The sequence below is a fragment of the Hypomesus nipponensis genome, chromosome 2 (assembly GCF_054491055.1).
Source record: "Hypomesus nipponensis isolate SF chromosome 2, ASM5449105v1, whole genome shotgun sequence".
Classification (NCBI taxonomy): Eukaryota; Metazoa; Chordata; class Actinopteri; order Osmeriformes; family Osmeridae; genus Hypomesus; species Hypomesus nipponensis.
The window spans coordinates 14,160,918-14,232,039 of NC_140362.1; the positions used below are offsets into that span (position 1 = coordinate 14,160,918).

The window sequence follows — 71,122 nt, forward strand, 5'->3', positions numbered from 1 at the left end:
TCACTGCCAAGCTACATAGCCGTCGGCCACCCGTCAATCACACCAGTCAGAGAGAAGCAGCCATGAGCCTTCTGACAGTCCACAGACACAGAGACTTATTGTAAACTCACGACTGCAGGGCACACACACACACACAAGCATGCACACACAAGCACACCATCAGGGTTTTAAAGACTTGACGTGCAACACAAATATATAGGTTGTAACCAAAACACAAAACAAAACCGGCACACTATATGAACCTTTCTAACTTTTAACACCAGCTGCAAAGTTCATTAAGATTCGTGAATTCATGAGAGAGAAACAAAAAGACAGAGAGAGATGGAGACAAGGTGATGGGAGAAAGAGAGAGAGAACAAGAGGGAGAAAGGGAGAGAGAGATTGAGAGACAGACAGAGGGAGAGAAGCAGCGAGAAAGAGAGGGAGAGCAAAGGACAGACACAGAGAGAGGGAGAGAGAGACCGACGGAAGCAGAAAGCGAGACAGAGGGGAAGAGAGGAGCGGTCTTGATGTGTTGTCAGGTCCAGTGTATAAATAACCGAAGTGACAGCAGTGACTTGGTTGTCATTGTTGTCGAGGCTGGCGCACATGTTCACAGCCAGGGTCCCTGTGTGTGTGTGTCAGTGTATGTGTTTGTTTACTGTTGTGTGTCTACATTTGTGTGTGTGTGTGTGTGAGGGTGGGGGGTGGGGGTTGTTGAGACAGAGGTGACGTGTGTGATGACAGGCTATCGTTGCGACAGTGCGAGAGGGAAGGTGGCAGAGGGATCGCTGGCATGTGTTGCTCTGGCCCGTGTGTGACACTGTGACTCAGCCTGAACAATCAGGAGGAGGGAGGAGGAGAGGAGGGAGGAGGAGGCGGAGGAGGAAGAGGAGGAGGGAGGAGGAGGGAGGAGGAGGGAGGAGGAGGGAGGAGGAGGAGGAGGAGGGAGGGAGGGAGGAGGAGGAGGGAGGAGGAGGTAGGAGGAGGAGGGAGGAGGAGGGGGGAAGGCAAGAGGAGGGAGGAGGAGGGAGGAGGAAGGAACAGAAGCTGGCCCCAGTGGATCCTAAAAATGCGTCTAGATTTAGACCAAACCTTTATGGAACTCTTCTGAACATCGTCATTGGAGTAACACTACTGGAAACAGCACAGCTATAGACTAGATATCACAGGGTATGGAACCATATGAAGTGGGACAGATATAAGACATGATCAGATAGTATGCCCAGACATTAGTCTGTAGTTACAGCCATATTAGGGGGATGGTTTGAAAGCCTCTTAAATAGCATCATGCACACATGTACACACACACACACCTGATGGGTGGCTGTGGTAAGATTATCCTGTAAAAGTGACAGCCAAGTGACAGCCAGTCCATTAAATCAAAGACCTCCCTCCCTCCTTCCCACCACCCATCACTATGGCAATGCGACCCCCATCATTGTGTCCATTAAGTGGATTGTCTGGCCGTGCATGACCTCCTTTCCAGACTCATCACAAGGCCTATTTATTTACAACGTTGCCACGGCGACATCAACACGGCTGCAGGGTGGGAGGTGACACCCCCCTCATTCACTCACTTAGGGGTCCTTTAATACAAACAGACGCAACTTTATTGATGCGTCATTATGACACCATGGCAGCCTGTTACCATCGGCACATACTCGGGGCTGCCCCTACCGAAGCAGGTTACCGTGGTGACGGCAGGGTTTGGTGCGGGCGGGGCTGGGCTGGGCAAGGCCCAGTCATCAGACCGCCCACATGCATTATTTATGTAAATAAAACAGAAGAGGGCGGGAGCAAGTGGGGAGCAGGCGTGGCTGATGACAAACACAGCAATAATGGAGCTCAAACACACACGCACACACACACACACATGCACACTCAGTTCACCACCCAACATGCAAATAGGAGCCTTGTCCAATGTGTAAAATATTCTCAACTGTCTGACTGTGTTTTCTGATTGTGTGTGTGTGTGTGACAGTGTGTGAGTGTGACAGTGTTTGTTTGCGCCTGTGTTTGTTTGTGTATGTTATTTTTCAGCGGACATGACAAAAGTGTCGCCCCCTTCAGAACACTACACAGCGATGCCCCCCCCCCCCTCCCTCCCCTCCCTCCTACTCCCTCCCTCCCCTACCCGGGTAATCACCCCCCCCCCCCCCCATCCCCTTCCCCCCACACTCACACACACACATGCTCCCCTGCCTCCCCGCGTCCAAACCAAACACGTGGAATCAACATCCCTGCGTGCAGATCGTGTCAGGGGGTAAGTTATGCGCGGCGTGTCAGGTTCACGCGTATGCCGGGCTGGCTGTCCGTGACATGTGTCACGGTGCCCCCTCGTCTCCGCCGCCACCACCACACGCTAATGACGTGACGCCAAGGGGCCAACGAACCCTCCACCCCCCCCAGCTCCCCTCCACCCCCCCCAGCTCCCCTCCACCCCCCCCAGCTCCCCTCCTTCCCTCCTTCCCTCCTTCCCTCCTTCCCTCCTTCCCTCCTTCCCTCCCTCCCTCCCTCCCTCCCTCCCTCCCTCCTCCCCTGTCGCCTGGGTCTCTACATCACCCCTGCCCACACCCTCGCCTCCAACATTCACCTTCGACCGCACCCCCCACGCATGTCTGCACTCCTCTTCACCCCCATCTCCATATCTGTCCCCTCTTTTCCCCTCTCCCCCTTCACCTTCTGTTAGTCGGCGAGTCACGAAGAGCACCAAAGACAGTGCAGGGGGGTGTAGGAGTGTGGAGAGGGGGATGGATGGAGGAGTGGATGGATGGATGGAGAGGTAGGCCAAGCTGTTTTATCTGGTCTGGCGTCGTTTAAGCCTGCTAAACACACACACAAACACACACACACACACTCGTCCTCCCCATCCCTCGCACCTCTCTACCTCGACTCCATCCTCAAGAGGAGTGCATTTTTTATTCATGTTTCACTCCCTCTTTCTCTTTTTTCGTATTTAGTCCTTTGTATGCAAATTCCGTCTGACTTGTCTGAATTATGTGTGTCTGTCCGAGTGGCTGTGTGATGCAGAGTGACTGTGGACTGCACAGACGGTGATAGCTTCCAGTGGGCCTACTCCAAGGCTTGCATAAGTAATTGAGATGTCAGTATGCGTTGCCGTACTGGCGAAAACAAACTGAAGAGAAGCATGCCTTGTTGAAGGTCATTTGAATAATTCCTTAATGGAGGATGGGCCCTTGTTTTCGGAATGCACGGACAAGCAAATGTCAATGATCAGAATCGAGCAGCATCATATCTCTCACGGAGGACAGACGGAACCACTCCTGGAGGGCCTCCCTCTCTCTTTCTTTAGCTCTGCCTTCCCTCTCTCTCTCTCTCTCTCTCTCTCTCTCTCTCTCTCTCTCTCTCTCTCTCTCTGTCTTTTACCTCTTTACTCGCCGTTTCCTCCTCTGCTTCTCCCCCTTTCTCTATCTTGTTCTCTTGTCCGTTCTCCCTGTCTCGCATTCTTTCCCTCCCTCTCTCGTTCTCTTCCTTCCGCCATCGCCCATCGCTCTCTTTAAAGAAAGGGGGAGAAAGGAATACGCGTCGGTGTTTCTCGGTTCGCTTTTCGTGGAACACAAGTTGGTCTCCGAGTCCTTTCGGAGGCTGATGTTCTCGATGAGGAACCAGAAATGACGGAGACGTGGTGAATGTCTTCTGCTCTGACGCACAGGACCCCATGGAGGGTCAATGATCCACCTCCTCCACCACCACCACCTTGAGACCCCTCCACCAAACACACACACACACACACACAGGAAACACAGCATTAATCATTTATAGGATTTATAGCAGTGTACCCATACATGGTTTCCCTTGGTATTGAGGTGAGTACAAATACTGTGTCATGAATAATGAAACCTCAAAGACAAAATAATTTATTGAATTGATTAGACAGTTCTCATATTGTTTTCAGCCAAAAAACAACACCAAAAATGTTCTTTAATATAAAAAAAGACAGAAACATGATTTCTCATTTTTAAGCATGAATATTACTAAAGACGCGTTATTCCAGTACTTCACCTAGTGGAGTGCGACAGACAAATTGAACGGCAGAACAAGTATTTTATTCTATTTTATTCATTAAATGTTGAGTGAGAAATGTAAGTAGGCAGACACACACCTGCAGCACTTATCCTGTCAGCGTCCACGACCACACGCATCCAGCTAAAGAGAGAGATGGGGGCTGGGAGCGATAGAGAGACAGAAAGGCAGAGAGAGATGGAGAGAGAGATGATCTCCTTCATCCGTCCGTAGCTTCTGTCAGCCGTCATCATTCTGCAAAGACAACGATGTCACGTCTCGCTTCTCGCCACATGTAACCTTGCTGTGATGAAGCACCTCACGCCACCATCTAAAACAAAACGCACCTGCCCTGACACGTCCCGCGCTGGCCATCTAAAACAAACGCACCTTCCCTGACACTAATGTCCCCGACTACAAGGACGCCTCAGTCAGCCTCGCCTCACATCAATTGCAAGCCGGGTACAGTTCCTGGAGTACTTTTACCTCCATGTAGGGAAAGAAAAAAAACAAAAAGAACTGAGAAATCATCGACTCCGAATGTAAACCTAATCTAAATATCGAGGATGGAGACGTGGTGAGGACATTGTTCAACAGCTCTTTCTGAACCGTTGTGTTTCAGGAGAGTACAGAACTACAGCAACACAATGGTTGACCGAGGTCGCATGTAGTCCGTTGTCTTCGAGCAGAGCTCTTGAACAGTGTGTTAACGGAGAGAGAGGGAACGACAGGGGGGCGGAGGGGGGAGAGAGAGAAAGAGGGAATAAGAAAGAGAGGGTGAGAGATGCAGAAAGAAAGATAGATAGATCTTCGAGACGTGAACACTGAGTAGATGTTCCGGTTTGTTCCACCACACCACCAGCAGGGAGATGTTTGGAGAACCAGGCTGTCTCTCTGAGGGCACTCCTATCAGAAGCAGATAAACTATTTCCCACAATTTGTATGTTTGTTGTTTTGTTGCTATTCCTCGTCGGTAATTGTTTTGTCTAGACTGAGGTATTTTGGGGAGGATTTACTGAGAATATTAAAGTGTGTGTCTGTCTGGGTGTCTATGTGCAAGAGAGCAAGAAAGAGAGAGAGGGAGAAAGACAAAGAGAGAGTGTCTGTGGGGGTAGGGAGTGTGTGTGTGAGTGTGTGTGTGTGTGTGAGTGTATAGCGTTCAAGGCTGTCCAGACACACAGAGATTCTGGACAGAAGGCTTCCTTTGTTTGGGTCTAGGTGGTGAACTCTGTGTGCCAGTCGTTAACTCTTCTCTACTTCCCTGGTGATGCACTCCCTGGTAACACAGAAGTATCAACATCTTTATCCTGCAGCAAGAAAAACCTTGCAGGTGTGTGTGTGTATGTGTGTGTGTGTACCATACCCAACACCAAACAAGAGCAAAGTTCAATGTAGTTGTCTGAAACTCACTTGGAACACCCTTAAGAACCAGCAGAAGCCACCGTCATTCTGAGAGCCCAGCGTGTCAGGAGTGTGTTTGATGACCCCCCTAACCTCACAGCCCAGTTCATAGTTGCCGAGGGAGACCACATCCCCTGGACTGGGCGTTCTGCACAGCAATTCCAGACACAGTTGATACAACACAATAACCCGTTTTTGCTATTGCAGATGAGAGCTGGAGGGAGAGAGCTAGACACAGACAGACAGACGCCCCCCCCCCCCCCAGCCCTCCCCACCTCCGCCTCCTGATCCCATCCCAGGTAGTTTTGTATTAAAACTCCCCCCCCCCCCCCCCACACACCTCCAGCTCTGCTCGTGTACATAATGGTCCCCGAACCCTGGGAGGAGGAAGCGGGCGTTTGCTTCCAACGAACCTGCAGGAAATCCCCCCACCGATCCACAGCGCTCACGTTTCTCTCCCCCACCTCCTCCCCCACCACCACCGCCACACAAAGGCTATGCAAATCTGTCCGGGGCCGCTGCCGTTTATCAGCCCCGCTCCGTTACAGTCGGCACCCCGGGAACCGCCATTGTGCGCCGCGTGGCGATTATGCCGTGTAATTTACATAGAATACGCCGAGGAGCCGGCGTGCCGCTCTGTGACAAAGCGGAGGCAGAGACTCCGTGGGCTCAGGCTCTAACAGACAGAGGATGAGCAACACTGCGGGGCTGAGCCGAGGGGGTGTTAGCTCAGCAAGGTGTTGTGTTCTCCTGTGTGATGCCAAACACTATCTGCTCCTGTAGTGTTGGGTGTTTATCTGCTGGTTTGCGTTTGTTTTATACTTTTAGCACCAGCGGCATTACAGCAGATCTACGGATATACCGTGTGTGTGTCTGTGTGTGTCTGCTTGTGTGTGTGTGTGCTTGTGTGTTTGGTGTGTTTGCTTGTGCGCATGTGTGTGCTTGTGCTGGTGTGTGTGCTGCATTAAGAGGCATCTCCGAGCTCCCTAATCTGGCCTCGACTAGCGTCTTTTGTCCCAGGATGCATGTAGCTGTCTCCACGAGACTGTCTGTAATTATACACAAACACTCATGCCAATGTACCTGGCTATGTGTGTGCGTGTGTGTGTGTCTCAGAACCTATTCTGTAAAAGTCATCTTGCGGGAGGCAGAGGAATGGTGTCATGACTGCGAAGTGAGAGTCGGAGAGTCTGGTGCTACATGTATAAGGACCCCAGAGAGCTGAGAGATGGTAAGAGATGAGACCGGGTGGGGGGAAGGAATGGGGGGGGGGGGGGTGGCAGGGGGGGGGGGTGGCAGGGGGGGGATGGGGGGGGGGGTTGCCTCAGGGGGGCTGATAGGACACAGAGCTCTAACCTGTGTCTGTTTCACCTCTGGGGGAGGGGTCAGGCAAAGGTCATCTGATATTCCTATTTACATTTCTTGGTCGGACAGGGTGTGGCAAGGAGGTAAATTAAAAGTACCATAGTTCCACTGACATTATGTGTCAGTGGAATACATAACGGTGAATGTGGGTCGAAAACACTCACAATTTATTTGTATTATCTGAGGTGTGCATGTGTCACATTGAGCATGAATGCACATACTGTGTATGTGTGTGTGTGTGTGTGTGTGTGTGTATGTGTGTAGCCTAGCTCTGGGTGATCTGTCAGTTCCCTGCATGAAAGAGTACAGACAGCCGTCTGACTGTGTTCCGGGAAGATGTCCTTCATTAGAACAACAGAGTTCCATTCACATAGGAGCCCTCTAACGGCCAGTCACAAGCCAGCCATGTGGCTTACACCACAATAGACACCCCTTACAGCTTATCAGAGTCCTCATCATCATCATCATCATCATCATCTGGATGTGACGATCAGTCTTCAGGCTCTGTCTTACACAAAGGTGGATGAAGGTTTTACACTGCAAGCCTGTTCTGTTCTGATATAGCAAGTGTATATTCAGAGTCAAATCAAAGCCTACCATTTCTTCGAGCTTTGTGAAAGGGGGAAATAACAGGTAGTGTGTGGTTTACGATCACATTTTTTACTTGTCATAAGGAATTTATGGGAAAGGGTAGGGTTGATTACCCATTAAATCTATTTGCATCCTACTGTGTATGTGTGTGTGTGCGCACGCACACCTCAATGTGAAAGGAAATCACAACCACAGCCACATGACTTTTAACAAGAACTGCTTTGGGGTTTATTTTACAATTTGAGAAAGAACAAAACAAAATGAAACAAACTATCTGGTGCTAAAAAGATTTTTTACAATTATCATTGATAAAACATTGAAATGTATAGTCATTGTGCATCGCTTATTAATTTTTCACACCATATCATGCATCGAATTGGATGCAAGTATAATTCAAATAATTTCTGTAAACCAAGCCAAAGAAGCTAAATTTGTATTTTCTTTAAAAAAAAGACATTTTGTAGCTACAGTATATATCTATGTACACAATTAGTTTTATTTTTATTATTTTGTATATAAAATGACAATATAAAAGTTAAAGAATGCACACACCTTTAAGTACAAAGAATGTAGAGCTGTTTCAAATGGTAAGATATGTCTTATGGAGTGTTGTCATTTCACCAGTAACCATTAACGTGTAATGGACTCTTGTTTTAATGGATTAATTCGTAGCGGCACAATTTAGAAAGAGAAAGTTGTAACAAACCAAACAATTCCAAAATTGCTATAAGGTGATACTTCACATCAAGAAAAAAAATGTTTCAGAGCGAACTTGCATACTGTACGGCCATTTCCACTGATTGACTTGTTACCACAAGCAGCATTTTAATTATCCCCAATGTTTACATGATGGTTAACATGATTTTTCTTTTTCCGAACAAATTAATATACAGACAAGTTTCTGAACAGGCCATATATAAAAATGTTGTAGTGATGAGAAGAGGAAAATATATATAATCCTTGATCTTAAAAATTAATTTGATTTTGACAAATGAAGAGAGTTTTCTTCACAAATAAAATTCTGATATTTTCAGTAAGGTGCTACTTCAGTTTCTCATAAGATTCTTCCATTCTTTTGATGTATACAATAATTTTTCACCTTCTTCATATCAAGTATTGTACAGCTGTCTTTTCTCCAATTTTATTTTTCAGTCACCACCTTTGTCACTATTGAAGCAGTAGTCATATTTTTTGCCATGAAAAGATTAAATTCTTGTGTTTAACCTTGAATCACAAAACTACATGCACAGTTCAGACAAATACCATATAAATACAATACAAAATAAGTGTTAAAAAAGCTTGGCAAAACAAAACAACATGAAAAGACATGGTCCAGTCAGGCAGTATCACAACAAAAACAAAATAATAAGACTGATTTCTGGCGGCTCAGTTCGGCCCAGTGCAGTAACTGTGAACGTTATTTTAGTGCAATGAAAATCTGGTCAGTTCCATAGCGCTCAGTCAATCTGTCAGTTTATCTTTCTTTGTCTCACATCCCCAAGAACTATCTTACACTTTCTCCATCTTCTCCAGAGCTGTGACAAACACCAGGTGGTCCTCTGGAGATTTGCCGTGGGTCTTGCTGAGGTGCAGCTTGACCGCATGTTTGCTGACGAATGTCCGATTACAGAGCCTGCACTGGTACACTGAACCTGTTTCGTCCTCCGGAGCGGTCAGTCCCGCCAGGCAGCTGCCTAACGTCAGTTTGTCTGAGATCACCTTGGAGACGGCCTGCTGTTCCCGCAGGTGCTCGGCAGACAGCTTGGACAGGTCTTTGAGGCTGAAGCCCAGGTGAGACTCCAGGTGGGCGATGTAGGAGGACGGAGTCCTGAACTGGGAGGCGCACTCGCTGCACAAGAAGACCGGCTGGCAGGAATCCAGGTTTTTCAGGAACTTGGTTCCACCACTCCGCCTCAGCTGGTACTTGACGTTGGCCAGCCAGTGTGAAATAGTTGTCATGGAGAGGCCAGTAAACTTACAGATGTGCACCCTCTCCTGGGGGCCCAGGTCCGTCATAGCGTAGCGGCCCTCGGGGGTCTCCCTCAGGCTGGACGCAAACTGGGCCTGGAGGATGAGGAGGTGCTGGGGGTTCCAGTTGGACTGGCGACCTTTCCTCTTCTGGACCGGCGACAGGTCCTCCAGGGCATCCTCGAACGCGCTGCCGTCCGCGTCGGACTTCTCTGAGACAGAGGAAGGGGTCGAGGACTTGGGCGTCAGTCGGCCGGTCAGATTCTTCACCATGTCCGAGATGTCCATCAGAGCGTTCTCCCTCAGAGGAGAGGACAAGGAGTCGGGGAGGGACATGATAGGTTTGTTGCCGTTGACGACACTGCTGCTGCCACTGCTGTTACTGTTGTTGTTGTTGTTGGAGTTGGAGGAGGTTTTGGACTTCCTCAGGTCTATGGGCTGGTCGTTGCTCTCGTAGAAGAAGCGGTTGATTGGTTCGGCGTGCTTGGCCTGAGGTTGGTGGAAGGCAGGCTTGTCCATCATGCTGTTGCTGATCTTGTAGAGCATGGCCAGGGGGTCTCCAGCTGGGCTGACAGGCTTGGAGGCCTTTCCCAGGTGGGTGTTCATGATTGACTGCAGCGCGCTGAGGGGGTTGACGAAAGGCCGCTCTGGTGAGTGATCGGTGATAATGCCCAAGCTGTTGCCGTTGGTGACAGGCGACTGGCGAGACTCCGTCCCGTTCTTAGCGTGGTTGTTTCCATCCAGAGGGGTCTCTTTGGGCTCCTTCTTGCATACGAGCTCCACGTCTGCAAAACTGCCTGGACTGCAATTCCTGGCTAGGGGCTTGCTCACGCTCAGGGCATTGGGAGACGGCAGACGTTCCCTCTGCTCCCTCAAGACAGGAGAGGGGGATTTGAGGGAGGAAGGAGGTCTGCAACGCTCCAGACTCACCGTCTTCTCCTCCTTCTCCTTCTTCACAGAGGCGGCCTTGCCAGTCATCTTCTCCACCAACTCCTCCATGGCCGACACGTTACTCCTGAGGGGAGGAGAGGAGGTGGGGCTGTGGGGGGAGTGGATGAAGGAGCTAGTGTCGGTACCCAGGCCGCCACGAAGGCTGCTGCTGTGCACAGGCTGCATATGCAGGCTCTGGACTGTAGGGGGCAACACTGTGGAGGCCTTTACTGAGCCATGGAGCTGGTAGGCAGCGTGGATGCTGGGATATCCCCCCCAAGTCGGGGTGCCAGTCTGGGCCTTGCTGATGGCGCTGGACACCGTGTTCTCCAGGGACTTGAGAATGTCCAGGCCTCCCTTAGGAGCCTCCTCCAGATCTTCCTCAGTCAGGTACTTGTATGATGTGGTCTCAGACTTGGACCCATCTGAGTCCTCCTTCTCCTCTTTGATCTTCTTCTCCACTGGTTCGCCCAGCTCCATCCTGACCTCTTCCTCAGGTTCCCTCTTCTCCTCTGAGCCGGAGGAGAGGGCTGGGGATACAGGCTGGGACTTAAGGCTGGGGATGGGGACTGGGAGACGGGTAGTGGTGGGGGGTAGAGGAATGGACTGGAACTTTTCCTCAACCACTGGGTCAAACACCAGCTGCTTCCCCTTCTTAGAGGCAGAGTTGGTGACCTTCAGGAAGTGGCCTGTCACCATCATGTGAGCCGTCAACTGCTGCAAGGTATCGTGGGAGCTCCCGCATTCCATGCACTTCAGGATCTGAGCCTTGCGGGCCTCAAACTGCCAGGTGTAGCTGGCACCGTTCTGGTAGCCATAGCGGTTGTTGGGGGTGACATAGGGGTTGGCAGGGGCCTTGGGGTCCTTTCCCCCAGAGTCCCCCAACATGGACATGTTCCCTCCCATTCCGGGGGCTGAATCTGGGGAGCATGGAGACACAAGGGAGTCCTGGAGGGCTCGCTTTTTGGAAGAGGGCAGCAGTTTGGTGGCCAAGGCTGGCACAGGTTCTTTGAGAGGCACTTTCTGGTAATGCTTGGTCTTGATCATATGGACGCTCAGGTCCTGGAGAGACTCGAAGGAGTGTCCGCAGTACATACACTTCAGAACCTTCTGCGCGTCCTCCTTCCCCTCCATCTCCATCAGCGAGCGCTTGCGGGGCTTGGACCAGCGCTTGCCCCGGTCCTCCTCTTTGTCCTTGTTGTCGTCCCGGTAGTGGCCTGTCTCATTCATGTGGACCGTCAGGCCCACCAGAGTATCGTAGGCGCCGCTGCAGTCCTTACAGCGGAACTTGCTGGCTCCGGTGAAGACCGAGCCGTACAGCTTGTTGTTCTGGCGGTACAGCTGCACGGTGCTGAACAGACTGGGCTCTGGGAGGAGGTGGTAGGGGTTCTGCTGGAAGGTCTTGGCCAGGGCTGCTTGGTGCCAGTCGTAGGCCACTCCACCACCGTTATTGGCACCACTACCCCCCATTGCCCCTCCACTGCTGCTGCTAGTGCCAGTGTTGGCGCTAACTGAGCTAGCCGTGGTGACGTTAGCACTGGTACCACCGCTGCTTGTGTGGTTGGTGCTGCTGCTGCTGCTCCTGCCGTTGTGATGGTGGTGAAGGTGGCTGCTAGCATGGCTCCCCTCGCTGGTCTGAAGGGTAGAGGGGGTGGACGCGGAGATGGAGGAGGTGGTAGTGGGGTTGGGGTTGGTGGCGTTGCCAGAGGCGGAGGTCGGCTTGGCCTTCATGATGTCCATGGCGATACTGGACCAGGAGGCATCTGAGATCAGGTTTGCATAGACGGCTTTCATCTGAGCCAGGCTGTCCCTCAGAGAGAGGCCGTTCTCCAGCCGCGGGACCAGGGGCACCTCCTCGCGCTCCTGGCCGTCCCTGGACGAGCTGCTGCGGAAGTCCGTGAGCCGGTCGCTGGCGTCGCTGAGTGGGGAGCCATAACCTGCGTCTGGGTTGGTGCCGTTGCTGAGGGGAGAGTCCTGGAAGCTGGCAGGAAGCCTTCCTCCATCCTCCTCCTCCTCATTGTAGGGGAACTCTGTGTCTTGGCCGTCCAATGAGAGGCCGTCGTCCTGCAGGTGCTCCTCCTCGACAGAGCCCGCCTTAAACTCCTCTTCCCCAGCATAAGCTGCAGAGAAGGATAGAGGGGGGGAGGGGAGAAAAAGAGGTCAGTAAAATGAAATAAAAGATTTATAGCACTCTTAACAGGACCACTGACAAACCAGCCTGTGATAAATACTCCTTTACAGAAAATATGGGCTTGCTTTGGTGCGCGCATGTGTGTGTGTCTGTAAATGTTTTTGCGAGTCTGTGTGGAAAAATATGTCCCAGAGATGTAGAGTAAATCAGCGCGTTTTTGACATTTGTCAGTTTTTCCTCCATATTCCTTCCCTGTCCCTCTACACAGGCCTGCTGTTCCAACGGAAAAACGCACAACCTTGTTACCCAGCTGCTTAACCCCCCGCTCCTGCACTCTCCCACCCACACACACACACACAGAACTTGACTTCAGTCATTCACATGGTGGAGTTACGCAACAGATCAGCAGTGAGAGGAACATAACAGAGACATTTGGAGGCAGCATCTTCCTCCTGCTCTTAAGGTCACTCTGCTACCCACCACCGATATCAGAGAACAACAGACCCAAGGATCAGAGGGCAAGACAGAGGAGTGGAGGGACGAGAAGAGGAACCGAAATAATACAGATGATCAAAAGAAATGTGCAAAGACTAGGGAAGAGAATAGAACAGTGAGGCAGACAGAGAGAAAGAGAGGGAGGGAGAGAGAGAGAGAGAGAGAGAGAGAGAGAGAGAGAGAGGGAGAGTGGAAAACAGATAGAAGAGGGAGAGGGAGGAGAAGGAGGCAGGGAGGGAGACAGGAGAGACGGCCCCCTCAGTTCTCTCCTTTATCTCTCTCCCGCATGGGGAGATGTGTGTCCTAGATGCCAGTATCAGTCTCTCCTGACTAAACAGATGTGCTGTCGGCTTCAAACAGCACGCTAACCTGTCACATCCTAATCTGAGTGGACATAATACCTGATAGATGTACACTGGCACGAAGGGGGGAGGGGAAGGGGGGGCAAGCAGCTGCACGAGGAGCAGAGTCTGTGAGTATGTGTGTGTGTGTGTGTGTCAGTACATACGTGCAAGCACAGTATGTGTGAGGAAAGCAGCACAGTGTGCGGGTGCACGTGTGTCTATGCATTGCATGACGTTTTGTGTTCACACGGGCTTTGATCACAGAGGCCATATCTCTGGTCTAAAAGGCCTATCTCGACACAGTTACCATCCCTGGCCCTCTGTTTCCCAACAAACACACGCACGCGCGCACACACGCCCGGTTTCACGGCTCTTGACAGGATTTCAGAGAGGAACCTGGCTGCGCTTCAATCCAACTGACACACACATGAAGACAGTCACTAAAACTCTGAAAATCCCCACCGCAGCAGATTAGTATTATATAGGCTACAGCTACCTTCCCTCTTGGAGCTGAACCGTTTACTCTGCTGCTTGGGAGGAGACCGGAGAGAGGACGGAAGAGAGGAGAGGAAGGGAGAGGAAGAGAGGACAGAAGAGAGGAGTGGAGTGGAGGGAGCAGAGATCCAGACGGCGTGCCTGTCCATTCGTTCTCCAACAGCTCCTGATCAGTCACAGTGTGCCCTCATGAGAATCACAACGTCCACATCACAAGAGCCAGAGCCCAGACTCTGCCCTGCGGCAGACACACAAATCACCAGGAAGGGAGGGGGGAAAAAAGGGCGGGGGTGGGGGGGGGTTTGGGTGAGGAGGAAAATGAACAAAAAATATGTGCAGTGTGAATGACAAAATGCAGGTCTCATCCACGGGGGGGGGGCGGGGGGGGGAGGTCTGACGAGGGCGAGAGAACCCTTAGACGATTCCTGTCAATCAATGCCTATCCTCTCACGTTGTCATGGAAACAACTAAAAAGAGAGAGGGCGAGCAGAATCCGAGTGGCGCAGACAAAGAGGAGAACATGTGTAGCACAAGAGGGCTGACAAGACAAACCTCTGGCCAGACATGAGAAGACCATCGGCAGACATTAATAAACAATCGGACGACGAGGACCGCAGACCCAGGCCCGGCCACGGGGTCGGCGATCTATGCAACCACTCTGGAAGTGACCAATCAGAGAGGAGGAGCCGAGATGTGACGGGTGACCATATGGCCTCTTTCGTTCTTCCCCCTCCTCCATCCCCCTCCTCTCGTCCTTGAGCCCAGACGCACGCATGCGGGGTGACGTGACGAAGGGGACCGGCGTGCGGAGGAGAGGCGTCCCGTCCCTGGCGGTTGAGTGCGACGAGCGTCTGATGGTTGTGGGCAGGGCCATCTGCGCGGGCGCCGCGGCTCCTGTCACATCTGGTCCGCGGCGGCACCGTCGTCAAGGAGACAGGCGACGCGCGGGGCTGGGCTCGCTGTCACTAACGGCACCCATCACACACACACAAACACCACCACCAGCAGCCAGCCACACGCAGAGCCACCAACAAGTCAGTCTGAGCGACCGGCCAATCGCAGCAGCCACACAGCCACTGCAAGCACATCAGCCACAACAAGCCAGTCAAGTAGGCAGCCAGCTCACATGCACTCACCCGCCAGCCGAGGCTCAGACGCTGGAAGGCTAAGTAAGAGGCTGCAAGGCTGAGAAGCTGCTTGGGTTAGAGGATGGGAGGTTGAGAGGCTGGAAGAATGATAGTCTAGGAGGGTGAGAGGCCGGGAGGCTGGAAGAGTGAGAGGCTGGGAGAGTGAGAGGATGGGAGGCTGAGAGGGTAGGAGGGTGAGAAGGAGGGGTTGGGAGGCTGAGGGGTTGGGAGGCTGAGGGGTTGGGAGGCTGTGGGGTTGGGAGGCTGTGGGGTTGGGAGGCTGTGGGGTTGGGAGGCTGTGGGGTTGGGAGGCTGTGGGGTTGGGAGGGCGCTGGTGGTTAAATCAATGCAGCCCTTCTCAGGCTGGCGCGCCCTCACCATTTGGCTGCTGTCAAAGCTAAACAAACCAGATAGCAGAGACGCAATGAAGGAGAGAGAGGGAGAGAGAGAGAAAGAGAGACGGACAGATGGAGAGACAGAGAGAGAAAGAGATGGGAATGAGATCAGTCAGCTGTTCCAGCAGCTCCTGGCCTCCTCCTCCCATTTATTTACACACATCTCTTTATTTATTTGATGTGATTTCGGGAAGAGGGGGCAATCACCACGGTCATTTACAGCACTAATGTCCAATACTGGGGCCCTTCACTCAACTGATTTAGACTGGGAGAGGCGAGGAAGACAGGAGAGGAGGGAAGAGGAGAGGAATGCAGGAAGTGGCAGTCTTCTTCTACCCCCCCCCCCCCACCCAGTGAGTCCTCTCTGCTCTGTCTGCTCCATGCCTCTCAGCAACAATGGCTTCAGACAGCAGCTGATCAAAACGCCATTGGTTGACCTGCACGCCACGGGTGAACGAGACAGGCGGCAGACCAGGAGAGAGAGAGAAGGAGCGAGATGAGATTGGAGGGGGGGGGGAGAGGGGAGGGGGGGGTTAAGTGAAGTGGGGGGAGGAAGACGGGGTGATGTCTCTGGCTGCGGGGCGCGAGGGCGGTAAATAAAGTGACATTATCGTTTCCTCTGTCCCGTCATGTAGAAAAGCCAATTATGCTAATGCTGCCCGCCGCCGTGCTTGCTGGGATGTGTTCCTCTGGAGCGGCTGATTGGAGAGAGCCCCGGCCAAGCCAACAGAGGCCCCATGGACGAGCTGCGCGCTGGGGCCCTGCCTCACGGACAAGCTGCGAGCTGGGGCCCTGCCTCACGGACGAGCTGCGCGTTGGGGCCCTCAGACCTTACGCAGCCACACGATTTCAACTTGACCAATGGGATCCTCTAGACCTAGACATTCAGTGATGTGTCTAATACTGATGGTAATACCACAGTAATTCGATGACACCGTTTCCTTTACTAGGGATCCAAGGATTTTCTGCTCTCAGAATGAAGCAACAACATATGGCAGGACAATCTCCAACAGAGTCTGAAATAACTGCTGCACCTTCACACAAACTCTCTCTCTCTCTGAGAGAGAGAGAGAGAGAGAGAGAGAGAGAGAGAGAGAGAGAGAGAGAGAGAGAGAGAGAGAGAGGTACTTGCTGGCAGGTCAGTGGCACGCAGCCAAGGCTGTCTGACCCCACCAGCTCCCTAGCAATTCTCAGGGGTCAGGGGTCAAATATGTAACTGAGTAAGTGCAGGTCAATATGCATGTAAATACAAAGTCCCTGTGTAACACTGGGTGCCAGTAAACCTCCAACAGTCCTTACAGATATGTGGGATATCTAGAAGCAGTGTGTGTGTGTGAGGTGAGACATTTGGGTGTGGGGATGTGTGCGTGTAGGTGTGTGTGTGTGTGAAGTGTGTGTGTGTGTGTGTATGTGTGTGGGGTGCTTCTGGTTTATTTTTAGGGCCGGGTCTATTTATACCAAACCTAAAGATCAGTTCAGAGAAACAGCTTATGGGCCGCAGCCAAGATCACTCTCCAGAACACACACCTACACACACACACACACACACACAAAGCTAAACACATACAAACCTACACACACCAAAAAAACACCCACTCACATCTGCCCCAGGAGGGCAGGCAAGTGTGCTCAAGTTCCAGCCCAGGAGCACATGTACACATGTGCTCATGTGTGTGTGTGTGTGTGTGTGTGTGTGTTCAGGCCGTGTGTTCAAAGAGTGTGTGTTCAGACCGTGTGTTCAAAGGGTGTGCGTTCAAAGAGTGCGTGTTCTTGCTGTAGTACATCCAGCCAGAAGTATGCTGGAGGATCAATACAGTGAACCAGCAGAGATCGATGGCAATTCATCTATCCATCTAGCTTTTATTTTCATTCTCACACGGAGCAGGCTACTGCGGGCGTGTGTACACACACACACACACACACACACTAATGTGACACACACACTAATGTGACACACACACTTACGTGACACATGTATGTATATATGTCACACACATAAACACACAACGCGTGGTTCCAACAGCACTGTATGGAATGGAATTAATTAATTAAGTCCATCAGCTAGCGAGGCCTCCCCACAACGACCAGGTCTGGGTAATTAAACCATAAATTCACACACACTCCTGTAATTATCTCTGCCTCCGTCCCACGGCAGCAGAGTAAACACGTTGCATTGAGGAAAGAGAGAGAGGGGTGCTCAGTGAGGATGCTTGTTGTGTATGTGTGTGTGTGTGTGTGTGTGTGTGTGTGTGTGGGAGGGGGGGTTAGGGGGCATTAAAAGAACATTGCGAATTCCAGGGTGGGTGGTTGAAAAGTGGTGAACACGCATCCCATGCTGTCTCCGAGTTGTGTTATTGCTGTTATGGTTTAAGTTGCTGTGTGTGCGCGTGTGTTTCCCTGACCTAAAACAATAAGCGGAGGGTGTAAAAATTGATTGGTGGGCTGCTGTCCACGGTGACCGTGACACAGACAGAGAGAGAGAGAGAGAGAGAGAGAGAGAGAGAGAGAGAGAGAGAGAGAGAGAGAGGGAGGAGGAAAGGAGTGATACTTGAGGTCAAAGTCACCCCTCCCAGCCTCTCTCTCTAATAGCTGAGCTAATTACGGCAGAGGCCTCCGGTCTTGAGAGAGCAGGTTAGCTCGTTAGCACACAGCTGATTACAGCCTAATGGAGAGGTGTTCCTAATACGCACCCCCTACCTGCACACAAACACTTCCAGGCTGGCTGGTTGCTGGCTGAATGGCTGGCGGGCTGGCTGTCATTAGGCCCCCGGGGATGAGAGAAAGACCAGAGGTGTGGGGGTGGATGTGGTTCAGCAGGTAAGGATCGTGTCGTCTGTGGTTCAAACTAACACTTTCTCTCTTCACACACACACACACACACACACACACAAATACACACACACACCTGTCTGTTTCACATCCTCAATCCCATCCGTCTCTCACACACATCAACATGTCTATTATTGGAGGCCCGGCCTGAAGCCCTCGGGGTGTGGCCAGCACCACAGGGTTATCTGTTAGACAGGAGAGAGAGAGAGAGAGAGAGACGAGACGAAACCACCATGTCTTCACCTGCCAGAGCAGCGTGCCTCCCTTCCCCTCCCCTCCTCCCATCCTCTGCTCCATTTCTTGCCTCCCAGCTCCCCTCAAACTTCAATCTGCACATAAATCCTCTCTACAGCTCCTTCGTGTAGCTGAACCACACACACACACACACACACACCTGTGCTTCTTAAGCTGTGCCCCCACCCCTCCCTTTTAAACATGTCTCTCATGTTCCACCTGCCCCTTGTCAACCTCCACTGCCCACCCCCCCCCCCCTTCTATCTTGCACCTGCACTTTTAAATCCACATGTCAGGGTCAGCACTTCAGGATAACTTCACCTGAGGACACCCCCCTCACACACACACACACACTAAACAAAAACCTGTATAAGACAAAAGTGCAACCCAGACAACAGCCAGCCGCAGCTGCCTCCATTGCCTAGCAACGGCCAGCCTGATAGATGACCCCGACAATGGATAATTACCCCAGGAGACAGAGAGAGAGAGAGAGAGAGAGAGAGAGAGAGAGAGAGAGAGAGAGAGAGAGAGAGAGAGAGAGAGAGAGAGAGAGAGAGAGAGAGAAAGATGAGAGAGAGAGAGAGAGAGAGAGAGAGAGAGAGAGAGAGAGAGAGAGAGAGAGAGAGAGAGAGAAAGAGAGGGAGACAAAGAAAGAGAGGAAAAGAGAGAGAAAGAGAAGCTGTGGCGAGGGACAGATTATGTGGAGGGAGAGAAGGAGAGAGGGGGAGGGAGGGATCGAGCGAGCGAGAGAGACAGAACTGGGAGAACGGAGAGACTGAATAGGATGAGGAATAAAGAGGGTTGGAGCTGGTCATGCATGCTCTAATGCACCTTGATGAGCAAAGATCCCCCTTCCTCATCCCTCTCTTTCTTTCCCTCAGTCTCTCTCTCTCTCCCACACACACACACACACACACACACAGCAGCAGCCTTTCCGCGGTAATCCGACACCCTAGGCCCCGCCCTCCCAGCAGAGGCGCTTGTCAGTCAGACATTCACCTCTCCACTCGGAACGAGCCAATCTGAGGCCAGATGGAGTAGACCAAAACCCATGGCATCGGGGGGGGGGGGGGGGGGGGGGGGATACGGTGCAGTCCAAAAGTCGTGGAGGGGGGGAGGGTGTTAGGGGTCTGGAGGGTAAGAGAAGGTTAGAGGTTGAGGAGAAGTTGGAGGGTGAGGGTAGGCTGGAGGGGAGGCTGGAGGGTAAGAGAAGGTTAGAGGTTGAGGAGAAGTTGGAGGCTGAGGGGAGGGAAGGAGGTTGGAAGAGCACGAGAAGAGCATGAGTTTACCAAAGTCTTAAAGTCTGCTGCTAAGCTGTCAGTCCTGCACTGAAGATCAACACCACCCTTTGCCTCTTCTTCACCCTCTACATTTATGCGTGCGTGTGTGTGTCTTCGACAGTTGCGTAGTCACCTGGCGAGTTTTATCACACCCTCACACACACAGACACTTTCCCCCGGGTCAGGGTGAGACGGAGCAGTGTTGGAGCGGCATATCAGCAGGAAACGAACAGAGGTGAGCTCTGGAGGTAGACATTCCTCGATAAGTCACTCATGTTAGTCTGCAACTGTCTTTTAGGCACAATCGCCTCCACACACACACACACACACACACACACACACTCGCTGCCATTTCAGAACTTTCTCTGGCTCTCCCTGTCAAACACACACGCAAACGCACACAGACACACCCACTTCCTAAGCCCGTTTCCCTGCCATCAGCTGTCTGCCAACTTGTCTGGAGGAACTAAGCGGAGACAGACGTTGTCATCCCAGAGTGTGTGAGATGCCCCGCGTCTCCCAGGCTGCCTGTCTGTCTGCCTGCGCATCAACCCCCCCCCCCACCCCCCCCCCCCCCACTCCCCCCACCCTAATCCATCCAATAAGATAGTCAGGCCCGCAGCCTATCTGACTAATAGCATCAGTCACTGGCAGCTCTTAATCTCATAGTTAGAGCGGGTTTCCATCACCGAGGGGACGGCTGACGGTGGCGGTCCGCCGATTACCTGCCCCGCCCCCGCCCGCGCTACCTTTCTGCATGAGTCGCCCGGCTGATAGCGCTGACGGAGGAAGGGTTGTGGGTGTTGAGAGGGGGGGGGGGGGGCGGGGTTGAACGCCATGGACGTGACAATTCACACTTCCTGGTCTTTGGTGTGCGGTGTGTGTGTTGCGGGGGGGGGAGGGGGTTGGCGTCAAATGGAGTCAAACTATTTAAGGGGAAAGTGCAGGTGAAGGGAGTTACTCACGCGCCGTTTGGCTTGCGCGTGCGTACACGCTCAAGAGTGCTCCGCGAGTTTATAGGCCGTCCTGAAGACTGCACCAGCGCGTGAAAGTGAGCGGCCATAAAGAGTGAGAAACAAAGAGAGAGAGAGAGAGAGAGAGAGAGAGAGAGAGACAGAGAGAGAGAGAGAGAGAGAGAGAGAGAGGGAGGGAGAGAGTGTGGGGGGGGGGCACAAAGGAAGGGGAGGGGGCACAGTGTCGTAATGAGGCCGTAAATCAAGTCTCTGAAAAAGGATCCCTTCACCCAGATCCAAACACACACACACACACACACACCCTGTCTCTAATATGTGAAACCTCCAGGCCATTGTCCGTTCAGGCTGGAATGTCTGGGAGATCCCACCAGCGCTGCTCCCGCTTTTAAATATTGAATAAACACAACATAAATCACTCCATAACTCTGATATCCGCATTCTCTGTTCCCGGCTATTATCCATCTTCTGTAACTTTGTCGGTAGCTCTGACCTCCTGGGGGGAGGGGGGGGGGGAGAGGGGGAGGGGGGGAGGGTGAGTGATGTCTGTCAGCTCACATCTGGCTGCGAAAATAAATGAAAACACATGAAAAGAACTGTTACCGTCTGCCTTTACTGAGAAACAGAGAGGGGGGGAGGGAGAGAGAGACAGATACAGAGAGAGAGACAGAGAGAGAGCACACAACTAACAGCTATTACTAAAGCTTTCTAAACCTTGTCACTCTTTGAATGGCATTTTCTTTGCTAGCCCAAGTGGCAAAGCCGAGTGTGTTGGTGCGCGCGCGTGGACGTGTGTACACGCGCATGTGAACTATGCACGACCTTGGACTGAGGTCGCCTCCAGTGACACCAGAGTGAATCTCCTCCTAATGATAGACCATCTCTTTCACCAGACACACAAAGACGAGAAGGGATACACCATCAGACGACACCTCGGAAGAATCTCACGCTGGTCTCTTTCTCTCTCCCGCACTCACTCCCTCCCGGTCTCTCTCTAGCCATCCTTTCTCGTCCTCAGCCTCTCTCCATCTCTCGATTGGCCTGAGATGGGCTTTAATAATTTAACATATCAGGTCCCGGTTTGATACACAACTATGGTTGAATCCTGCTCTATGAATCCCACAGTGCTAACCGGGCGGATATCTGGTGATCGCAGATGATAAACTGCTCCGCGTCTGACAGTACGATGAGACAGTTGCCTGGCAACCCCAAACAAATGTATCCGAACTCTGATTTGGTAGGCTGAAGATGTTTGGAAGCCATGGCAGCAGTAGCATCTGAGCGCCACTCGTTGGCCGCACCTACAGCTCGTCTCTGGCCCCGCCCACGCGCTGGGATCCCCCCGCCGTGGTCAGGAAACGAGCGAGCAGGAGCCGGTGAGGACCGCTCACGGCGGGGTTAACTCGCCGAGCGTAAGACCGCACAGGAGCCGTCCGTACCAAGACGCTTGGTAAAAAAAAAACAGGACCAACAAAACAACAACCAGTACACCAAATAAACAGTCAAATCAAACATCAGACCCTGGATGTGTTTTAGACACACACAGACGCACACATACACACACACACACACATACACATAGCTGAGGGCAGAGGCTCTGTTTGAGTGCAGCATTAATGCTGGGGAGACAGAAAACATAACTAGACCTTTTTTTGGCACCAGCCGAGGCGAGCGAAGAGAGCGACGAAGGGAGAGAGAGAGAAAGAGAGAGAGAGGCGGAGCGAGCGAAAAAGTGGTGAGAAACATGGAGAGAAAAAGAGAGCGAGCGTGTGTTGGAGAGTGTGAAAGAGAGGTGGAGAGGAGGACAGAGAGGAGGGAGAGTGAACGGCGGGGGCGGGCAGGGGAAGCGAGGAGAGGAAGGGGGGGGGGGCGTTGGAATGAGCTCTCCCAGGCTCTTGGGCCCATGCCTCCCAAGGCCCCCAGCCTGGCCCCTTTGATAAATGACACATGTCATTCTGTCAGCCTGTCACACCACAGCTGGGAGGCCCCTTGATATATGGTCCTGCTGAAAAAGGAAATCAACTTTTTTCCTCTTTTCTCTCTCTCACACACACACACACTCTCTCTCCCTCTCTGACTCACTCACTCACTCGATCTATCCCTTCTTCCCTCTCCCCGCGCCCTCTTTTCTCCTGCTCTCTCTCCCTCGCTCTCTCTCTCTCACTCTCTCTCTTTGGCCCGAGTGCATGTCCTTTTCATATGAGGATTTAGGTTTCCTCTGCTCCAGTAAGTCTCCCATCTCCCCCACCCCAGCCCACGCTCCCCTCCCCCCTTCCTCTCTTCTCGCTCCCCTCGTCCTCCCCCCTTCCTCTATCGCTAAGCTAGACAGGCATGCGTGCAGCCAGGTTGTGGCTGGTCGGTTCTCAAACACACACACACAAACACACACACACACACACACAAAGACGTACACAATGACGCAGCTGTTCTGCTGGTGTGTGGAGCAGTAACCTGAGGAAGGGCACTGGCAGGTTGAGGTGAGCAACAGATTTATGATATAGAAGAGAGGTAAACAAAGAGTGAACTTAGAGGACCCACTGATTCCGGTTGTGCAGGATGGCAAGAGTGTGTGTGTGTGTGTGTGCGCGTGTGTGTGTCACAGGCTCATCTGTCATCCATGTGACTTTGTGGAGGACAAGAACACAACAGTGAAAAAACACAATCCCACAGGAACTGAGAGAGACGACACACACACACATACACACACACAGAAAACATCTCAAAACCAGCTCCACTACACAATCAACCTCAAAGTCGTTTTAAGGGAGAGCAACGGAAAAAAACGTGAGAACAGTGAAGCAACGAGTTGACATTTCACAGAGCAAGCAAGGCCAGCCAATAATAAGGCCCCAAGAGAGGAGTTCTGCCCCCCTCTTCCTGTAAGATTAGCCTATCAGAGCACCCCATTGACCCCTCCACTCTAAGCCCCTCCCACACAGGAATGTGTGAGTGAGACTACAGAGACCTCCCTCGCGATTTCTCTCGCTCTAACCCTCCTTCCCTCCCCCCCACACATGCCTCCTCTCTCCCCTCCCATGACTTCACCCAGCTACCTTTCTTTATCTCTCTCTCCCTCCTACCTCCCCCGCCTCCCCGCCTCCCACCTCCCACCTCCTCGAAACAGCTGCCCTGTTATCAGCAGGTTAGTAACGGACAGACCAACTCCGGGGTGACAGACAGGCCCCGCCCCATCTCCACGGGATCACAGCCCCATCCCCAGGAAGTACAGCTGGTCATCTTCCCTGGGCCCACGGTGTCACAGCCCCATGGCTGTGAAGCACGACTCCTTCATTTTACACTCAGTCTGGGCAGTTCTAAAGAAAACAAACTGAACTGAACACAATGTGGACACCTGGATTCAGAAAATAGTGAGTCGACTCGACCATCGGGGATTAGCAAAGGGAGTGAGTTGAGAATAGAGAGAAACAGTGAGAGAGAGAGAGAGAGAGAGAGAGAGAGAGAGAGAGAGAGAGCAAATAGAGGACTAGTCTGCAAGTCTCTCAGCAGGCCACCTGAGGGTCATGACCTCAGGACGACCCTGTCAGATGTGCCCTGTGGGGGGGAGGGAGAGCGGGAGGGGGAGACAGAAGCAGAGGGGTCTGCCGAGGAGGGCGGGAGGGAGGGAGGGAGAACAAGCAATGATTAGGGTTGAGTGATGACAGGGGGCCATGTCTGACCTCTCTCTCTCCAGAGGCTGCAGGGCTGCTAGCTGCATGGTCCTAGCTGCTAACCGCTAGCCCATAAGAGTGAGCCAAATGTAGGAGATAACGGCCACTAGATAACAACTTTAGCTAACAGCTAAAGGGAGATAGTGGGTTGGAGCTAACCTGTGCTATTCCATATAATGTAATCTAGCCGCTAGGAGCTAGCTACCATCCCCTACATGCAGCTAAAGTACTGACATCCTGTTCTGGCACACGTGTCAAGGGGTTCTTATAATGGCCAAGAAGCCCCAACACGATGCAGCCACAGACTGACCGCCTGTTTTTGTTTGTCTTTTGAACACTTTATGTTAGCCGAATATATTGTGCCAAGGATGTGTGTGTGTGTGTGTGTGTTTGCTCACCTCAATTCATCATCAGGATGGTTATGGCACAGTAATACTAAAAACAATCTCCATGATCACACGCACAAACAAAACCTCAAATTGCTATCATCCATCTCACCTGGGCCTTTAAGACTATGTGTGTGTGTGTGTGTGTGTGTATGTGAGTGTGTGTGTGTGTGTGTATATGTGTGTGTGTGTAGGGGGGAGGGGGTTTAAATCGCTCTCCCTCTCTCTCTCCTGCCTGGTCTGGCAGAAGATGATGGTGAAAAATTAACGGCGGCAGCCAATCGGGTAAAGGCGCTGGGGCAAAGGATCAATGCTCCCCATCCAGGCCGATGGGTCTCGCTATGTAAAACACCGCCTTAAGTCAGCCGCATCCGGTTAATATTTAATCCCTCCATCCATCTCTCTGTATGTACAGTTCCCCCTCCCTCCCTCCCTCTCCGTCCCAAACAACGTTTACCCTGATCACACACACACACACACACGTACGTTAGGGAGGTTTACTGCGATAAGAGAGCTCAGCTGATTTGCATAAAGAAGGCATTTTCTCAGGTCTGATAATAGCCTTCAAACATTCTGGTTCCGGATTGAGGGAGAGGGAGGCATAGGGAGATAGAAGTACAGTAGAGACGGAGAGAAAGAGAGAGAGGGAAAGAGGGAGGGAGGGAACAGGCGAGGGGAGAGAGGAGGTTCTGCAGAGAGGATGGGGAGGGTGCCGCGGTATATGAAACGAGAGATATGCAAATACGAGGCGGCGGTAAAACAACACTGATAGGATCTGTTCCAGTTATTTTCTGTGGCAAATGATTTCTAGGGAGGAAAATCTAAAAGTAACTCCTGAGCGGCTATGCAAACGAGGGGAACTGCATATTCCCGACCGTTCCGACGCCAGAAAACACACACACCTGGCTGGCTCCTCCTCCTCCTCAGAAACACCGCGCGGACATCCTCGAACCGCCGTCCGTCGCTGCGGTGGAAGGGGTCCGAGCGCGTTAAGGCGGATGCACGCGGCGCTCTGTTTCGCGGCGATCTTCCCACCCTGCTAGCAGAGGGCAGTCGAGGGGACGTAGGAGGAGCTGTGAGGCCCACTCTCCCACGCTAACCCAGAGAGCTGAGCTGAGAGAGGCCTGTCTGCTGTGTGTGTGTGTGTGTGTGTGTGTGTGTGTGTGTGTGTGGGCTCGCCAGGCCTGCCGGTGTGTCTGAGTGTAGATGACCTTACGGAGAGCCGTTGGTATGTGCATGTGCTTGAGTGTGTCTGTGTGTTTGCGCGCGCGCGCCTGTGTGTGTGTGTGTGTAGGCTGATCCGGAAGGGTCCGGAAGGAAACGTTGCAATGACAACTGCTCATTTTCTCACTCATTTAACTGAAGTCCCCACTTTCCAATGAGACAGGTCATCAGCAGGCCTCCAACAGCGGGGGAGAGGAAGAGAGAGATATCGCGGGAGGCAGGGCGGGAGGGCGAAGCGAGAGGGACACAGAGAGAGATATAGCGGGAGGCAGGGCGGGAGGGCGAAGCGAGAGGGACACAGAGAGAGGGAGCAAAACCAGAGAAGGAGAGAGAAAGCGAGAGGAGGGATGGAGGGAAGGAAAGTTGTCAAGAAGCACATGGGGAGGCAGGTTTGTTTCTTTATGGTGGACTGATGTCTCGCGCGCACACACACACACACACACCTCTGACAGACTGACTGAGTGTGCTCGGGGCTTCCCCATCTCCCTCCAGGTGTGACCATGAACCAATCAGGAACCTGATACCTGACACAGCGACCAGATAACAAGAGAGCCGGTGCATCCATCTGCCCAGTGCAGTTCCTGGGTGTTCACTGAGCTAAAGGCTAATAGCTAGCAGCTAGCGGCTAATGATGGGGACAGGGCTAAAGAGGGGTTTGTTTCACCAGACAGCTGGGCAACAGAGTAGGGGGGTATTACGGTCTCCCGCCCTCCCTCCTTCCACTCCACCTCCACCCTTTCACTCTGAGCCTCTCTCCGTCCACCACAACCTCCCCCTCTCTTCCTTGCGTCCACTAGGCCAGACAGTAATTCTTAATTGACACCTGTCAGGGTAATGGCGGCAGAAAGTGCTTGGAAGAACACCAGTTCCTCGGTCTGTTCAACCCCCCATCATCGTCCTAAAAACAGCCAGGGGGCCCACCTCTCGCTCTCCTCCCTCCCTCCCTCCCTCCTCCCCTCTCTTCCTTTTCTCTTTCGCTCCTGAGCAGGCTGTTCTGGGCTCTCTCTCTCTCGTTCAACCGAGAGGCAGAGCAGAGATAGACAGACTGGAGGAGGGCATGTAAGTCATGTTTAGGAGAGAACAGGGAGAGTGTGAAGGAGGGGAAGATGGGAAGAGAGAGAGAGAGAGAACCGAGGGGAGGACGGGGGGAGGGGGTGTGTGAAAGAGGGAGATGAGAGGAATGTATGAAAGGGAGAGAGGAGGGAGGAGTGTGCACTGGTCCCTTGGTACCCTCCCTCTCTCTCTCCCTCTCTCCTCCTACTCCATTTCAGGCCCCACACTCGTTTGTCTGTCTGTCTGTTTGTTTGTTGCCATCAAAGTGCCCCCACAACCCCTCCTCCTTCCCTCTTCTCCACTGCTCCCCAGCCCCCCCCCCCCCCTTCCCTGATGTAAGACGCGGGTAAAGCTGCATGTTTTTCCGCGCTCAGGAATTCAAATACTTATTAGACAAAATATTCTGTAATTGCTCATCTTTTATGGATGCGAGTACCGTGTTCAATCTCCACTTGGGCTTCCCTCGGCCCAGGCTCTGCTCCCCTGGAGAAGCTGGCTACCAGACAACCACTTCACTTAACTGAATTTGGGATATCGTTTTTCCCACTCGTAAATGTTACAGGACTTTGATTCTCAAAGTACATAACTGCAATCTTCTCCAAAGTCTTTTTTGCAGACGCAAATACATTTCCACTGATCTAAACGTGCTTTGGGATGTATAATTACAAACACGCATACACTACACCCGTTTGTTCAAGAAAAAAAGGATTAAGTGAAATAATTCCTGTTTAAAAAAACAAACACATTATCATACCTATTATACCTATACCTAGTCTTACAAATCAGTTTAACAGACAATGCTAGCAATGCTATAATGCTAACATTATAAGTATTAAGCAATTGTATCAAACAAAGATAAAAATCAATTTAAAAAAGTATAGAAAGCATATAGAGTATGGCTATATGGCGGTGTTGTCCACTCGTTAGTTTCATCCCTGTCTGCCAGGATTGGAGCTCTCCCTCTCCCTCTCCCTCTCCCTCTCCCTCTCCCTCTCCCTCTCCCCTCCCTCCCTCCCTCCCTCCCTCCCCCTCCCTCCCTCCCTCCCTCCCTCCCTCCCTCCCTCCCTCCCTCCCTCCCTCCCTCCCTCCCTCCCTCCCTCCCTCCCTCCCTCCCTCCCTCTCTCTCTCTCTCTCTCTCTCTCTCTCTCTCTCTCTCTCTCTCTCTCTCTCTCTCTCTCTCTCTCTCTCTCTCTCTCTCTCTCTCTCTCTCTCTCTCTCTCTCTCTCTCCCCAGAGCTCTACCTCTCCCTGGTGTGTCCAGCTTTACTGTGTGCTGCCGAGCAACCAAGCACATCTGGCCGCTTTAATGATATGATTTCCCATCATGCTTAGCCAGTCCCAGTATGACCTCCCACTGTGACATGCTAGCTGCACTTAAAAGGTGTGTGTGTGTGTGTCGGCGAGTGCCAGTTTGTGATTCACCCATTTTTCTACTGTAAGCGTGACCATGTTTATAGTTCATACAAATTGTGTGTGGTGCAGAGGGGGGGGGGTGTATGGATGGTGCAGGGGGGGGGGGGGGGGGGGGGGGTCTGCACCACTGATGGCAGCAGTACGCCTGCGGGGCAGCTTTGCACAGAGGCCCTGCATAGATGCAGGGGAGAGAAAGACAGTCCATGATGTGGAATCATATCTTCAGACGGTCCGCGTCGGAAAATGACTCCTATCGCGGCGAAACATTACCGTCCAAATGACCTACTCCCCGCTCATACCAAATGACTTAATAGGCTTAATAGACTATATGGCGCGCGTTTGGCTGTGCCTAAAGTGCGCACTTGCACAAACTTACAAACACTAACACGCTCGCACGCGCATGGGGGGGGGCTGGATGACCGTGGTCATTAAGCGCAGAGCGAACATGTTTGACCTTTGACCCTTCCCCCGATGCAGACGTAAGCGCGGTTCTGGGGGGTTGGCCTGGCGATCGATGCCACCTGCTAACGACTCGCTGTCGTCCCAATTAGGTAACCTCTACAAACGAGAGAAGAGGCTGGCTGCCTGGGACACACACACATTAAAACACTACTTGGTGTTCCACTGTGGGTGTGTGTGTGTGTGTGTGTGTGTGTGTGTGTGTGTGTGTGTGTGTGTGTGTGTGTGTGTGTGTGTGCGTGCGACGGGGATAGAGAGGAATGCGATGTATGAAGTCCAAGAAAACTGTCAATAGGGTAAGACTGTACTGGCCTCTCACAATCTGAAAGCAGGTCCCCCCCAAAAAAGGGGGGAGGGTGCAGGGGTGGGGCGCACACAACAACACATATCAGAGGCATATATTCTATAAATAACATTACAACATAGTGCCAACACACAAACACACCCTAATCGACTATGCACTTTTTAAAACGACTGTGATTCCGATGTCAATGGGAATGCAAACTACCACACACTGAGAGCGGTTACCCTAGCAGTGGGAGTACAGAGGGACAGAGAGAGAAACGAGCAGAGAGGGAGGGAGCGAGGGGCGGCGGTGTGTGAGACGGCGATCCTTAGGCCTCAGATTTATAGAGTGCCACGCAAATCTGGGCCTCCTGATTATTTCGAAGGCAGAATATCACATAACAGCATCGTGCCGGAGAAGCACAAAGGTCGCTGTGTAATCTTAGCTACCTCGGGCCTGCTTAACCATTAATCCCAGAGAAGTGCGCGATTCCCCCGCTCACAACGCACTCCTCCGTGATCTGACCAGAACCTTCCGGAAGACCTGACCTGGGGGTGTTTTGGAGGATGAGTGTATAATGGTACTGACGCATTGGCAGAGATCCGTGAAATCAACAGAGAAGACACACTTTCATACACACACACACACACACATTAACCACTATTTTAACAGGCTCTGGGCCCTATCCCGTGTGACAGACACTTTACTATTGTACAACATCATGATGAATGGTTGTATATACATATATATATATATTTGTTATTATTTTCCATATTTACTACCAGGTGACACAACTTTTCATCCAGGTTTACTACACGCACACACGTCGCCATCACTGTTAACTATAAACACACACACACATTTTCATCCCTGACTAATCAAACTAACACAATAGTACACTACCCCTGAACTAGTCACGTATATAGATGGCAACGGAGTATAAAAACACGTACACGTGTGGAGTTCAAAATGTTTATATTGTTAATTAATATAATACTTAGAAGTACATAAAACTTTAAATGAAAAGGCTCAACAATTAAAGGGTTTTATTTTTTAGATTTAATTAATTTCACCGAACGTATCCAGGAGTGTATGATTTTTTTATAAAGCTTTATGCATATATAAACACACCCAATTATACCTTTATAAATATATAAACACACACGATTATACCTTGAAAATCCAATCTAAAAAAAAAAGGTTCTGTACCTGAATAATTTATTTTAAGTCTAACGTTCTAGTGATTTCCGCTTCAAACCTAACCTGACGCGTCCGTCCTATCGCTTCTAACTGACACCGGTACCAACGCTGCCCGGTAACGTGGTTCTAACCTTTGTACCGGCAGAGGCGGAAACCCAACACGGGCACTCACCAGCAGGTCACAGGCTCGCCAGCCGCCCGATCCCAGCTTGCCCGCCCGCCTGTGCCAGGCCTTGGTACCCCCGGTTAAAAGTAGTGGATTAGCCAGGTCATTAACCGACCCGGATCCTCTGACATGATTAGTCAGCCAGCAAAGTCCATTTGTCACCTGCACAGGCAAATTGAGTTGAGGCAGCACTGGAGGCTATAGGGACTGTATAATATCAAGCTGATTAGATCAAGGCTTCGCCGGACCTGACACCCTACTGAATTTGTCAGCATTAATCGTTAAGGCCTGTCAGAAAGCCATCAGCTCTACAGATAATTAGAGCAGGGCTAATGAAGCTTAGGGAAGCTACCTTACACCCCTCCCTTCTAATCATTAGGACCCCCCCCCCCCATCACCAAGAGAGAAAGAGAGAAAGAGAAAGAGGTGTGTTTTGCTACTCAGACCATGAAGCCCAGTCTGTGACACAAGCCCACCCTTTAATGAAAGATCACTCCTTTTTTTTCTCTCTCTTTTTTTTTTTTTTTTACAATCGTTCTCGTCCTCATTACTACTGGTTGAAGCTTCTAAGTCAAGGACGAATCTCCTAACGCCTGCACGAGAACTGCACACACACACACACACACACGTTGTTAAATTGACTCAAATTAACTATGGACAGTCATAAATTAAATTAATTACGCACTATAAACCTACATCTGAAATAGAAACATTACATATAAATGGCCTCTCCACGAAAACTAAATATACATTATGGAAATCTGGGCCAATTTACTGTCTCAAGTAACATTTGAAAGATGGCACGTACACACACACACAAATAAAACACATACACAGATGCAGTAACACACACAATGGGCTGAGCAATATCTTCTTATTACAAAACTTTCAAGTGACAGGCCTTGTGTTAATGACATGAGGTTCATTAGCGTATAACATTAACTTGTTACAAAACAATAGTGTAACGTCCATTGCAACTCAAGTGTGAGGTTTGTACTTTCAGCGAGAGATTGCAATGCTCAAGAAAAACCTGGAAACGTGACTAAGAAGCCACAGAATAGTCCTGTATCGAAGATAAAAACGTGTATCTTGGAGACACTCCCTCCTCAACCCTCAAACACACATAAAAACAATTAAATAAAACATTGTTACATTGTTTTATATATATATATATATATATATATATATATATATAGATAGATAGATAGATAGATAGATATATATATATATATAGATAGATAGATATATGTACCTATTGCAGCGTTTATCAAAAATATACAACAACACAAAACACAAAGTCCTGTAGGATCCTAGAGGTCCATCTGTGTGAGTGGACTCTCCTGGAAACCTTCTCAATGATCTGCTCTCATTCCAAACTCAACCACCGTTTAGCACTCCTCCAACCGCTCTTTCTATAAATCTCTCTCGCTCTACTTATCTCTCTCTCTGTATCTGTACCTCTCTCTCTCTCTCTCCCTCCCTCTCTCTCTCTCTCTCTCTCTCTCTCTCCCTCCCTCTCTCTCTCTCTCTCTCTCCCTCCCTCTCTCTCTCTCTCTCTCTCTCTCTTTCTGTGTCTTTCCCTCTCTCAGACTACAGTGTGAGACAGATCAGTAACAAAACCCTGTGTTGCACCAGCTGGTGTGCATTTTGTATTTGTTCTAGCAGACAGTTGTAGTGTGTGTGTCCTCCCTGCACAGCCGACATGATACAGAGATAGTGTAAACTGTGCTTGTCGGCCTGTGATTGACCCTGCCGTGACCCCCGATGAACACACCGTCAGAGAGCGCCAGGATCAATATGCACCATGACACAGGGGTCAAGGTGACACGGTGTTTACATGCAGGATCAGCTGGGAATCAACACGGAAAAGGTGTGTTTGAATTGTATGTGTAGATTAAGAGATGTTCATGCTGTGTGTCCATCAGTACGCATTGAAGTCTCTCTTCCAGTTTTCTTTATATTAGATCCATTGGATAGACAGGCACATGGATATTAGGAAAGAGAAAGAATGAGAGATAGAGAGAGGTAGAGAAAGAGTGAGAGAGTGGGAAAGAAAGCACTGGTTGAATGTTCTTCCCAGCCAGTCAGTCACCCTCCGACTCCCCTTCTCCATCTTTCACTCCTATTTAAAAAGACAAACCTGCAGAGTTCAAAGTCTTCTCTAGCTGCTCTCCCGCTCGCTCGCATTTCAAAATCTCTTTAAAATTCTACAACTGTCTTTTGTTCACTGCAGTTGTTAATGCTAAACTTCAAAGGCCCAGCCTCATTAGGCCAGACCATGAAATCCTTGTCACTCATTTACATTTGTTTAAAGGCTAGAGCGTAGAAGAAAACGAGAAAGAGATAGAGAGCCTCAATCCAAATCACTAGACCTCATCTTTACATGGCTGTTTCCAGCTATCTGGTAGGTCGGTTGGTACTTGCTGGTCAGAGAGTAAACATGATTGGTACGGGTGGATACTTGGGGATGGGGCATCTGAGATGGAGGGTGTGAATTGAGGGTAAATTGTGTGAATCCCTTCTGCCTTTACTTCAGAGAAGCAGTTGAAACTTCCAAGTGCCCTAAATAATTACAAGGCTGTTTAATAATAGCTCCTTTTTTGAAGTCTTTGTCAGACGTGTATCCGTCAACCGCTCACATTGTAACCAGCAGCAGTTACTTCCAAAATAAGGAGGGGGGGAAAAATAATTTCTCCCTGATTTGAAAACTTTTTTAATGTCTCCGTCTGACAATTGGGTTGTCCTTTGAGCGGCTAAATCTGTCAGGAATATGCTTGTCTCCGCTACGAGATTTATTGATGTTTATCAGGGATGAACAGATCAAAGCCTGCCACATGACAGGCGATCAATCACGTATCATATCAACGCTGGCAATCCTCTAATAAAACAGAAAAGAAAAGAGAACCGGCTCTCACCAGTTTTTTCTCCCCCTGTTTTTGACTCAATTATTCATAATTTCTCACTCTAAAAACTAAAGTAGCCCATTTGTCTTCGTGGAGTCCTCGTCTGACCAACCGCAACGGACTTCCTTTCCAAAGTAAATATAGACTATCATTGAGTTATTACATGAACCCTTGTGTCTCAAAATAAACACATAGCCATGTGAAAAAGTATTCAAACTAAGGCCCTTAAAATTAGTGAATTTATAAAACTAATCTAATCATTTTAAGAATCACAAGATTGTGTATATAGCTATGGAGGCCTTTAGACTGGAGTGTGAATCCCGTTGAATGTACGGTGGCTTGTGAGACGGAGCCCGGTCTTACCTGCGGATCGCCTCGGCTCTTGCTGCTTTCTCCTTGGCATAGTGTCCGTCACTCTCCACAATGCTTCTCATGCAGGAACCAAAATAACCAGTCTGTCAGTGGAGAAAAACCATCCCGTAGTTTTCTGTCGTAAACAACTGTCAGTAGTTTATTTTACCGTTCTGTTGTCTGTTTGTTTTTTGTATCTTCACTAATGTAAGAATTCAGCCCACCTGACAACGTGCAGCTTAGTCTAATGTTTTTTTTTTTTTTTCACCAATACAGGCGAATGATAAAACACACAAAATAAAAATAAAAAAGTTTCTGAGAAATTACAACAGCGTTGGGGTGGTTCCAGGTCGTGTATTGTCTATAAAAGACCATCTTCGCTCATCTCAGTCGCAGAAAAAAGCGTCAGACATCAGAGCCAAGTTTCAGTCACTCCGCTGCTGCCACCGCGGCTGAAATCACTATCTATCTCGGTAGGCCACCGAACTCGGTCTCTATCGGTGTTGTCGGGCTACTTTGTGACGCCTTCCCTCCCCCAAAAATAAATGAACTCGGATTCTAACAAAACAAATAAGTCCAATGTGAGCGAAAGCGTGTGAAATGTATTTCCGTAGCAGCGCTTCTCGAACATCAGATCTGAAAAGATAGAACAGAGAAAATAGACATTAGACGGTTAATGCCAGCCCGTCACCACGCTACCTCCGCCACATCAAGCCTCGCCGTCCGCGGATACTTTCGCTACTCACTATCTTGAGTCGAGCGGTTGGCATTCTATTCAGTCTACTTACATTGGGAGTCGTGAAAATGATTCTCACCGGCCTCTCGTCTAGGCAGACATTCGCGGGTGGTTGGCGAGGTGAGGCGCCCGGTACTAAAAGAAACAAACAACGTGAAGGCGTCCACCCTCGCGGACAGATCGACATGAACTAATTTCTCTTCTGTAAACTCCAGGGAGTGCGCTAGCCGAGGTCTTCTCTGCTGCTCCGAGGGAAAAAAACTGAAGCGCAGCGGATCCAGAAGCGTTTCAGACAGCCTCAACTGATGGACAGACGCATCGAGTAGCGTTTCTCCGCTACACTCCTCCCCTCGCTACAAGCGCTACAAGCGTCACTCCGGCAGTAGAACCCTACCTGTCAATCTTTTTAATTGTCTTGTTTTTCCCCTCTACTTAAAAAACGAAGGATTGACAAAGAAAGCTTGGAATCAGTGGCTTGATAAGCTATGTCAAATTCTTATTTTGAGATATGGATAGGCTACATCCACTTATGCATAGCCTAACACAACACAAGTTAGTAATCTATTATTAATCTATAAGACTAACATCCTCATAGACTAATTTTGTAAAGGTTATGATCTCATTGTATTCAACATGGTGTCAGATTTGAGAAGATGTGTTAGGCTTTCTTGTAGACTTTATGGATTGGTCACAGTTATGCTGTCCAATTGCTCCAGGGTTTAAAACGTGAGAGCAAGCGATCATAACCATATTTTGGCAACATAACAGCCTACTGCCAACGCATGCTTGAATCCATGAACGTGGCTCTATCAAAATAAAATCCTCACTAAAGTCTTATATTTTCAGTGGGGGTTTAATAGGCTACTTCGGCTAGTCTGCTGTTACTAACATATTACAGAGTTTGGCATTTGAGTTGTCTAAACAATCGCTGAGAATGTATTTGGAGACTAGGGTTTGATTTGTTTCACCTTACTAGGAAGTGATTCGCGTCCGGGAAGAGGAGGGACTCCGACGATTAGCTGCCTGTTCGCCCGCATGCTACAAGGTTGCGCCGTGTATTTGGCTATGTAATGGGAATCTTAAAGACGTTAACACACGGCTACAGCAATTATTGCATCAACGCCGCGTGCATTGTTATGTTTTAAAATAGCACGGATTATTGTGTTGTGGCCTGCTATGCAGAAGAAAGCCTAGCACAGGCTAACGATAAACACGCTGTTATTATAGGCTATCAATGCACGTTTAGTGTCCGTGAACTTTGTCACATTTCCCCCTGTTGGTGCAATGTCCACCTCGTTCTTCTCTAGACACGGTAGGAGGGTGTTTTCGGTAATCAGCGGGGGGCGCATCCGCAGTGGAACCGACGCACTTTCTGGAGTTCATTTCGTTTTGCGACGCTTCATTATAGATTTGTCATACTCCACGCACTTCATGGATTTTAAAGGCTCTTCGATACCGAGCTCTATGAAAAAGCTGGTCGTTATAAAGCTTAGTCAACATTTTAAAGACGCAGTTGTCTTGCAAACTGTTCCAGTCCCTACACCTGGCGACGGAGACTTGCTTGTCAGAAATCGGTAAGTTTTTCGTAAAGCTATTCTGGAGAGGAAAAAACTCTAATTTGCTGCCCAAGTAAATATGGATTCGTACAAACATTGGGACACGTCCCATGGAATTGTAGACAATATTGATAAGCGATGTGGTATTGTTTAGAAGTTACGAAATGATCCCTTACCTCCGCCCAAATCGCCATAAACATCCCCATCGGTGTCAACAGTTGCATCCATTTCAAGAGAAGGCGAAATACGTGAGGGATACAACCAAGATCCGCCCCTACATTTGTCTATCAATCCATCTCACCGTCTCTTTTTGTCTCCTTACGTCACCATCCTGCGAACAGGAAAACATTGGGGCTGTACGGACTGACACGAGAAAGAGACCGAGAGGCATCTTTGCATGGCGTTAGAGACTGCAGCAATATCACCAAATCACCCGATAAGTTAAACCGAAACTCCGTCTGACTGTCAGGCAGTCAGCCTCGGCCTAAAGCCTGCATGTTAGTTGCATAGTCCAAGTGTCTCCGAGATCGATACTGTCGGCTAAGATGAAGACTACAGTGATCAAAATCGAATCTATTATTTTGTTTCATTTTAAAGAGCGAGAGCGTGGCAGATGTGATAGGATATTACTCACGAGAGATTCAAATGTGAATTGAATGATTGTTGAGAGTTGTGGCAGAGCGCCTGAAGTTGACCCTGTAGCCTTAACGTTGACCCTTCAGCCGAACTCTAGTCTGCAAGCTTTAATAAAGTAAACGGCTAGGCCTATTTCCTAACAAATTAGGAAGCTTACCACAGATATGTAATTTTGGTAGTAGCTTAGGCTACACCAATTTAGTATAAGCTATTTTATAAAACATAGCCTAGTCATATATAACATGAACTCCAAATATCTATAACCCCGTAACAATTGTGTTTCAAAAATTTAGCCTTTGTCTTTTCAGTCGTCTTGAGTATTGCAAAACACTGTTGATGCAAGCTGTTGCAGGTGCTCTACCTCTGACCTATAACATACATGTAACCTACTCCATGCATGTCGAAAGGCCCCCAGGCAACCATGTGATCACCATTGCCTCATTCACCTATTGTAACAGAATAGAACAAAGTAGGCTATGACAGAATAAAACGCGTCCTTTTAATTTATCTTTTTTTTCATTGGCCTATCGGCGTACTTGACGTAATTAATTAGCTTATACAACATGTTTGTAATTAATTAAGAACAGCACTAATCACAAGTTGTCTCAATATAGCCTAATCATTACTAATAAAAGAAACGTTTAATTGCGTAGACGTTTAATCGAATTGTTTTCTGTACATTTGTTTTCATTAGATATTTCTGAACTCGAATTCGTAGGCTTATGCCTAAATATATTGTTTATAAGAAGAGCAGAACAACAAATCAGTGCATTCGTCAAATTGGGTGAATTATCATCTTCTGTAAGTTGATTGCAAAAAACGCGCATGGTGCCCGAAGGATTGTTGCTGTAATTTTACACCATGAAATGCAAAACGTCGAGGCCTTAATGCATATGATTCATGCGGTCATTTTGAGTCCTTAATTCAGATGTAGGCCTAAGCATAAAATGCTAAACTGACAGTGAGTATAAGCTACGAGGCAAAAGTCTCCCGATGAATCTATTGAGTCTGAGAGTATTCAAACCGAGAGGTTTTCATCAATTTAATTGGTCTAGTATTTGTAACTTAACGGAATTGGTAGATCTATGCACCATGTGAGATCCACAATGAAGCCTCAAGCAAGGCGTATAATGGGGGAAAACATTTTGTATTCATATTTAATTTGCTTATAGTCTTCCCCTTTATTATTAACAGGATAAAATAATACATACAAATATACATGCAAGATGTATGATTATAAATACATTATTTTAAAGTACAGTTGGTTCCAGTGTGCATCTCTGAAGACAATAAGTCGTGACATCATGCAATGTGTTTTGTGATACAAGCCTTTTCCTGTCAGTACTGGCCTGTTTTCTTCAGGAGAAATGAAGACGTTGCCAAAACAAGCCAAGTGCCTCCTACCCTCGTGTCACTGACGTTTTCAGGAGAGTGAAACTGAAAAGCTGACCTTCTCAGTCTTACAGTATACTGAAACTATTAAGATGAGCTCTGTGTCTGAGGAGATAACTCACAGACCAGTATAGGACTATAAATACTGATTATACCCACTGATTACTTTTAACAACCAGTTTTTTGACAATAAATGACTTTGAGAAACTGTTGGATCTGTGTATTCTTACCCAATTAAAGTGTGTATTGTTTTATAATCACGATATCAACAACATTTGAAATACAATGTACTGTTCTTCTCTTCCAGGTTTGTTGGTATCAACGCTTCTGACATCAATTACTCTGCAGGTCGGTACGACCCCACGGTGAGGCCTCCGTTCGACGTGGGCTTTGAAGGCATCGGGGAGGTGGTGGGGCTGGGCCTGAGCGCCAGCGCCCGCTACACCGTGGGGGACACGGTGGCCTACTTTGGGGACGGGGCCTTTGCAGAGTACACCGTGGTGCCTGTCAAGAAGAGCGTCCCTGTGCCGGCGGTGAAACCGGAGTTTCTGACGCTCCTGGTGAGCGGCGCCACCGCCTACATCGCCCTGAAGCGTCTGGGCGACCTGGCGGAGGGCCAGACCGTCCTCGTGACCGCGGCCGCTGGCGGGACCGGCCAGTTTGCTGTGCAGTTTGCCAAGAAGGCGGGATGCCACGTGATCGGCACCTGCTCCTCCAATGAGAAAGCTGGATTCCTGAAGACCATTGGCTGCGACCGGCCGATCAACTACGCGTCAGAGGACCTGGCCGCGACTCTGCGGACAGAATACCCCAACGGCGTGGACGTGATCTACGAGTCCGTCGGCGGGAGCATCTTCGACCTCGCTGTCAACTCCCTCGCCACCAAGGGGCGCCTCATCGTCATCGGGTTCATATCCGGGTACCAGACCTCCTCGGGGGTCCAGCCCATCAGGGGCGGGACCCTCCCTGTGAAGCTGCTCCAGAAATCAGCCAGCGTCCGGGGCTTCTTCCTGCCCCACTTCCTGGGAGACTACCGCGAGGCGCTGGTTAGCATGATGGGGCTGTTGGGGCAGGGCCGGCTGGTGTGTGAAGTGGACTGTGGGGACCTGGCTCCAGAGGGCAGGTTTGTGGGTCTGGAGGCTGTGTTCCGGGCTGTTGACTACATGTATGCAGGGAAGAACCTGGGGAAGGTGGTGGTGGAGGTGGGCCATGCCCTGGACAGTAGTAAGCTGTGAACCCAGAAAGGTGGACGGACAGACAGAACACACTGGGGGCTCTGAACACCAGCAGATTTATTTTAATATAATTATAATACAAATGCACTCAACTAATCGCTACTGTGACAGCTGAAATTGAATCTAGAAAAAATCTAACTGTTCTCAATGTAAACAATGTTGTTTTTTCAAACTCGGTTTCTGTTCTTTGTTGATAATGTGACATGCTTGTAATACAGTAAGGCCAAATCCTATTTTGATTATGTTGATAAAAAAAAGAAACGCAGGATTCTTCTGCTCTTTGCTTGTTTTGTATTTGTATGTACTGATCTATACAGTCATATATTTTCTATTTCCCTCTCACACTAGCTTTCCATCACTATTACAAGTATAAAATTAACACTATTTTCATTTGTTTTTCTAATGTGTCTAATCAAAGTTGACATGGAGAGATCAGTGTGTGATTGCAGCACTTTAAACAATTAACAAGCCCATCAGTATTTTCTTTGTTCATGCACCATTTCTTTGAATGCTATAAAAGGGACAGTTTAGCATAATTATTGCACTCTGGTATGCTTTTAGCATGTTAGCATGCCTCCAGCTATTTGACCTGAAGCAGCAAGTTCTCTTTCTGTGTCTGTATCTCTCTCTCTCTCTCTCTCTCTCTCTCTCTCTCTCTCTCTCTCTCTCTCTCTCTCTCTCTCTCTCTCTCTCGCTCTCTCTAACATGCAAAACACTTACACAATTTAGTGTATAGGATTAGAGAGATATTTGTAATTTGATTGTTAAGCCTTAAAAAAAAAAAAAAAAAAAGTTTGGAGAACTATCACCATTTTAAAGGTGACTTTTCTACAATTATTCTGAAATCTAGCCATTCCTAGTCTTCTATACCTGTTACACTTGTTTAAATATCCAGAAATCTGGACTCCTAGTCTATAAAATGTGCAATATTTTATGATACAGATATAATCAACTAGGCTGTACTGTCCAATAATGAATGCATTTATTCATCGTTTATGATTGAAATTACTCCTGGAAGTATTTGTAATAACAACAGTGTCCGCTTGTCAGAAACGGGAGCAGCTCTGGGTCCAGGCGTTTCATTGGCTGACAGAAGCGGCGCTCGCATCATCAATCTCTGGCGTGCACACGCCCCCAAGCAGCACATAATACTACATTAGGCCAGCAAACCAGAACTCCGGTTGAAAATGTCATTAGTTTTCTCCACAACAAGCAGAAAATCGCTTCTATGGAATGTCTCGTAAAATGCCCCCTAAAGTGCAAGGTTTCCTCAACGTGTGAGGTTCAAATGCACCTATTTCCCCCTCAAACCAAGTACTTTGTCTCAATACTAACAGAAGGTGTAGGTCTGGAAATAAAACGATAATGTGTTATGTCTTACCCGTTACAATATGCTCTCAAGTTGAGTTGGTTATCAATATCAGCATACATTTTCACAGGGATTAAGGGCTCGTGTTTATTTACACACACACACACACCTGCCCCCACCTGCTTGCCGTGGATGATGGGGAGCTCATGCTCTGTGAACACGTTAGCTCCTTATTTCCTCATCCAGGTGGCCAACCATAACCGCTCCCAGTGTGAAGCACCATACAGGTGTCCCCACTCAGCAGGACCGACTGCAGCCATCTGCATCCAGCACACCGAGTCCCTGTGTACAGGTAGACACGGACGGACCGTCCTCCGAGGGCCCAGGAGGCTGCTCGCTCTCCTGGAGGCTGCCTTTCTCCCATGTAGACCAGGGTTCTCTAACACGGTTCCCTGGAGAACGACCATCCTGGAAGGGGATCACACCAGCTCTAATTTGATTCTCCGGATTTTGAGGAGCAGCAGGTTGGTCAGTTGGTTATTGAACGACAAACGGTGGGAAAACCCGACAGGAGAGGACTTCTCCGAGATTTCTCCAAGAGCAGGGTTGTAGAAAGTGGCTGTAGATACAGTGTGATGGGTGGGATGGTGGGTGTCCACTGCTCAGCGCTGTGGTTCAGTCAGGGGTTTGAGATGCAGGAGCACGCTCGGACGCGACGGCGAGGTGAGAGGGGTGAGCCACATGCATGTCCGGTTAGATTTAACATGCTTGGATACCGTTGCCGCCGCGCGTGTCTGCTCAGAGACAGGGAGGGACTGGCAATGAGCGTCTCTCTCTGGTTAGGAGTATGGATCCCTCCCTCTCTCTCCCTCTCTCTCCCTTCCTCTCTCCATCCCCTAGGGCTCACCTGTACCTTTTACTATTAGAATGAGTTCACAGTCCAATTAGTGCCTAGGCCAACATGGAGACAACAACAGTTCTTGTTTAATTGGTTTGTAGCTGCATACAGCCTCCGAACAAACGATCCTGGACCCTGGAGGTGCACACAGATGCATTTAGCTCATGCTCCAATATTTTCAAGCTTTTGAGAGATTGTACCATGTTATTTTTGTACAGAAAAAGGTGTGTGTGTGTGTAGGTGTAGTAAGTAAAGTTAGGATGACCTAGGTCTTCACTTACTAAATCAACATGCCAATGACACCAATACAAAACACACACGCGGCCTGGCACACCAGGCTGGCACAGGAGGCTGGCACGGTAACAGAGACATCTCCTTGATAGTGTGGCATGGTGTGGTATTACTGTCATGTGCTTCAGGGACAATGTCCAGCACTGCCAAGCTTCCATTCCTGTCTCTCTTTCCATTTAATTCTCTTTAAATGTCCCTCTCTCTCCCCCTGCCTCTCTCTTTCTTGATCACTCACTCTTTTTTGCTCTATTTTTTCTCTTTTTCCTTCTCTCTCCCTGCTTCTAGCTCTTCCTCTCTCCTCCTTTTTCTCTTAGACTCTGAACTCCCTAACTCCCAGCACCATCATAACACCAATCCTAATTACAAACCTAAACTCCCTCTAACTAATTAGCCACTGTAGACCAAGAACATTTAACTGAGGTAAGAGAGATGACTTCATTCAGGAACAGTCTGGTTCTTTATGGAAATCTGCAGCATTCAAGGTCTGGCCAGGGTTCTATGTTTCCATAGGTAGCTTGTCCTCCATTTAACTGCTTTTTAAATGGTAGGTTATTTAAGATCAAATAACTGTCTGCCTGGCAGTCTGTATGCCTGTCTACCTACCAGTCTACCAGCATATCTGTCTTTCTGTCTACTTGTTTACCTACTTGTCTACCTGCCAGTCTGCCTGCCTGCCTGCCTGTCTGTCTGTCTGTGTATGTCCGTGGTGAGACTGCTCAGTGCGCCTCAGATGGAAGCACACACAGTGCCAGGACAACTGCAGGAGGAAGAATAACTTCCTTAATAAAGTCCCCCTGATTAATTGTAATAAAGGTGTCGCACATAAACGTGTCCCCCTGATTGAGTAATTCAGGGCTGGAGACAGTAAGCACATCCCTGGTGATTGCGGCCTGACAGAGGATTGGCGGGGGGGGGGGGGGCAGGGGAGAAGGCAACTGCGACACAACCCCCCCCCCCTCCCCCCCCCCCGCCCGCCCCTCCACGGCCAGCTCTCACACAGCTGACAGTTATGAAATACAATTATCAGTTTGATCTGTTTAAGAATTCATCACCGGCTCTGCTGCCCAGTTAAGACATTCAGTGAGAGGAGTGGGGAGGAGGAGAGAGAGGGAAAGGGAAAAGGGTGTGGGAAGGAGAGAGAGAGGGAGACAGAAAGGACAGAATGGCTTGTTGAAGAAAAGAGATTCCATTTTGTTCCAGCAGGTAGTAAAAATGATCTCACCAGTCAGTTTTAAATCACTCTAAAAATATCTTTAATACATTAAAGGGATAAAAACAAATATGTTGCTGGCTGGTTAAGTTAAGATTGATATAAAAATAATATATTTGAAAGGAAAAAGGGACAATTATCTGGGTGTTAAAGAAGTTTTCAGATGGATTGTATAATTCCAACATGGCCACACTACTGCAGTAGATCAGCCCATGGACCTCCTTTGTAGAGGCCTTCATCACTTCTGTCAGTTTGGGCGTGTTGTTCCTGCTCCTACAGGGGAACTCCAAGGTCAGTTCCTGTATGTACCCTGGATTGACGGACAGGTCGACAAGATCATCCCCCTCATCCCACCAAACCCTTCCCCCCCACACATACTCTCTTACTCTTCCCATCAATCTTATACCCCACCTAGTTTTCACCAAGTTTCAACCTCCCTCCTCCTCCACACACACACCTCAGCGTACCCCCCCCCCCCTTCAAACACACACTCTTCCCATCCTTCAACCCTCTACCCCACTCAGGTCCCAGGTTTCACCCCCATCTTCCACACACACACACACACACACACACACAGACACCTCGGTCTCCCCTGCACACACACGCCCCCTATTAATCCTATACCCCACACTCCAATCTCCCCCCACCCCCCCAAGGACGTGGGGGTGTCAGGGAGCCGTCTGGCCCTACTCTGAAGTAATGGGAGCCTCCTTCTGACAGTGGTCATCAGGACACGGCGCCACGGAAACCATAAACACCACATGACAGATGGCCACCAGGACGGCCGCAGACAGGCAGCGAGGGATGGATGGAGGAGAGAGGGAGAGAGAGAGAGAGAGAGAGAGAGACAGAGAGAGAGAGAGAGAGAGAGAGAGAGAGAGAGAGAGAGAGAGAGGCAGAGAGAGGCAGGGGTGAGAGGTGAGAGATGAATCGAGACGGAAGGGAGGACGAAAGAAGAGAGATTTCACGTTGAGAGTGTTTTGTGTGGGTGAAAAATCTACAGGCGAGGGTATTATTAATATGTTCAATGTCAACTGTGAAGAGTGCCAGAGAAACGGGTGGAGGGGTGATCCAGTTTTAAACCTCTCTATCACTCCCACCCTCAAAACAGAAAGTCACACAGTAGTCACTCCTTCTTCCTCCTTAATTAGCCAATCACAGACAATTAAGGAAGCTTTGCGTTACAAAACAGGAAGTGTGTTAACTTAGTTTTCACTCACTTTTTTTCTCAGACTCATCTCTAATCACGCCAAAGAGCTGAAGTTGTTTTATTTTGCTTGTTTATCAGTGTTTGTACCTGCCAATTAACAACCCTTGCTGAGGGCCTGGGATCAGAATTAAATCATAATCAAATTGAAGTTTCTGTCTCTGTGTGGTATACCGTGTCAGTACTTTGCAATGCATTTTGGGCATATAGCAATACGCAGTGTCATTTTGTGTTCTTGTGCAAATGAGCAGTGGGTAATGCTGTCGGTCAACCGGGGCTGACAGTTCACTAGCGTGATGGCTTCGATTTGGAAACCGTCTACGCTCTGGAACTGTGCCACATGGAGGCAGAGAACAGTTTATGGCTGGGCCCTGTGATGGGCCCATGGCACTTCTTCAGTGCCGTGTGGTGGTTCTCGAGATGGTTCTCCTGGCACCGTTCCTTCCTCCCTGTAGGCTGACTCATCACGGTCGGTCGCAAAAAGGAGTTGTGAAGACCCAGGCCCCTCTGCTTGGTGACGAGCTTGGAAGGAACAAGCATGTTGCATGCTGAGCGGTAGTCACCCTGAACTGACACTAACCAGAGCCTTCGTAGCAAACTCAGTGCTGTCGGCCTCAAGTGGAACAGAGGCGGCGTCAAGATCGTCAAGGTGTTGAGGAAGGTTTGGTCAAGTGCGACACAGAAAAGTTCGGGTTGGGTTACGGATTGCTTAGGGTTGGGTTAGTGTGAGGTCAGGGTGAGGTCAGGGTTGGGTTAACGCTGGTTTGGGGTCGGATAGAGGGAGGGAGTACAGTTCGGTGGTAGAGCATTTGACTGCAGATCAAGCGTCTGCAGGGTCAAAATCTCCCCCACCTGCATGTCACTTTGGATGTAAGCATCAGCAAAATGAATACTTGACATTGCATTTCGAATCTCGACAGATATAGCCGGGTTGTGTGCTGTGTTAATTCATTAATTCACGAATCAAGCCAATCTTGTATATGTGCGTTCTACCAGGAGAGCCTGACGTCTTAGTGAGATAGATGGCGACGACAAAGCCTGAAAGAAGAATAAAAGCAGCGTTGTGCAGGTGGAGGTGAGAAACAGGTTGCGTGAAGACAAGGTGAGGCGTGGAGTGTGGGGGCCTGTCGACGTGTGACTGGTTGTCATGGGTCCCAGAAGAGGAGAGACATTGTTGTGTTAGCAACACCTTCATCTTCGCCATCTGTCTCCATTTGTTCACGGGCACAACACGACGCGCACTCACCCACATCCGCAGGCACACGCGCGCGCGGACATGCACATACATGTACACACGCACGCGTGCGTGTTCAAGCTCCTTATTGCTGTACTGACGCCCAAGGCGGAGTGACAGAGCCGGGGTGAACGTTCGGCAGCCAGCAGAACGCGCTCACGTGGGCACTCGACGCTGAGCCGTTTTCATTGGAAGTAACAGACAACTCTGCCCATTAATCCACATTCATCTATCCATCCATTTGTTTATCCGACCAGCCGTCCATGCCTAGGTTCTATCCAGCTCTCCGTTCACCCATCCATCCATCCATCCCTCCCCCCCATGCACCTGGGTGTTATCTGAATATCCATCTGAATCTGAATATCCATCACCGTGCCAGGGTGTCAGTCTGATTGATGGCTCACTCCCAGAATCCTTTGTTCCCCCGGTAGGGAGGGAGTCTGGAGCGAGACAGGAACATCATAACCAGCCATGATCAGATCTGGAGAGTGTATTCCATCCTGCGCTGGGTTTGAGAAGGCCCAGAGTAATTCAGCTCACCTGGGGGGACTTCCAGATAAAGACTTTACAGAGTTCTGATGCCATTATGAAGTCACATGGTTTTGTGCGTTTGTTATTCCTGTAGTGGGGCAGGTGAAGATATTATACGCGAGTGTGAGATGGTGCAATTAGGTGGACATCTCATTCCTATCCGTCTGTCCAGCTGTGGTCTGACAGATGATGAGTCAGATCAGAGCATTGATTGGATTGTTAGCTCATCTGTTCTGGACATTTATTAAGAGAAAAGAGAAGGGAAGGGAAGGGAAGGGAAGAGAAGAGAAGAAAAGATAAGAAGAGAGGACAAAAGAAGCGAAGAGAGGACAAGAAGAGGAAAGAGGGGTTGTAAATCAAACTGTATATAAGTGATATTAGTGAGTAGTGGCCTCGCATCCATTAGCCTCTCAGTGGAGATTCACACAGACCTGGGAGGAGAAGGGTGATTAGGAGGACTGAATCACTGCAAACAAGGAAACACCCCTGGCATCCCAATGAGCTCCACTTCTCTTTCAAGGACTTCCTGGTAATTCTGTTCACCACAAAATGAATTCATCATCATTGTTTTTGTGCCCTCTCCTCAAAGCTTTAGTAGCTCAAGGTGCCAGCGATACCTGGCGTGTGTGTGTGTGTGTGTTTGCATGCCTGTGTGTGGGCCTTGTTTGTGTGTTGGCTTGCTTGCCTGTGTGTGTGTGTGTTTGTGTGTACAGGGAAGCATTTGACGTGGTGACGACAGGAGCCCTATCTCTGCAGGATGGAGAAAGGTGAGCAGGCAACAGAAGGAGCCCATGGAGGAGGTATCTGACATCTGTCAGGATCCAGCGAGGTGGGGGGGACCCACCCCCCCCGCAAGGGTCGGGGGTCACATCTCACACGGCACTCGCTGAAGTTGTCACGACGCCGTGACACATCCTTGGCAACGGTGACCAAGACCCGGACAGGACGGGACAGCGCCGGACGACCACGGAGCACTTATTCCTAACGCCTACCCTGTCTGAGGGCACGTCTTTCTTTTTTCTTTTCTCTCTCTCTCTCTCTCTCTCTCTCTCTCTCTCTCTCTCTCTCTCTCTCTCTCTCTCTCTCTCTCTCTCTCTCTCTCTCTCTCTCTCTTTCTCGCTCTCTCTCTCTCTCTCTCTCTCTCTCTCTCTCTCTCTCTCTCTCTCTCTCTCTCTCTCTCGCTCGCTCTCTCTCTCTCTCTCTCTCCAGTCACAGAAACGTCAGTGTTGTTGTTGCTGCCGTGTTTTCTTCATTTTTTTGGGGTTGTTGAGGAAGCCGGGATGTAGGAAGGTCAGCTGACAAGGCAAGGTCGACAAACAAACAAACAAAACAAACAGGAGGAATTAAAATGGAGAGAGAGAATAAAAGAAGGAGAAACAAGGAGAAAAACGGAGGAATGTCGGGGCCAGTGAGGCTGACGGCAGGGAGCAGGCCGGCCTCTGTGCTCTGTCCTCTGCCCCCCTATCGCCAGCACGGCCCCCCGCCCCCTCCCCAGGTCAGCCCGTCACCCCACCATCCCCCTTCCCCACAAACATCACCCCTGCTGCATCACAACAAACAGCTTCACACTCAGAATACATTAATGTGTCCCAATAATGACTTCTTCAGCTTGAAAGTGATTCTTTGGTAGTTTAACCTTCGTTAATCATTGAGAACAACGTCAAGACCTCAAAGACTCGTGGTAAGAGGATAATGTCTCTGAGTAAAAACAAAATGGTTGCCTCTGTTGTTGAAAAAAAAACGCAGCAAATTCTAGCATGTATTGAAGTTTCGGTTTTTCCATTTCTTTAACTTTTATTTCGTGGACCAGATCAGAATGCAGTGAGCTTCCCCGCCTGACATCTCTACAGGCACACGTACGGATTGTGTCTGCTGCTACGGCAACCATCTTCCATCTGCACGCAGAAATCCGTTTGAAAATAAAGTGTTTCTACTGTTTACCCTCCTGCTCGTCTTTTCTCTCTCCGTCTCTTTTTCTCGTCCTGTGTGAGTTCTGACATTGGAGATGGCAGGTGTCTGTGAGGGTGGTGGTGGTGGTGGGGGGGGGGGGGGCGAGGGTGAAGGGAAGAGGGAAGGGGAGAACGGTGTAGGCTTGCCTGTGGGCAAAGGCAGGCGCCCCCCCCTACCCCCTCCCCCCTCCCTCCCTCCCCCGCCCCACCTCCCCCCACCCCGCAGGCGAAGCGGCCTTCAGTGTTTAGCTGGGGGCGCAGGATCCCAATCACAGACTCTGCTGCACCCCTAAGGCACTTATCTCTGCCAGTTACCGTCAAGAGAGACTCCCCCCCCCCCCCCTCACACAATACCCCCTGTTCTACAGTTCCTGCTCCACCTCCCTCTCTGCAGCTACCCTGTCCTCACATCTCCTCGCCTTCCTCCATCTCTCCATCTCTCTTTCCCCGGTCTCCATCTCTCCATCTCTCCATCTCTCCTCTCCTCCACCGGTCTCCATCTCTCCATCTCTCCATCTCTCCTCTCCTCCCCCGGTCTCCATCTCTCCATCTCTCCATCTCTCTTCCCCGGTCTCCATCTCTCCATCTCTCCATCTCTCTTCCCCGGTCTCCATCTCTCCATCTCTCTTCTCCTCCCTCCTCTCTACCTCTCTCCATCTCTCCTCTTCCCCGGTCTCCATCTCTCCATCTCTCTTCTCCTCCCTCCTCTCTACCTCTCTCCATCTCTCCTCTTCCCCCGGTCTCCATCTCCGCCCCCCCCCCCGGTCTCCATCTTCCCTCCGTACTCTCTCCTCCTCTCCTCCTCTCTCCATCGCTCCGTCCCTCCTCTTTACCTTTCTCCTCCCTGGCACATGGAGGCAGGATGGAGGGATGCACAGGATCTGAAAGCTTGAATTGTTTCCTGGCTTGTTAGTGAATAATGTCAAAACATTCTCTCTCTCGTCCGTTCAGCAGGGTTCACGTCATGTGATCATGACAGCAGTGGTTGGGTTTTTTTTTTTTTCTTGGTGTGGAGATATGCACATCAACAGATGTTGGGCGGGCCTCGCTGTTCTTCAGTTAGACTGACGGAGAACACTGGCCTGTTTGATCTGAGGAGAAACAGTAATTTAATAACTGTTAACCATGGAGAGAGAGAGGGAGAGAGGGAGGGAGAGAGAGAGAAAAAGAGAGAGAGGCGTGTGTGTGACAGAGAGAGAGAGAAAAAAAGAGAATATTGTAGGAGGGAAAACCATTAAGATTAACAGATGACACGTTCAACTGTGCACATGATCTGAAGCTTAGTTAAACACACACACGCTGCATGTCAATTATTTAAAACCACAGGATGCTAAGTCCAGGTAATCTCGTGAAGTGTAAATAACATTCTTTTTCATGGCAGCTTAATTGAATTCATTTGCCTCCATTTAGAAATAACCGAATTAGGTTTGCTTTTAGATGTCTTCCAGAGCGTTGAAGAGAAACTGGGCCCAAGTTAAAGAGACACATTATCCTGCAAACCCCTTTAAATCGAGAGGGATCTCCACAGGTCTAAAGGAATCTAGAGGAAAAGACAGCAACCTACACACACAAATTCACACATCCACTTCCACACACACACACACACACACATCCACCTACAAACACACACAAACTCACACATCCACTTCCACACACACACATCCACCTACAAACACACACACAAACTCACACATCTACCTCCACACACACACACACACACAGATTTAGGGCCGCCCACCAGGCGGCCATTATGAAAATATGGTTGACCTTTCAGAACCAGGAAGGCTGCAGAGTGGAGCGGGTCCTTCAGGCAGCTGTTTGGCCAGCCAGCTCGGCCCTCTCTGACAACATATGCCAGTTTCTCCCTAAATGTTCTGTCACTGTATTAAGAAATTTAAGTACAACAGTATAATTTTTATGAAGCCTATAAAGGAAGTGCTAGCGCCACATTAATTTCTTCATGAACAGTGAACTTTCCAAGCTAAGTGCTACTGGGTTACATAATTAATTCCGGCTAGCTGTGAACCCAGATCTATATCTCACTCTCTTTACTTTCTTTCTCTCGACTTCCTTTCTTTCTTTATTATTTATTTGGCTCTTATTCTCTGTTCAGCCCTGTCTGCTGGTGAATGCCTGTAAACAAGCATCTCATCCGTTCCTCTATCCAGCCATTCATCCATCCATTCATCTGTTACAGGTGTGGTTTGCATCGCTCATCACTTCCTCCCTCGTTCGCCCACACGGGGACTGGGACTGACTCCCATCACTTCCTCCCTCGCTCGCCCACACGGGGGCTGGGACTGACTCCCATCACTTCCTCCCTCGCTCGCCCACACGGGGGCTGGGACTGACTCCCATCACTTCCTCCCTCGCTCGCCCACACGGGGGCTGGGACTGACTCCCATCACTTCCTCCCTCGCTCGCCCACACGGGGGCTGGGACTGACTCCCATCACTTCCTCCCTCGCTCGCCCACACGGGGACTGGGACTGACTCCCATCACTTCCTCCCTCGCTCGCCCACACGGGGACTGGGACTGACTCCCAGTCAGCCACCAGCTCAGAAACATCAGACCAAACATGGCTTCAGCCAGCTGTGCTGTGATAGCATGGGTGGGCAGTGTTTATCCTGAGTTGTCAGTTTCACTTTTTCTGTTGCACTTCCAGCCCTCCGTCCAACTACCCTCCCTCCCTCCCTCCCTCCCTCCCTGCCTCCCTGCCTCCCTCCCTGCCTCCCTCCCTGCCTCCCTCCCTCCCTCCCTCCCTCCCTGCCCCCCTGCCTCCCTGCCTCCCTCCCTGCCTCTCTGCCTCCCTCCCTGCCTCCCTCCCTCCCTCTGATTGTAGCAGGGTCTTGTACAGCAGTGGCTGCTCTCTGCTCTAATGATGTTCAGACCTCCATCAAAGTGTTGGCCCCCCATGGTTCCTCAGGCCGCCGGATGGAGCCAGGAGGACACACACACTGAACACACACACAAACACACACATGCACACACACTTTGTACACACACATGCACACACTTTTGCACACACACATCAACACCATACAATCATGCACTCACACACACACACAGCACACACACAAAAACACACACACAGTGCACATAAACTCTTAATGTAAACACGCGCTGACAAACACTGACACAGCAACAACACACACTGCCCTCTCTGCTCGCTGTATCAAAAACAAAGATGGTTTTAAAGATGGAGCAGCTTTCATTCCACGTCTTGTTCCTTTGCACAGTGTGTGTGAATGGATTGGTATGTTACAGACCAGTGGTGCAGCGCGATGCAGGGAAAAATCTATTGATTTCTTGCCAATATGTTTCTGTGGCCAAGAGAGGAATATGGCTACAGTGTGACCAGCATCCTTTAAAACACCTTTCCTACAACATGTTCTCTCTCTCTCTCTCTCTCTCTCTCTCTCTCTCTCTCTCTCTCTCTCTCTCTCTCTCTCTCTCTCTCTCTCTCTCTCTCTCTCTCTCTCTCTCTCTCTCTCTCTCTCTCTCTCTCTCTCAGTTTCCGTAACTTTCTCTCTCTCTGTTTCTCTGTCATACACTTCTGCTTTTCATTATATCTTTCAATTTCTCTGTTTTACTCACTCTCTCCGAGGGATGATGTTGATATGCCCCTCCCACTCTCGGCCCAGTTGTCCACCTGACAATTAAACAGTATCTAGTCCTTAGTTAGCGACTCATAACACACACACACCCTTCTTCAGGTGATAATTGGTCTCTAAAGCCACATCTAACTCTTCTAATTAATCTGGACCTGTTGTCCAATCATAATCTTTCCATGTACAGCGTTTAGCGTATTTTCCTGCACACACCCGCTGGTCTCGCAAGCGAGAAATATACATGTATATTTACATACTGTAAACTGCATATACATGTTTGAAGAATATGGACAATTCAACTATGTGGCTCGGATCAAATCCAGTTGATGTTAGTGAGGTCTTTGTCCAGAGTCAGAGTCAGTAGACGACAAGATCAGTGTTGTCTGTGCTGGAGGCTTGTTTCAGGGGTGCAGTGTGTGTCACAGCGCTGCCTTCCAAAGGAAGCTTCAAACACCTCCCGCAGTCCCAGGCCAGACGAGCCGATCTGAGAGCAGCGAGCGCCCGTGTCCCCGGAATCGGCCCTGCAGACGTCTGCCTCGGAGGGAGGGAGGGAGGGAGGGAGGGAGGGAGGCAGGGAGGGAGGCAGGGAGGGAGGCAGGGAGGGAGGCAGGGAGGGAGGGAGGCAGGGAGGCAGGGAGGCAGGGAGGCAGGGAGGCAAGGAGGCAGGGAGGGAGGGAGGGAGGGAGGGAGGCAGGGAGGGAGGCAGGGAGGCAGGGAGGCAGGCAGGGAGGGAGGGAGGGAGGCAGGGAGGCAGACAGGGAGGCAGACAGGGAGGGAGGGAGGGAGGGAGGGAGGGAGGGAGGGAGGGAGGGAGGGAGGGAGGGAGGGAGGCAGGCAGGCAGGCAGGCAGGCAGGCAGGCAGGCAGGCAGGCAGGCAGGGAGGGAGGGGACAGAGAGTCGGTCAGTCTGTCTGTCCATCTGTCTGTCCGTCAGTCCAGGGGGCGCTATCACAGCGCTCCCTCGCTGCGTGCCTCAGTATGGAGCCTGTCTTTGTTGTGCTCGCCCCCCTGTGCCCCCCTTCCCTCCCGATGGTCTCGGTCCCTCCCCATGTGTGGCCCTGCTGTTAATTAGCTAGGCGCTAACGTAGCGGCCTCCGCTCTTCTCTGATGCGCACAATCGCAAACAAAGGCCCCGGCAGCCAAGGGGACCGGGCTGATTAAAGGGTCGGGCCGTTATCGCGAGGTGTAACAAAACGAGTCGAGAAAGCTTTGAAGTGTGTGTGTATGTGTGCGTACGCCCATGTGTGTTTGTTGTGCGTGAGTACGCCCATGTGTGTTTGTGTGTGTGTCCTCCAGCCTCCCGTGGCTCAAACAGACAGAGCTATATGCATTATTCATTCTAATGTATGGAACACGCCCGCTTATGCAGATTCACAACAAAGATACAAAGTTTCTTTGTGTGGGTCTAAATGGCCAATTATTTTTCTTTGTAATGATATCCGCGATGGTCAAACGAACGAACAATGTGTGCGTGTGTTGGACCCGGGTGTGTGTGTCAGCGTGTGTGATTGAGGCATTCGCTTTTTCCTGCCTTTTATTCCAGCTTCTTTCCATGGTGCAGATGAATGACTGTAGACGGGGGAAGACAGAATTAGGTGTCTTCAACCTGACTGACTCAATGGGATTCATATCAAGAAGAAAGTAGATAAGGTCTTACCTGCCCACCTTAAACTATTATCTTAGAATCTGCGTTGTTGGTGGGAAGCAGCAACCTCCGTGACTGTTGTGTGTGTGTGTGTGTGTGTGTGTGTTTGCATGTCTTCCATCTCTCTCCCCCTCACCCCCTCCCCTTCCTGTGTGTGTGTGTGTGTGTGTATGTGTGTGTCTGTACTGGCAGTGACAGGTGAGTGTCTCTTTACTGGAGTGTTGTCAGTGAGGGATCTCCTCCCGCACAAACAGACCAGCTGCCACTCAGTCCTGCTCCTGTCACCATCCACAGCGTGTGTGTGTGTATGTATGAGAGCGCCAGTGTGTGTGTGTGTGTGTGTGTGTCAACGTGACAGGTGTGAATTAATGAGAGGAGCGTGATGGGTAAGAAGAAGAGCCGGAGGTGGGCGGGACGCGGGAGGAAGGAGGGAGGGGACAGGGGGACAGGAAGGGAACCTTACCACGCAGGAGCAGCGTGAGAGAGGGGGAGAAGAGGAGGAGAGGACGAACGAGGGAGACAGGAGGGGAGGATGTGAGAGGAGAGACCACCGGTATATCAGGTGTCCCCCCCCCATGCAAGCCAACACAGGGACAGATCAGCTTGAGGAACGAGGAGGACTTTACTTGCCTGTGTTTCGGGGTGTGTGTTTGTGTGTGTGTGTGGCTAGGGGGTGTCATTCTGTATATGCTTTTGTGCGTTGATGCATCCGTGCATGAGTGTGACTGTGTGTGGTCCTAAGTGCCTGCACGTGTGTGTGTGTGTGTGTGCCAGTTTCCTCCCCAGGCCAGCAAAGCGAGACCAGCAGCCAGTGTGAGTCTATCAGCATGGCACCTGCTCCAGAGAAGTCCTGATGAACCAAAGGTTGTCTTCATTAGGTACATTAATATTCATGACGGATGGTAATTCTGACACAGAAAAGGTCTCACTAACCTTTTCTGGCGCATTTTTTCACTTCTCAAGGAAATTACAGGGCGGCGATGGCTTAATTAATGCCTGGTCTGCCCGCTCGTGGTTTGAGGGCCTGTCACTTGGAGGCTGGGGGTATCTGTCACCTCGACAGGATTGAGAGAGAGAGAGAGAGAGAGGGGGAGAGAGAGAGAGAGGGAGAGGGAGAGAGGAGAGAGAGAGAGAGAGAGAGAGAGAGAGAGAGAGAGAGAGAGAGAGAGAGAGAGAGTTGAAGGTAGACAACAGATCAGTGGGTTCTCCTTCAGTGCTGATCCTCCTGTGGATGTTGTTTCACCACACACACAAACACTCACAAAGACATAGAGATATATACAGCATTTGGAGTCGATCAAAACACAAACACACATAGAAATGCACTCCGTGTGTTCACTCCTGTAGGAACATAAATAACTCAAAGAATAATGTCTTCAATATGTCAAAATCAAATGTTCAAATGTTCAGCCAAAGCTCTCACGGCCCAGTTCAGAGGGCAGTGTGTGGGTGGGGCGGTAGGAAAGATGGAGTGAGAGATTGAAAGACAGGAGAAATACCCCAAAAGAGGCAGCGAGAGGGGGCGGAGAAGTGGAATAAGAAAGAGAGACAGAAACACAACCCGTGTGTGTGAGTGCTCAGACCGTGAGGAGGGGAGGCAGGTAGTTCTCATTATGCTGTTGACTCAATCACGTCCCTCAGGTGGGAAACAGGAGGAGACACAACAAAGCAGGCTAATTGCTCTGAACATGATTGCACCCATCTTGTCAGCATTCAATGCTTTAAGACGGCCTTGTTTTTTTTGTATTATTCATTGGAAGTGTTTTCGCTTGTGAGTGTATGTCTGGAGGGGGGGTGGTCTGTCTGAAGGGGGGCGGGGGGGTGGGAAGTCTGGTTAAGGTTGCGTAAGTACAGTTTTAGGATTTCAAACTGCACAAAGCACTCGTAAGAACAATGTCGTAAAACACATCTGTGTGCGCTTGTGTGTGTGTGCGCTCGGCTCCAATACACACAGTCCACAAAGAAGACACGACACTTGTGCATGTGCTCAAAACGTGTTCGTTTATAAACTGTGTAAGAATCACATTTCACTCCAGCCCGACTTAGCAACACGTAATTACCCAGGGTGCTTTGTTGTGACAGCTTCAGTCGCTCCTCATCACCAGCCCTGCTGAGAGTCAGCTAGCCAGTCAGGCATGTTCTCCCCTACCTCTCAATGGTCACATCTATAATGGAAGCGGATCCCATTTTGGGATCCCCACACAAATTGACAGGAGAGTCGTCTGAAAGAAACGAGTCAATTATAAGCATCTCTCGATATCTTTCTCTCTCTCTCTCTCTCTCTCTCTCTCTCTCTCTCTCTCTCTCTCTCTCTCTCTCTCTCTCTCTCTCTGTCTGTCTTTCTGTTTTGCTCTCACTCTCTTTTTTCCTGTACGTGTTCAGTTAAGAATGTACATGTTAGCATCATTAACAGGAAACAATGTTACTTGTTAACTGTTTTTTTTAATCATTGTAAAGCGTGAATTGGAGAGAGAGAAAGGGAGAGAGAGAGAAATTGAAACAAAGAGAGGGAAAGAGGGAGAGGGAGAGAGCGAGAGATTAAAATGAACCTGAGATTACTCTCAGGTTGGCAGTCTGATGCAAGCGTTGCTGTGTCCTGGAGTCACAGCCCTTCAGATGACCCTGAGGCAACTGTCACATGTGCGTGTGTGTGTGTGTGTGTGTGTTTGCATGTCTTGGGCTAGGCATGGGACCGGGCTGAGCTTTTGATGGGCAATAAGATGTAATTTTTTAGGTGGGTTGCCATTATCCTTGGGGACGTCTTTGTTATGATAACAACATGTGTGGTTATCTGTTGACACATGTTAGTGTGTGTTAGTGTGTGTGTGAGTCATTGGATGCTAGTGTGTGTGTGTGTGCTTGGGCTTTGGGCTGGGGACGGCCCCCATGCTGCCTGTGAGGACTGTCGCACTGCATGATGGGAAGACATCAGAGAGAGAGAGGAGAGCGTGAGAGGGGGGGAGGTTGAGAGAGAGGGAGGGAGAGAGAGAGAGAAAGGGAGAGAGGAGCGAGGAGAGCGAGAGTCCAGGGCTAAAGCCTCCAACCTCCTCGACCGTCCATAACGGACCGGAGTTTGAGTTCGACTTTCAAGCTTAGCTTGGCACGCGGCCCCTTTACATGCAGTCACTTTTGTGCACACGGGTCGGACGAAACCTCCCTCGCCATGCGCATACATGCACCGGCACGCGCATGCCCGCACCGCGCACATGCGTGGAGAGGCTAATGAGAGCCGCTCAAGCTGATGCCGAGACTCGGCCGCGCTGCGTGTCTAATGGTTGTGACAGGACATGCAGAATGCCTGGCGGGGAAGTTTTCGCCACAAACACACACCAAAAGACTCGCCCAACGAACACGTGATGACGCTAGCGTGTGGGAGCGGGCGGGACGTGTCAGAAATGGATGTGTGTTTGTGTGTCTTTGTGTGCGAGAACTTCCTCTCCCGCGGTGCTTCTGAGCGGTTTCATGCAACACACTCCGCTCCCTGATGGAGAAAGCAGCAAACTCCATCAGTCAGTCCCAGCGGTCGTCTAAGTAAGTTTGGACCACTTTGAAACCCTTAGATAGTAGAGTTGGGAGGGGGGGGGAGAGATTTAGGGGGATGGAGACAGATGCAGAGCAGAGGCAAAAGCCAAAGTCAAAAGCAGAGGCAGGAAATAGAGGCAGAAAGAGAGAGGTGGTGTAGAGACAGGGCCAAAATCAGGGCCGGGGCCGAGGCTACGGGCAGAGGCAATGGCAGGGACAGAGGCAGAAGCAAAAGCAGAGGCAGGAGTGAACGCCAAAGTAGAGGCAGAGACAGCAACAGAGGCAGAGCTAAAAGCAGAGGCAGAGGCAAAGTTACAGTACAGTTCTTTAGGTCTGCAGCCGGGTAAGCTCCAGGGTGGGGCTATGTGTCGGGGCCCCTCTGCCCAGGATCAGGCCCTCATGGCGGGAGAGAGTAGCTGAGAGGGCCCCTCTATAATCTGACACCCATTCTCCTCTCGCTCACCTGCAGCTGTGAGCTCACACTGCCAAGGGCCCCTCCAAATCTCTCTTCTTTTCTCTCTGCGCCTCAACCACTCATTCTAAATCTCTACCCATCCATCTATCCCTCCTAGCTTGCAGGTGTCTGCCTCTTTTCTTCTCTCTCTCTCTCTCTCTCTCTCTCTCTCTCTCTCTCTCTCTCTCTCTCTCTCTCTCTCTCTCTCTCTCTCTCTCTCTCTCTCTCTCTCTCTCTCTCTCTCGCTCAAACTCACACAAACTCACACCCTCCCCCGCTATCTCTCTCTCTGTCTCCCTGACTCTCTTGTCTCCCTGGCCCCCCCACCACAGCAAGCCCAGTCACCCCCACTCAGTCACAATTAAAACCCTGAACCTCGGCTCCTTTTCAGACAACGTGGCAGGGCCATCCTCCATCATCTCACAAGGTCCCTTTCATCTCCACACGCCTCTTCTTTAAACACCCTCCTCCTCTCCCTCCCCCCCGAAACATCTATCTGTCTGTGGCTGAACATCTCCCCAGTCTGTGGCAGGACAGTCCCATGTGAGTGGGGTCCGGGGGGGGGGGGGGGGGGCGGGGGGAGCAGGGGGGGGGGGCTGGAGGACCCCCGTGATCTCCGGTCAGCGTGGTTAGCAGATTAGCGTCCACGGGTCTCTTTGTCCCACCGTCCACACGTGAACAATGAGGTCTCCGCCTCAGAGGCGGCGCGCCGGCCCTCGCACGCTCCCGCCGAGACGAGCGGCATGACGCCATGACGCCCTGACCCCGCAACTCCCCCCCCCCCGCCCCCACGTCACCTCCTCCCCTGTTCCCTGATAAGCCCTCCACCCCCCCACCGCCCCCCCCCCCCCTAAACTCCACCACTAACCAACCCCTTCCCCCGACACCCCCCCCTCCCCCTTCAATAGAAGCCCATAAGACAGAGAGCCACCAAAGTGGTGGGAAGAGTCTGCTCAGCGATCGTATGCTAGTTCCTTTGGCCCGTCTAACTCTGACCAGCAGCACACACACGCACATGCGTACACACCACATCCTCCCTTTAATGAGGACATCTGGAGCCCGGTTGGCAGCACACCTTACTGAGGGAGGGGACGGAGCAGAGAGGGGAGAGGGGAGGGGGGACGAAGCAGAGAGGGGGGGAGGGGGGAGGGGAGGGGGAGAGGGGGAGATAGGGAGGACGAAAGCAGTGGAGAGAAGCGAGTGCGAGTGTAGCTGATATTAACAGGACCCGAGGGAGGGCCCGATCACAGGAAGGCCCCAGGGAACACTTACCACTGGGGCCCCTAGCTTGTTACAGGGGAACCCAGGGCCTGCAGGGGCCACACACACACAGGTGCACACACACACACACAGGTGCACACACACACAGGTTCACACACACACACACACACACACAGGCGCACACACACACAAATACATGCAGTAATACAATGAACCGCACTACAGACATATACAGGGGCCTTACAACACTCTTGTATCTCCTCTTCTCCTCTCCTTTCCTCTCCTCTGCCCTCCTCTGCCCTCCCCTCCTCTTCCCCCCCCTCCCTTCCTCTCTGCCCTCCCCTCCTCCTCCCCTCTCCTCTGAGAATGAAAGAGTGATTGGGACAGGAGGGATTTTGCCAGAGTGGTCCCTGTTTACTCGTTCTAGACCAAATGAAGTATGTGAATGCAGCCGTGCACACACACACACACACACACACACTCTTCACCCTCGATCGCATGATGCGTGTAGAATGGCAGTCATATAAAATTGAGAATGTTAAATTGCTTAATCTAAAATTATAGATTTAAAACATAAAACATTTTTCCTCCCGAGATCTATATTAAATCTAAATGGAAATAGTTTAACTGAAAACGTTTTCAGAAGTCTTCGTCATTCTCAACTTCAGCAAAGTTTAGTGGAGTACTTCATCTTTTATAACATCCGTCACCTCTTGCCTGGTTGGAGAAGGAGCCTCTCTCTGTAAGTCTCTCTCCCTCTCTCTCTGCAAGTCCCTCCCTCTTTCTCTTCCTCCCTCTCTCTCTCTCTCTCTCTCTCTCTCTCTCTCTCTCTCTCTCTCTCTCTCTCTCTCTCTCTCCCTTTCTCTCTCTCTCCCTCCCTCTCTCTCAACCTCCCTCCCTCTCCCCCCCCCCTCTCTCTCTCTCTCTTTCTCCTTCGTGCCTCTCCTCATCTCCATTCTTCTCTCCCAGCTTGTCACGAGCAGGGGGCTCTCCTCTGTGGGGTGTGTTTAATTGAAAAGCCCTTACTTGAAGGTGGAAATGGCGTTGAGTCTAATCTCTGTCACCTGGTTACTCCTGGTGAGCAAAATCAAATCCTTTCTTTCTCGCTAGTCCTCTCACTTCTAAGAGGGAGTAGGAAGAGGTGGCGGTGGTGTTGGGGGCTCTTTAGAGAATACTGTCTTCTATGGTGGGGGGGTGATTTGTCAAAGACTCACTCACTGTGGTATGTGTCCTGTTGGGGTGAGGGGGTTAGGGAATTGGGGGGGGGGAGAGAGAGACAGAGAAGAAGAGAGACAGGAAGAGAGAGAGAGAAAGTGAGAGAGACAGAGAGAAAAAAAGAGACAGAAGGAGAGAGAAAGAGAGAGGGGACGAGAGTACCGGTATGTTCCCAGTCAAAGGGAGGTACTATCAAACTAAACAAACCAGTCATCCAGATATGATTTCAGGCAGCATCTTCATACACAAGTCTGAATGCCCTCCACCCTCTATCTCTCCCTCCCTTTACTTCTCGGACCCCCTCCCTCCCTCCCTCCCTCCCTCCCTCCCTCCCTCCCTCCCTCCCTCCCTCCCTCCCTCCCTCCCTCCCTCCCTCCCTCCCCCGAGAGACAATAAGGGAGAAACAACCCCCCTCCACCTCCCCCCCCCCTCTCTCCCTCTTCTCCTCCTTCCCCTCCCTGCCCTTTCTTGCCTCTCCAATTAAGCTGCAGCGGCAGGTTTCCATCATCTGTCTGTCAGTGTGTGTCTGTGTATAGAGTGTGTGTGTGTCTCTGAAGTGCTGAGGCAAGCCAGGCCTGTCAGGAAATGAACTCATCACTTTGTGACAGCTGCTAATTTCTCCCTCTGCCATGTCACACACACACTCACACACACACAAGCACACACGCGCACACACACACACACACGCACACAGACACACACACACACACACACACACACAGACACACACTCACTCCCTGCTGCAGCTCATAATGAACTACCCAGCTCTGATTATAGACTTGCACCGGGTGGAGAAACACACACACACACACACACACACACACAGACATAACCACAAACACACACACACACACACAGACATAACCACAAACACACACCAACGTATGCCTACAAAGATTGTACATCTCCTCTCCTGCGCCTAAGAACACACACAGACAAACACACGCACACTTGGGAGGAGAATGTGAAAGAAGACTGGCGGATGGGATTATAGGTTTTGGCTGAGCGACTGCTGTCTGTGATCCTGTGTGTGTGTGTGTGTGTGTGTGTGCACACAAGAAAGTGAAAGAAAAGGGAGAGGGAAGCAGAGGAGAAGATAGATGAAGGAGGTGGCCGACAGGAAGACAGACATGCCATGTGGAATTACTGGGGACTTTTCCAGGTTATGATAGAGATTTTGTTTCTCCTCTCTCTCCTTCCCCCTTCCCCTCCCCGCTGCGTCTCTGTGACAGCTCTCTATCACCATCCTCCATCTTAGCGAGTTGATCTTTTGATGCCCTCTGAGTGGGAGTGTGTGTTTGAGAGTGTGGGCGTCTGTATTTGAGGGAGAAACAGTGTGTGTGTTTGTGAGCCTGCTGTGTGCATGTGTTTTCTCCATGTCAATAGTAAGCCGTTACTTTTATAGTTGTCATTATGGGCTGCCCCTCACTCAATCAGGGCAGTGTGTGTGTGCGCGCGTGTGTGAGAGGGTGTGCGTGGGCTTAAATTAATATTGATTCTCCTTCCATTGTCAAGTACCACAGGGATAAAGGAGATGTGTGTGTGTGTGTGTGCGTGTGTGCTTATGGGGAGAGCAGGACTGTGTGGGGTGAGGTGATGATTAGGTGGGATAGCGATCATGATGATGATGATGATAATGATGCAGAAAATGATAATGATGATGATGGTGATGGGAACACATTTAATGTGCTCATCGTAGGGATGTATGTAAGCTCATGTCGTTTGTATGTGTGTGTGTGTGTATGTGTGTGTGTGAAGGTACATTCTGGATGCTTTCATGAACCATACTTGAGGAAATCCCTTCAGAAGATTAAACTTTATTCAAATCCAAACGCATGTACAAGGTCTCATCGCAGCTCACTGAAATAATGCCCGTTCGTCAAGACAAAAATTCAGCCAGTTTATTCAAATGAAAATCACAACAATAACAACAAAAAACATGGCTGTCAAGTTAATCTTTCAGGTTTGACTTTGCATCACCTGGAAACAGATACTTGAGCCTGGATGACAGCCAGCCAATCATCCTTAATTTGGAGTCATCAGTTGTGGTGTTCGTTGTGATTGGTCAGAATCCCACAGTAGCTGATAAAACCTGCCAAGCTTAACACTCGACAACTAAAATCCAAACAAGTTAGACTACAACAACTAACGCATTTTAAAAAACTGTAGCGGAGATAATTCGACATACAACAAAATTATCAAACAATATTTCAAAATATGTTTAATTCATCTGAATAATGACATAATTCAACATTCTGTTCATTTGGATTTCCCTTTCATCAACATAAGACATTATCTGTCTATCAAACGGGAGTATCGAATTTATATTAATGAAAAGAAACACTGAAATGTTAAAACCCAAACACTACCAGCTCTTCTGGCACTTGTGATTGTTTGAGGGTGGTGGCGAATATTAAATAAATTAGCACCAAAACCTCACTATGATGACAACAATGTTCACCTGAGATATTATTAGCCACAAACAGAAATAAAAAAAAAACTAAAAAGAAAAACATCATCAAGGTCTGCTCTGCCCTCCATTATTGACCTTGTGCCGGGTCACGCAAATCCATACCCCAGAGGTAAAGCTACAGGGCAGCAGCGTTTGACCCTCACCTCACCCCAGCCTGCTCAGCCCTCCAGGACCACGTTGTGCGGCGCGCCGTCCAGGTAGACCACCATCCCCCTCCCGGCTTCCTGCCCCTCCTCGCCGGCCCCCTGCCCTTCCTGCCCGGCCTCCTCCCCCCCCTCCCCCTCCCCCGCCGCGTACACCGCCCCCTGCACCTGCAGCGTGGAGTCGTCCAGCTCCGTCACGATGTAATGCGTCCCCTCGTCGTTCACGATCACCTGCGTCAGACCCTCCTTCATCATCAGTTGGCTGGCGGCGAACTGCAGGACTTCCTGCACCACCTCCTCCTGGGTGGGCTCCTGACCCTCCTGCTCCTCCACCTTCAACTCCCCGCCCTGCAGCTCTGTCGCCCGGGCCGCGGCCGAGGTCCCCCTCCCCTGGCCCCCCGCCTCGGACCCACCCTCCCCCCCCTCCTCCTGCTGCTGGCCCATCTCACTGACCGCGCTCAGCAGGGCGTCCAGCGCCGTCGACGACTCCGACACCATGTGACCCACGCCCACTCTCCCTCCTCCCCCTGTCACGGTCACCTCCCCGCCCCCGCCAGACTCCAGCAGGACGTACTGCGTCCCCCCGCCCGCCAGGTGGTGGCCTCCCCCGGACGCCACCTCCCTCCCGGAGGAGATGACCTGGCCGTCCTCTGTGATGTGGAGGACTTCTGCCACCTGAGGGGAGAGAGACAAAGACAGAGACAGAGACAGAGAGAGAGAGACAGAGACAGAGAGACGGAGAGACAGAGAGAGACAGAGAGGGAGACAGAGAGGGAGACAGAGAGAGAGAGACAGAGACAGAGACAGAGAGACAGAGAGACAGAGAGAGACAGAGAGGGAGACAGAGAGGGAGACAGAGAGGGAGACAGAGAGGGAGACAGAGAGAGAGAGAGACATAGAGAAAGAGACAGAGAGGCGGAGAGAGAGAGACAGAGAGACAGAGACAGAGAGAGAGAGACGGAGAGACAGAGAGACAGAGAGAAACAGAGAGACAGAGAGGGAGACAGAGAGGGAGACAGAGAGGGAGACAGAGAGACAGACAGAGAGAAATATTAATGGAGCAAGAGAGAAAATGTTCAATTATCCAACGATAAAGGACCCCAGGCAAACGGAGCATTGTGGGTGCTGTAGTTGTGGCGGCTCACCTGTCCGGCCATGGCGAGCGTCTGCAGCGTGGCGGCAGCAGACTCCTCCAGGGCGTGGTCAAACGTGACATCTCCGCCCCCGTAACCTTGGTAACCCTGGATGATGATGACCTGCTGGACCTCCTCCTGCCCCGAACCCTCCGCCGACCCCGCCCCCCGGCGCAGCGGCGACTCGCCTGACTCCGCCTCCACAAAGGTGGCACCCTGGCCCTTCAGGCGGCACTCGAACGACTTGGACACGATGCCTGGAGCACACACACACACACACACAAAGAGCAAGTCAAATATGAACGCAAATAATGGCATGTTAAAGTGCCGTTAAAGTCCTCAATGCGAGGGTCCTTCACTTCAACTTTTACTGCGAAGAACCAAGAGTGTTAGCAGTACTGCACACTGTATAGCGATGTTAATAGGATGTCATGTGCTACTAAATATACTGTTCACTGCCTATGGAGTTCACACCGCCAACCTGTCCCTCCCTGTCACGTTAGCCTATCACCTAGGCTTGCAGTGGAGTCACACAGCGACACCTGCAAACTCCCAGCTCAACAAAGCAAAAGAACGAGACCACAAAAAAAAGTGTATTCTGCTGAAGGTAAACTAGCACTTAGACATTCCTGGTAATTAATAAACAGGTAATTAATGCATCATCCAGGAAGAGTATTAAACTGAAGACAGATCGCGGTGTGTGATGTCAGCAGGTGCTAATTGGTCCACAAAGTTGTTGCCAAGGTGATGATAAGTGTGTTAGAAGCACCATTGTTTTGTGGTTGTGCGAATCCAGACGTGGTTAATCTATCCAAGAGAAGATCTGTAAAATCCAGACACGCTTCATCTGTCACCGAGAAAATCTGCAGGATATGTGAAGTCATGGTGCTATGTGTGCATTACCCATAATTCAAAGCACTTCTGCAGTTTGGAGATCCTGGGGATGGTTTAAATAGAAGACAGACAGAGACCCCATCAAAGTTGGGAATGTCTGGATGATGAATATCTCAATATCTCCCCTTTTAGTGGAGTGTTTGTGTGTGTCTGTGTGTGTGTGTGTCTGTGTAAGGTGGAGGGAGACAGTTTAAATAAGAAGACTTTTCTGTCTGATGGCATACTTCTTGGCCTACGCACAAAAACACACAAACACTCAAAGAAAGACAAACACACATGCAAACACACACACCTACACAAACACACCGACACAGAACAATCCACTCATCAATCATTTACATCACCATCTCTTGCTGGCATTTGCGTCCTGTGTTCCGAAGGTTGATCATGTGATCTCCAGACCCTGTGCATCATGTGACTCTGATCTAGCCCTGGCCTGATCTAGATACAGACATCGCAACCAGACCACTACAGAGCAAGAGAGGGAGACAGAGGGAGAGGGGGGGGGGACAACTGACATTTACAACAGAGGCTACCTGTTTACACACATCCAAAGGCACACTGACACAAACACACACACACACACACACTGACACACAAACACACACAGAGGCCAGTGAAGGCTAACATGGTTGCATAGCTGCATGGTTATGCAGGCCAGGAGGAGACAGAAAGGGAGAGGCCAATAACTCACTGCTGAGACCGCCTCGCTGTGTGTGTGTGGGTGGGTGGGTGTGGGTGTGTGTGTGTGTGGGTGGGTGTGGGTGTGTGTGTGTGTGGGTACGCGCGCGCGCCACATTAGCCGTGGGGTGCTGTACAAAGGTTTATGTGGTGTCACTCAGTGACGGTAGCTGTGAATCAAGTTAATGTTGCACATCCCATCCCAGCCACTTCCCCCACTCCAGACACTCCCCCCCCACACACACACAAACACACACACACACACACACCACAGAAAGGCGGTGTAATTTTCTCAAAAGAGACGCACACTAGTAAGAAAATGTAATCCCAAGAGCAAACAGAGAGACTAGAGAGAGAGACCAGACAGAATACAGAGAGACTAGAGAGAGAGACCAGACAGAGAACAGAGAGACTAGAGAGAGAAACCAGACAGAGAACAGAGAGACTAGAGAGAGAGACCAGACAGAATACAGAGAGACTAGAGAGAGAAACCAGACAGAGAACAGAGAGACTAGAGAGAGAAACCAGACAGAGAACAGAGAGACTAGAGAGAGAAACCAGACAGAGAACAGAGAGACTAGAGAGAGAGACCAGACAGAATACAGAGAGACTAGAGAGAGAAACCAGACAGAGAACAGAGAGACTAGAGAGAGAGACCAGACAGAATACAGAGAGACTGGAGAGACACTAGAAGGAGACAGGAGAGAAACCAGAGAATGCAGCGCTAGACCTGAGAGATGGCCGACAGACAGACCAGAGAGAGACCAGGGAAAGACCAGCAGTCCAGAAGTAGGTATTGATCAGTGATCGATGGCAGGTCCTCTTAGCAGTTACCATCAGGGGAGCAGTCACAGCCCACATACAGCATGTAGACAAACACAAACACAATCACACAAACAAAATCAATTGGACAGACAAGATAGACTTAACACCCACTAAACCCACAAACACAGACAGACAAACTGACACATACACACACAGACACACACACAACCCATTTCTGGTGCTCCGGATATCCAGTGTGTCACTGTATCAATGTTACACCTAGTCACCTTCAACAACTCTGCTTCAACTGGGACACTGTGTGTGTGTGTGTGTGTGTGTGTGTGTGCATGTGTGTGTGTGTGTGTGGGAGGGAGAGAAACCCCTTGTGTGGCCCCTCAACCCAGACTTGAGGGCTGGATGGGCAATGGGGAGAAGCTGGGAGGGATGAAGAGATGGATATATATGGAGGGAGAGTGATGGAATGAGACGTGGGTTCTGTAGTTCTGGGCTAGGAGGAGAGGGCATGCTTCAGTGTTTGGCAGGACAGGACAGGTGACCAGAACAACACCAATTACTGTCCTCCCAGAGCGACAGCAGTGGGTCAGGGGAGAGAGATGGACACACACACAAGGGCAGAGGAGAGACACAGGCCTACAGGGAAGGACACACTCCAAGGACAAACACCTGAGAGTGTGTGTGTGTGTGTGTCTGCAGCACAGATCAAGAACAGGGAGGTGCCCTCCTCTCCTTCCGTCTCCTCTCATCTCATCTCCTCTCCTCTTTTCTCCTCTCCTCATATCTCCTCTTATCTCCTCTCCTCACATCTCCTCTCATCTCCTCTCTTCACATGTCCTCCTCTCTCCATCTTCCACTCCACCTCTATACTTTCCACTTTCCTCTAGCCCCTTCTCCATCCCTCTGTCCATCTTCCTCTCTCCATCTCTCCTCCTCCTCTCATCCCCTCAGCTCCTGTTCCACTGACTCCAGCAGGGCAGAGAGGCCGGGAGAGGTCATGACCCTGGAAGCACAGTAGACCTGAGCATGACCCCCCTTTCTCTAGGAAGCAGACATGTGGAACAATACCACACAGCCTCTTTTCCTTCATCTTCCTTATTCCTCCTCTCATCCTCCTTTCTCTCCTTATTAGCTCTCTCTCTCTCTCTCTCTCTCTCTCTCTCTCTCTCTCTCTCTCTCTCTCTCTCTCTCTCTCTCTCTCTCTCTCTCTCTCTCTCTCTCTCTCTCTCTCTCTCTCTCTCTCTCTCTCTCTCTCTCTCTCTCTCTCTCTCTCTCTCTCTCTCTCTCTCTCTCTCTCTCCCCCTACATCCCTCTCTCTTCTCCATCTTTCTCTCCGGATCTCTGGAGGTGGACCTCTGATTGCTTCTTTAATTAGCCATGTCAGACAGCTCTGTGGATTCACTGGAGATGTCTACACTCAGAAGATAATTACACGCCGCTACCTCCCTCCCTCCCTCCATCCATCCATCTATCCATCCATCCCTCCATCTTTCCTACTCACTCTCCCGTGATTTCATGATTAATTATGGATATGAGTTGTGCAGAATAAAGTGTTTTGGCTAATCAGACTGAAAATTCCTTGTGTAATTACGCCGGGTAGAACATGTTTCTTTGTTGCGTGTGGGATAGAGGGAGAGAGGGAGAGAGAGAGTGAGAGAGGGAGAAAGAGAGAAGATCTGACAGACAATAAGCTTGGCGAAGGATGAGAGGAGAGGGAAAACCCCACACTAGTCTGAAGGTCTCTGTCCCACCGGTCTCACCCTCCAAACTGAACTGGTCTCTCTCAATACAGCAGGACAGCAACACACACACAGAGAGAGAGAGAGAGAAAGAGAGAGAGAGAGAGAGAGAGAGAGAGAGAGAGAGAGAGAGAGAGAGAGAGAGAGAGAGAGAGAGAGAGAGAGAGAGAGAGAGAGAGAGAGAGAGAGAGAGAGAGAGAGAGAGAGCGAGCACTGGGAGGTATGTCCCTCTCCTCAGAGCTGGTCTAATGAATGCCTGCTAGGGGTGTTTGGCCTGCTCTGGCCGGCCCCCTCACTCTGCTCCCACGGAGTGACGGACAGCTCCCCGGCTCAAACACACCAACAGCAATGCACCCTGGGACGGGACAGATCCACACACTGTGACCTGCCCCTCCAACTTTGTTATGTTTGTGTGTGTGCTTGTACATGAGTGTGTGCATATTCGTGTGTGTGTGTGTGTGTTTGTTTGTGTATGAACGGCCAGACCCTCAAGGCACGGGAGCTGATCACAGGTGAGCGAAGAGAGACCTTCACACACAGCTGTCATCTAGACCACAGACAGAAGCCAGCCCAGTGTCTGTCTGTCTGTCTGTCACACACACACACACACACACACACTCACACACTCACACACACACACACACACATGAAACTGCTACATGGCCAATTAGAGAGAGACCCAGGACCACAGGACCCCGACCCCCTCTATGGAAACTTTGCGGCAAGACGCGGAGGATGCATCGTCCTGGTAATTGCCGGTGCAAAATACGTTTTTCCCGGTAATGAAATTTCCGGCTTTAATTTGAAAAAATTGGGGAAATATCGTCCTTTTTTCTCCCTGTGTTTTCTCTTCTAATTGCATTTAGAGCTGGAGTCTCCTGTACCCGCGGCGCCCCCCGACCAGAGACCACGCCTATTCATCTCCCTGGCATCCAATGGGATTAACATTCAAATATGAACACTTTCACTGCTCCAGGGTGAAGAGGGCCATTTGGGATTGGGGAGGGAGGGGCTTGTGAGGTTAGGGTCAGGCTCTGTGCAATAACTAGATGAGCAGTGGAATTGTTCTCCACTGGATATAACAGTATGCACACTAAGCAGGGTTAATTATTATAATTGTTTAAATCCAAGGATATCTGTTATGGCAAGCCGTTTTATCGTTTAACCAATGAATTGTTGATATCCAAAATTCGAATTGTTGATATCCAAAATGCAATTCTTGATATCAAGAATTCAAATTTTGGATATTAAGAATTCATTGGTTAAATGATAAAACGGCTTGCCATAGTCTGTAGAGTTGAACGCAATCACCAACGATTTCTCATAACTTCATTAACACTTCAAACACGGAGAGTTGTCTTAAATGCAATTCTTCTGATCCTTGTGGTTTTTTAAGGAATCACATTTGAGACAACTCTGGTCGATTTACGACTGCTATTTCGAGTTCAGAAAGTCTTCTGAAGTTCAGAACAAATCCCAGAGGAGAAAACTTTCATGAATGCAAAAGATTTTTCTAAATCCAATTCAGAAGAAATTCCTTCTTAAATTCTTCTTAACTGCGTTCAAGAATGAGGCCCTATATTTGTATTTGTTCTGTGATGAGAACAATTACTATTTTCCTGTCCTTCATAATCACTTTCTCTAGTGCTGTGTCAAGACCTCGCCCCAGTCTCAGTCCTAGACCCAGTCCCTGTCCTAAACCTAGTCCCAGCTCTAGACCTAGCCCCAGTCTCAATCCTAGACCCAGTCCCTGTCCTAAACCTAGTCCCAGCCCTAGACCTAGCCCCAGTCTCAGTCCCAGACCCAGTCCCTGTCCTAAACCTAGTCCCAGCCCTAGACCTAGCCACAGTAACAGCCCTATAGCAATCCCAGTGCCTGCCCTAGACCTAGCCACCCTGCCCTACTAGTCCTACAGTCTGGGGGCAGAGAGAGTGAGATAAAGAGTCTATTTACCAGCAGTGCTGGGCCAGGAAACAACATGTCAGTCTGAGAAATGAACGAGGCTCAAATCAACACTAAATCAAATCAAATCAAATTCAATAATATCGACGACAGTAGACCAAAGTAAGCTCTTTCCACCCTTCACTCCTTCAACACAGCTTAGCTCAGCTGGGGAGAGAGAGAGAGAGAGAGAGAGAGAGAGAGAGAGAGAGAGAGAGAGAGAGAGAGAGAGAGAGACAAAAAGAGAGAGACAAAAAGAGAGAGACAAAGAGAGAGAGACAAAGAGAGAGAGAGAGAGAGAGAGAGAGAGAGAGAGAGAGAGAGAGAGAGAGAGAGAGAGAGAGAGAGAGAGAGAGAGAGAGAGAGAGAGAGAGAAAGAGATAAGTGACAAAGTTCCTAAAGTGCTAACTAAGAGCTGATTCAAAAACCACTCAGCATGTATTTGACCCGGGTCAGAAACCCATTGAAGATTGGAGCATAGACCGAAGAGATGCACAGTAGAGGCACAGTAGAGGCAATGCAGAGGTACAGAGTAGAGGCACAGTAGAGGCACAGTAGAGGCACAGTAGAGGCAATGCAGAGGTACAGAGTAGAGGCACAGTAGAGGCACAGTAGAGGCACAGTAGAGGCAATGCAGAGGTACAGAGTAGAGGCACAGCAGAGGCACAGTAGTGGCAATGCAGAGGTACAGAGTACCAGCACAGTAGAGACAGTAGAGGAAGGAAGAGTAGAGGCAGAGGAGGGTCCGTAAATGACAGAGCCACATGACACAACTATGAAACTTCAGATGTAATCAATAAAACTAAGCAGGAGAGCAGGCGCCAGGCAGACACACACACACCATCACTCTGGTCAGAAGACACACACACACACACACACACACACACACACACACTGACCGGAGCCAAGCCTATACACATTCATACAGAAGGCTGGTGGGACCGGCTGACCTTGAGGTTGTTACAACAAGCTCTTCGTCAGCTCTTCTACCAAATATGTTTAGAGAGAGACGCACAGAGAGAGACACACAGGGAGAAACAGGGAGAAACAGGGAGAGAGGGAGAGCAAAAGAGAGGGAGAGAGAGAGAGAGGGAGAGAGACACACATGGAGACACAGGGCAAGAGAGAGAGAGAGAGAGAGAGAGAGAGACACACAGGGAGACACAGGGAGAGAGAGAGAGAGAGAGAGAGAGAGAGAGAGAGAGAGAGAGAGAGAGAGGACAGTGCTGACAAGGCCAGAATAAAACATGGTTACTCCATCATGTCTTCCAGGTTCCAGGGGGGGGGGGGGGTGACTACTCTACTTCCTGGTCCAGGAGGTCACACGGCACCCAGAGACAAGATGGAACACGGAGACCCAAGACGCATGACAGCGGCAGCACCTACACACACATTACACGCGCTGATTACACCGAGAAAAACACAAGACATATCGGCCCGCGCAACACATGTGCACGCACACAGATTAAACACTGAGATAGCACACACACACACACAGATTAAAGAGAGAACACACACACACACATTCCACACACTGATTAAAGCACCGGAGCGAGGGAGTGCATCTCTCCATACGGTTCACGCCGGCCCGTCTTTACCATCGGCCCAATTACAGATTACTATCAACTAAATCAAAAAGAGAGGGATTATCGCCACATGCATGAAGACATATATAATAATTCCTTCCCCCCCCCCCCCCCCAGCTGAGAGATTGGAGCCGTACGCGGGAAAGCATTTGTATTTTCCTGATTATTTCTCTATCTCTCAGTAGATAGGTGGGGGTCGTTATTCTCCCCGCTATGCCTGTCTCCACTCTAC

General features: G+C 50.1%; 3 protein-coding genes across 7 annotated transcripts in view; 1 reads left to right on the plus strand and 2 right to left on the minus strand.

Annotated features, from left to right (window-relative positions):
- Window positions 1–7,562: 7,562 nt before the first annotated feature.
- On the minus strand, window positions 7,563–36,264 carry LOC146300931 (teashirt homolog 1-like). Of its 5 annotated transcripts, none has more exons than XM_084707652.1 (4): window positions 36,138–36,264; window positions 34,458–34,540; window positions 33,682–34,305; window positions 7,563–12,380 (listed from the first exon to the last, which is right to left on the minus strand). In XM_084707652.1, exons 3-4 carry the CDS (start codon window positions 33,719–33,721, stop codon window positions 8,872–8,874), a joined length of 3,549 nt encoding a protein of 1,182 aa, XP_084563778.1. In that variant the 5' UTR covers window positions 33,722–34,305; window positions 34,458–34,540; window positions 36,138–36,264; the 3' UTR covers window positions 7,563–8,871. The 5 variants fall into 5 exon arrangements, with proteins under 5 accessions (XP_084563778.1, XP_084563770.1, XP_084563795.1 ...); XM_084707644.1 differs by lacking the exon at window positions 36,138–36,264 and adding an exon at window positions 35,374–35,490; XM_084707669.1 differs by lacking the exon at window positions 36,138–36,264 and adding an exon at window positions 35,379–35,486.
- On the plus strand, window positions 35,404–39,494 carry LOC146300932 (prostaglandin reductase 3-like). Its single transcript, XM_084707681.1, has 2 exons — window positions 35,404–35,979; window positions 38,297–39,494. Exons 1-2 carry the CDS (start codon window positions 35,690–35,692, stop codon window positions 39,222–39,224), a joined length of 1,218 nt encoding a protein of 405 aa, XP_084563807.1. The 5' UTR covers window positions 35,404–35,689; the 3' UTR covers window positions 39,225–39,494.
- A 21,827-nt stretch (window positions 39,495–61,321) lies between these two features.
- Window positions 61,322–71,122, minus strand: part of znf407 (zinc finger protein 407) — a 94,848-nt gene continuing 85,047 nt past the window's right edge. Inside the window, exons 11-12 of the mRNA XM_084669136.1 lie at window positions 63,282–63,526; window positions 61,322–62,811 (exon numbers count right to left, since the gene is read on the minus strand). Of these exons, the coding sequence (XP_084525262.1) occupies window positions 62,152–62,811; window positions 63,282–63,526 (905 nt within the window). The 3' untranslated portion in view covers window positions 61,322–62,151. The remainder of the gene's footprint in view (window positions 62,812–63,281; window positions 63,527–71,122) is intronic.

Excerpts from the sequence above, each read along its gene's own strand:
- LOC146300932 (XM_084707681.1), top strand. The coding sequence starts at position 35,690 with ATGTCCACCTCGTTCTTCTCTAGACACGGTAGGAGGGTGTTTTCGGTA. Across the intron at positions 35,980-38,296 it reads GACTTGCTTGTCAGAAATCG|GTTTGTTGGTATCAACGCTT; the intron begins GTAAGTTTTTCG and ends CTTCTCTTCCAG.
- LOC146300931 (XM_084707637.1), bottom strand. The coding sequence starts at position 13,874 with ATGGACAGGCACGCCGTCTGGATCTCTGCTCCCTCCACTCCACTCCTC. Across the intron at positions 12,381-13,726 it reads GTTCAGCTCCAAGAGGGAAG|CTTATGCTGGGGAAGAGGAG; the intron begins GTAGCTGTAGCC and ends CCTTCTCTGCAG.